We start from the raw sequence: 60,948 nt of genomic DNA on the forward strand, positions 1-60,948 counted from the left end.
TTACACCGATCGTCGATTTACAAGGTTGGAATAAACTGCTGTTGGAAGCAAGGAATCTCTTCTCCTTCACGCTCGTAGAACTCTTTAGCGAAATAGATCCTTCTGTAACAGGAAATCGGATCGAGAGTCCGTACAAGCTAGCCAAGAGGTTCTCAAGAGCTTATTTCCCTCAAGGTCTTTTCAGTGCCTTCCCCGCTATGACCCAAAAGTTTTCGTTCAACCAAAACATCCACAATAAAGTCCCGAGGGAAGAAATCAATCGTCACGGCAAAAGATCGGCCTTTTGCAGAACTAAATATTGCAAATCACCCATATCTCCGGAAAGAGGTAAAAAAAACAAACTTTAATAATAAGGTTATTATTTCAAAGCCCAAACCTGAGGGAAAACCGTTGACCGGAAGCAAGGGTTAAGAGGTACTATAAAGCCAAATTATTACGGCCTTATTGGTCCTGTCAAGCGATAAAAGATTTAAAACAACGAAAAAAACTCATTCCCCATAGGACAGACATTTTATTGATTGTTATGTCGTGTGGAAACGTTCAATAACAGAGGCAGTTACAGCTTACGATATGTGATTTATGTACGATGTGAACGGCAGATCGGAAAAGGAGTTCAAATGGGAAGCCGTAGAATCGGACCTGTGAAATGAATTTGTAATTGCTACTGTGTTTAAGCTTAGAGATAACAGAATGATGTAACAGCTGGTTGATTCTATACCAAACTTACAGATTGCATATGCTGGTTTACAAGTTACTGGTGTCATTCACGTGACCAATGAGTTCAAAGAGTATGGATTTGAAATTACAAAATTGAAAAGTGTGGAAATATCATTTCCGCTCCTTTCAAAGTTACAGTAACAGACAGTCAAACAGACACAGAAACTGGCAATAAATTTATGACATATGTTTTCAAGTATTTTTAGTTTATCAGGAGCTCAGTAAAGTCACGGTATTTTCACTTATTTCAGCCACCTATTAAATTACCTTTGAATCGAAGGAAACCTGAAAATAACAGATAGTTTACTAAGATGACTTAAGATAGAATAATAAATCACAAGGATGGCTAATGATGGAGAAGATAACACAGATTACAAACCGCGAACTTAGGCTAAACCCGAGACGCGCAAACAGTGACGTAACCCATTGAAGTTTAAATGGGATTACTCTGAACGAGGCAGAAGCAAGAAATTAGAGATCCTTAGTAGTGACCAATGATTCAACGAGGTTATTTCGCAAATGCACGCAAGTAGTTGTTTCATACCAGAAAATGATTCAAAATGCTGTCAATTTGCGAAAAGCCTTTTTGGCTTGGGATATTGAAGTGTTTTTGCATTTGATTCCAAAAACCGGCGGAGCGCTTAGAAACATTTGTCAGTGTTATAGAATGGTTAATAAGCCAGGATTCGCAAGTTATGATCGTAACTGAGAAGTGATACATGTTGATTGTTCCGCTGACTTAAAAATTTCATTGCCGGTTATAGAGCTCAAAGGCGGCAAACGGAGGAAAAGAAATAATCGAACATAATTCCCATCTCATCACAGAGCCGACGTCATTCCAGTTCATACAGACGGGAATAACCGAAACAAGAATTAAGGTTAAGAACCAGTGATCGACGAAAAACTAGCACTGAAGTTAAAGATGGATCGAGCTCTAGCCGAACTGACTGATTACAAACCTAGTGCACCTCCGAAAATAGGCGAAAAAACACCGAAAAATAACATAAATGTTTAATTTTAACAAGCCAAAATCTGAAGGCTATCGTTACATAACCGCAAAGCGAGCTGAGAGACACCACGGGCAATCAAATCAAATCAAATCGTACAATAAGTGATACCTTTTTTCCTTCGAAAGTCATTTCTACGAGCGGACTTACCTTAACTCAGTCATTTCCTTGCCAATCTTCATGAATTCCGTGTTTCTTAACCGTGTTTAAATAAAGATCTATCTACAAGCCCAGGCTGCTTTTCTTACCTTATAAACGTGAGAGGCCTCTTGCTTTCACTAATACGTATTTTAATCAAATTGAACTTCGTACTTTTCGAATTTCGCTTAATGCGGCTGCTCTTTTATACTTTTTTTTTTATGAACTGTGTATTGGATCGAACTTTGTACTTTTCTACAGTTGTCTGGGTAAGCTGAATTAAAGGGAATCATTTCAGCTCTTTTGCGGTATTTCGCACGTGGTTGTAGCCAGTTAACTGGATGCAGAACACGCACTTGGCACTTACAAAATGTTACATAACCAATCACCATCGTAAAACTTTAATTCTCCAATTACATCATCGCTTTCATCAGACGATGAAGAATGAAGTTGGAATAAAGTCAATAACCTGCTGTTTTACTCAACTGTTAGAATTGCCTCCTCCTTATCTTCTGTAGAAATCTTCAGCGGAAACGGATCCCTCGGGACCACAAAATCGGGCCGGAGTTTGAGTTCTCGCAAGCCAAGTATTGCCCTTCAAAGCTAATTTTCTTTGAATTATTTTGGGCGTTCGCCGCCCGGGATTCTCCGCTACATTCCAAAAGTTCCGTTCAACCTAACACAGTGAGTCTAAAAGGAGAAACCTATCGTGACAAAAGAAGTCGAAAGAATGATGATAGTCAAAACAACCGAAAACCAAAAAAATCTAAAACAACATCGATTAGAATTAAGTTACACGCAATCTGATCGTATTTCCGAGAAAAATTCGTAGATACAGGGCAGAGCTTTCAAATATTTAGTTCAAATGGTTACTGCCCACCTAAACGGGCATTCTTCGGGGAAAAAAATTAAACGAGAGCCATTTTCAATAAAATTCCAACAAGCTATATATCAGAAGAAAGCTTATTAATAATAAATTTAGTTTACGGTGAAAATATAATTTAAGGAACGTTTTCTTTTAGGAAATGCCAGGAGGCGGACAGGCGGTATACCGTGAAACGACTGAAGGTTCTTCTTCTTAATTTGTCAGGTGTCGAATACCGCTTTACCCCAGCAAAATATGTCTACGCAGTCTGTCTGTCTTATTCGGCGGGCATCAATCAATGAATGTGTGTCAGGCTTTTCTATATTCTGATTGGTTGACTAGACACCGCATCTAAAGTTAGAGTAGCTAAAAAAATAATGAGGCGTGTTACGTCAATAGACACCGTAGGAAAATATTTTAAATATTCCCGGAATATAGAAAAAAAAAACCCTGTCACACTTTTGTTCAGTTTGCCATTATTCTTGGAATGATTTGGTGAAATTTTCAGAAAAACCGTCGAATCTATCTACCCAATAAATTCGCTCAAAGTTCAGTAAGGTATCCTTCCCAAAAATCAAATGGGAGATTTTTTTAAAAAATCTCGCATTTGAAAATGGTTCATTAAGGTTATCGTAAATAACTCGCGCCACGTAAGGAGATTATCTTGCCACATGAAACCGCAAACCAACGGAACAACAGGACCTCCGGGCGCAAGAGACTATGATCCCTTGCCGGGCGTCAATGATAATGGTTGGAATTTCCCGGGAATTGCGAAAAGCACACGTTTTTCTAGCTTGCAAAAAACAATTTTTTCTGCCCTTAAACCCCGGCCAAACGATCGCAACATTGTTGGGTGCAACATGTTTCGTGCGTTTGGCCACCTTGTTGCGACCTGTTGTGACGTGTAGCGAGATGTTAGATAATGTTGGCTCAAATTTGAAACTGGTCCAATTTCTCATGCAACATTGTGCATGTGGCATGATGTTGTAGTCGTTTGGCCAGGTTCGTGTAACAATGTTGCACCCGGGCATGCGCACTAGTTTGATTTTCAATACTCAACATGTCGCAACACGTCGCAACAGGGTGGCCAAACGCGTGCAACATGTTGCGCCCGGCAATGTTGCGATATGTTGTCCTGAAATGTTGCGATTGTTTGGCCGGAGCTTGCAAATGCTGGGCCAACAATGCTGCGATATGTTGTGTATGTTGCGATCGTTTGGCCGGGGCTTTAAAGGTGGGAAGTAACCTCAAATAAACTGCACGAATTGCATGCAGATGCGATGACGTTTAAAAATTGTTCCTAGAAGATTGGAACATAAGCAGACAAACTGATTCTTAAACTACACTGTAGAACTTTGGTCTCAGAAATTTTAGGGGTTTTCATTTAGGGTAGTCCATTCGTAGTTCATTGAAGTAGTTCATGTACCAGGTCCATCTTGTTAGTACATGTGCTAGGAGTCAGCGAAATGTACCAACCCGAAAGAAAGATTAATAACTAAAATAAAAAGCACTCCGCTGATCCTACAAACAGCAAAACGGGTATCGAATGGTCTTTGCAAGCATTTGCAAGCATTTGCGAACACTGAGCATGCGAGCAGTGCGTTTATTTTTGCGAGCACGAGCAGTGATCAAATTTGTTTTGCGAGCAGCGAGCACTTTAGAAAATACAGATGGCGAGCAGCGAGCACTCCGTAAATTTTCTAGGCGGAATTTAGATCTCTCTTTTATTAGAAAGAAACGTTTTGCGCTAAGTAATCTGGCTGACACCGTTCAACCAATCCCAGCGGCTTACAGCCAATTATGCCTTGTTGGATGTCAAATTACGTCAGGTAGCTTCGCGGGAGCTTCAGTGCGGTACACTAGGTGAACGCTCAAGGAGATCCAAAGCTCTCTACTCCGACATTGTGAACACATCACAGGAAGAAGCTTAAAGTTACCAGACTTTCAAGTGTTGTGACATGGAAGGATTTTTTGGTTATATTAATATTCTTAGGAAATGTGAACAACGCGGCATTTAGTCTAACAAGCATTTCGAGCTTCGGTTTTGATGATTGGCAAACCGATTGACTGAAATAAGAATGACGCATGCAATGGAAGAACTGTGATATATGCTGCTAGGCCGTTTTAAATTTTACATTTTAGATATATTTGATATCTTTTAAGCTTTTTAAATCTTACTAAGTTCATATATTTCATTTACTTATTTATTTATTTATTTATTTATTTATTTATTTATTTTATACATTATTCATTAAATTGTAGATAATTTCAACTTTAGATAAAGTATATTATTGTGCAAACACTGTCCCCAATTAGTTTTTTTTTTTTTAAGCTAAATACTATTGACACTTTAATAAAGTCTTTCATTGATTCATTGATTCATTCATTGATTCATTGATTCATTCAAGCTTTATTTGGAGGCTTCTAGGATCTAACCAATTGAAGCTAAACAGCTCTGACAAGCTCTGAAGGTCGAATAGTAATAGTAATACTCTACATGTCTTCATGTCTCTAGATTACTTTCTACCTTTGCGGGTACTTTTCGCGAAGAATTGTTACGTACGTCAGTTTCAATAAAGCGTCAGCAAAACGAGGAAGCATGTTTCCAGAAACATTCATAGCGCGTGAATCTTTCCCCAATGTTTCTCAGGTTTGCAATACGGGAGAATCCGAGCATGCGAGCAGTGACAAAAATTTTGCGAGTACGAGCAAGCGAGCACTCATCTAATTTTTGTGAGCAATTCGAGCAATGGCCAAATTTTGCGAGCACTTTTAAATTGAATGGGACCGTTCGACCATTCGGGGCTGCATGCCACTCTGATGTTGTTTCGCGTCCCTCTCATATCTTATCAGCCATTGGAGTTCCTCACGACATTGCAATGAATGCTCTGCGACTTAGTATGGGAAGAAACACAACCAAGGAGGACATTAATGTTGTAGTGGAAGATCTCAAGGTTGCTGTCAAGTGTCTCGAGCAATGATAAATTATGTTGTTTTATTACAAAATACTGAAAAAGAGATTATTTATAGTCCAGATATATATCATGAAACACCCAAAGTCTCACAGTCTTCTTGCTAATTCATAAAACAGCTTTTGTGGATACGTTATACATGAGTATATAATCATGTTAAGAACTCACTGGAACTTAAATGAACAGTGTTCTAAAAATATAAAACCAATCCTCATTCAATCGATAGTTTTGAACAAAATAACAAAAGCGCTGGTGGAGAGTGAATAAATCCATTAAATCCATTTGTGACCTGAATAGTTTTTGCTGAAGAAGGAGGTCATGTTAAAACCTTTTTAACTTACTAAAGTAGCTTGTTTTTTCCTCTTCGCTTTTCTTTGTTCCCATGGCGTATTACAACAACGGGTCTCTACTTTTTAAGGCATGTAATGCGTCCCTTATTTCTACTTCAAAAACCTCATGAAAACACAAATTCGAAGCCACCTCTCCACACGCCGTGCTTCCCTTAAAAAAGACTTTAGCATATTAAATATGGAACGTACTTGGTAATTGTGTGGATTGTGTTGCTGACTATGTGATTTCATGTCCTGTTATGGATCTCAAAGGCCAAATAGAGCGAAATTTCAATCTGTTACCAGAGCCGACTTCATTGAAGGTTGAAAAAAAAAAACAACGACGTTATCGAAACAGGATTAGAGTAAAGAACGAAGATCACCGAAAAACTAGTAAAAGTAAGAAAGATTGAGATGCTGCTGTTTTGTTTTCGTATATTGTTTAGTCAGTCTAGATTGTCGTGTAAATCTAGCATCACACTTTAATCTGTTCTGATTCGTTAGCTGAATATTAAAGAACAAGAAGTCTTCGGAGGATGAAACCTTTTTTCCCTAAATTACGAGTGACTGTCGTCCCTTTCCGAAAGTCGTAACTGGCTATTTATTCGTGCCTATCTTTCGTCTTCCAGACAACACGCATATTTTCCATATCACGAATATTCAAGGTGACTAAGGGTAAAAATCTTTGACCATTAACAGCCTTCCAAGCAGAAATTGTATCCAAAAAAACGGTTGGGTGTCTTTGATTCTAAATGAGCTTAATTACAAACCAGTCATTCCTTCAAAACTCGAAAAACCACTTAATTAAAAACCTGAGTGAAAACTGTCGACTGCGACCACTGAGAGGTACTTAACACATGGCAAACACAACTCAAGATAACAGTGTGTATGCATTTAAAATTAGTCGGTAAATACAGTTTATCCTTGCAAAACTACTGCAGTTACGAGAGAACTTACCATATCTAGAAAAAATGTATTTCAGGTCATGCCTTTGCTAACCGACGGAAATGCCTTTTCAATACACTCAGAACTCTCTTGTTCACTAGAAGTCGTATTTTATTCTAATTGAACTTTGTACTGAATTTCACTTCGTTGAGCTGTTCTTTTTTCTTCGCGTTTTTTTCCCTTTGGGTTGCACCTTGTACCTGTAAAGCTGCTCCTCCACATTTTCTGTGTTAGATGTTCGTTTGGATGGAATCTTTTGCTCAGTGTTGTTAGAGCCCTTTTCTTTCTGTCTGAAAGAACCCTTCGTACTAAGCAGAACTTCGGAGAGAACAAAAGACTTCTTTGTATTTGCACGTGATTGTATTTAACTCAATGGATAAGAACACTTGTACTTTGCACCTACAAAGCGTACAAAAGGAAGTACCATGGTATAATCATCTCCGATTACACCGATCGTCGATTTACAAGGTTGGAATAAACTGCTGTTGGAAGCAAGGAATGTCTTCTCCTTCACGCTCGTAGAAATCGTTAGCGAAACATAGATCCTTCTGTAACAGGAAGTCGGATCGAGAGTCCGTACAAGCTAGCCAAGAGGTTCTCAAGAGCTTATTCCTCTCAAGGTCTTTTTAGGGCGTTCCCCGCTATGACCCAAAGGTTTTCGTTCAGCCAAAAATGCACAATAAAGTCCCGAGGGAAGAAATCTATCGTCACGGCAAAAGATCGGCCTTTTGCAGAACTAAATATTGCAAATCACCAATATCTCCGGAAAGAGGAAAAAAAAAACAAACAAACAAACTTTAATAATAATGTTATTATTTCAAAGCCCAAACCTGGGGGAAAACCGTTGACCGGAAGCAAGGGTTAAGAGGTACTATAAAGCCAAATTATTACGGCTTTATTGGTCCTGCCAAGCGATAAGAGATTTTAAACAACCAAAAAAAAACTCATTCCCCATAGGACAGACATTTTATTGATTGTTATGTCGTGTGGAAACGTTCAATAACAAAGGCAGTTACAGCTTACGATATGTGATTTATGTACGATGTGAACGGCAGATCGGAAAAGGAGTTCAAATGGGAAGCCGTAGAATCGGACCTGTGAAATGAACTTGTAATTGTTATTGTGTTTAAGCTTAGAGATAACAGAATGATGAAACAGCTGGTTGATTCTATACCAAACTTACAGATTGCATATGCTGGTTTACAAGTTACTGGTGTCATTCACGTGACCAATGAGTTCAAAGAGTATGGATTTGAAATTACAAAATTGAAAAGTGTGGAAATATCATTTCCGCTCCTTTCAAAGTTGCAGCAACAGACAGTCAAACAGACACAGAAACTGGCAATAAATTTATGACATATGTTTTCAAGTATTTTTAGTTTATTAAAAGAGCTCAGTATAATCAAGGTATTTAGCCACCTATTAAATTACCTTTGAATTGAAGGAAACCTGAAAATAACTGATAGTTAACTAAGATGACCCATGATAGAAAAACATCAAAGAGATAATAATGAACCATAAAGGAACAAGGATGGAGAAGATTAACACGGATTACAAACCACGAACTTGAAAAATTTAGGTCAAACTTTCCAAGACGCGCAAACCGTGACGTACCCCCTTGAAGTTTAAATGGGATTACTCTGAAAGAGGCAGAAGCAAGAAATTAGAGATCCTTTGTAGTGACCAATGATTTCACGAGGTTATTTCGCAAATGCACGCAAGTCATTGTTTCATAGCAGGAAATGATTTAAAATGCTGTTAATTTGCAAAAAGCCTTTTTGGCTTGGGATATTGAAGTGTTTTTGCATTTGATTCCAAAAACCGGCGGAGCGCTTAGAAACATTTGTCAGTGTTATAGAATGGTTAATATGCCAGGATTCGCAAGTTATGATCGTAACTGAGAAGTGATACGTGTTGATTGTTCCGCTGGCTTAAAAATTTCATTGCCGGTTGTGGAGTTCAAAAGCAAACGGAGGAAAAGAAGAAATCGAACATAATTCCCATCTCATCACAGAGGCCGACGTCATTCCAGTTCATACAGACAGGAATACCCAAAACAAGAATAAAGGTTAAGAACGAGTGATCGCCGAAAAAAAAAAAAAAAGACGAAGCTAGCCGAAGTGAATGATATCTAACCAAGTATACCTCCGAAAATAGGTGAAAAACCCCCGAAAAATAACGTAAGGGTTTCGTTTGAAGGGTTTCGTTACGTAACCGCAAAGCGAGCAGAGATACACCACAGGCAATTAAATCGTACAATAAGTGATACCTTTTTTCCTTCGAAAGCCATTTTTACGAGCGGACTTACCTTAATCCAGTCATTTCTTTGCCGATCTTCATGAATTCCGTGTTCTTTAACTGTGTTTAAATAACCATTATCTATCTACAAGCCCAGGCTACTTGACTTACCTTATAAACGTCAGAGGCCTCTTGCTTTCACTAATATTTTAATCAAATTGAACTTCGTACTTTTCGAATTTCAGCTGCTCTTTTATAATTTTTTTTTTATGAGCTGTGTACTGGATCGAACTTTGTACTTTTCTACAGTTGTCTTGGTATAAAGCTGAATCAAGGGGAATCATTTCAGCTCTTTTGCGGTGTTTCGCACGTGGTTGTAGCCACTTAACTGGATGCAGAACACGCACTTGGCACTTACTAAATGTTATATAACCGATAAACATCGCAAAACTCTAATTCTCCAATTACATCATCGCTTTCATCGGACGATAAAGAATGAAGTTGGAATAAAGTCAATAAACTGCTGTTTTACTCAACTGCTAGAATTGCCTCCTCCTTGTCTTCTGTAGAAATCTCCAGCGGAAAGGATCCCTCGGGACCATAAAATCATGCCGGAGTTTTAGTTCTCGCAAGCCAAGTATTGCCCTTCAAAGCTATTTTTTTTTTAGTTTTTTGGGCGTTCGCCGCCCGGGATTATCTCCGCTACATTCCAAAAGTTCCGTTCAGCCGAACACAATGAGTCTATTAAACGGAGAAACCTATCGTGACAAAAGAAGTCGAAAGAAGAACCAGAAAACCAAAACAATCTAAAACAATCAATCAGGATTAAGTTACATGCAATCTGATCGTACTTCAGAAGATAAGAGAAAAACTCGTAGATACAGGGCAGAGCTTTCAAATATTTAGTTCAAATGGTTACTGCCTACCTCCGCCGGCATTCTTCGGGAAAAAATTCAAACGAGAGCCATTTTCAATAAAACTCCAACAAACAATATATCAGAAGAAAGTTTATTAATAACAAATTTAATTGACGGTGAAAGTATAATTTAAGGAACGTTTTCTTTTAGGAAATGTCAGGAGACGGACAGGCGGTATTCTGTGAAACGACTGAAGGTCCTTCTTTTTAATTTATCGGGTGTCCAATACCGTATGTCTACCTAGTCTTAACTGTCTTACACACACGGCATCAATCAATGAATGTGTGTCAGGCTTCTCTATATTCTGATTGGTTGACTAGATACCTGCATCTCAAGTTAGAGTGGCTAAAAAAGAAAAGTAAGCGTGTTGCGTCAATGGACGCCTTTGGAAAAATATTTCAAATATCTCCGGAATATCGAAACAGCCTGTAACACTTTTGTTTGTCATTATTCTTGGGATGATTTGGTGAAATTTTCAGAAAATCCGTCGAATCTTCCTACCCAATAAATTCGCTCAAAATTCAGTAAGGTATCCTTCCCAAAATCAAATGGGAGATTAGCAATCTCGCACTTGAAAATAGTTCAGAAAGGTTATCGTAAATAACTCGCGCCACGTAAGGAGATTATCTTGCCACATGAAACCGCAAACCAACGGAACAACAGGACCTCCGGGCGCAAAAGAGTATGATAATGGTTGGAATTTTCCGGGAATTGCGAAAAGCACACGTTTTCTATATATTTTTGCTGCCCTTAAAGGTGGGAAGTAACCTTAGGAAATTCAAAAATTCCTTCTGTGGTCCTTCAAGCTTTCGCCAAAACAGAACACATATGTTTTTATGAGGTTTTTTTTTCACAGCAGCTTAAAAAAAACCCGCAAGTAATGTATCTTTTTTAGGTGTTTAAAATAAGGTTGCTTTGTATTAGTGCCCATTGGGATAATTAGGCCTTTGTATACCACTCCTTGTGAATATCACACCACTTGACGCCGACCAGTTTACTCGAGGCTGTTTTTCCTTATTGCTATGTCGTTGTTTAAAATAGCGCGTGACCTTTTCTTTTATTCTCTGGCTTGTAACCTGTATTCAGCGTGTCTCAGATTCTTGAAAATAAACTCGATCATTGCCGGCGGCTCCCTCCACTATTTGTTGTATTACTTGTCTCCTCTACTTATAATAGAAATGTTTTCTATTCCGCTGAGCGAAGCGAAATAGAATAGAAATTCTTTCAATGTGCGCCTTACTTACAAATTGTTTTTTTTCTCGCGTTCGTGTGTTTGATTCGTAAAACCAGAGGAACACTCAGAAAAGCTTGACTTCCGGTGTTATAAATAGAATGATCGATAGTCTGCATGGATTGAAGTCATAAAGTAAGTGAACTTACTCTCTCTATCTTCCTCGGACAGCTCTGTCCAATCAGCAGTGGCATAAAAATAAAGTGAATAAATCCATTTGTGACCTGAATAGTTTTTGTTGAAGACATACTCCTTATTTGCTAAATTAGCTGAAGTAGCATCAGCTGTAGGATGTCCTTACGGCTTAGGGATCGGACACAGTTAATAGACGTAAATGGTTATGAAACTCGACAAACTTCAAAAATAATGCTAAGATTGATGCAGGTCGATGTTACGAAGTCCACGATTGTGCACAATACAATGCAATGCAATGCAATGCAATGCAATACAATGCAATACACCACAATACAATACAATACAATGCTGGTTTAATGTGAATATACGCTTAGCTATGGTGGTGCATTACGATAGTTCACCAGCTAGTTTACAGGTATTTCACTAGAAAAGAAATACTGAAATATAAAATGAATATGGAGTGACAAAAATTGGCTAAAATAAGCTAAAATATTGAAAGAACAGTTAAAACTTCCTTTACATAAGTACAAGCTTAAAATTAATTAATGTTTTGCTCTGCTCTCGTACACTATGCATGAATTACGTAACAGAAGTTTGTTCAGGTCAAGGCCAAAAAAGCGAACAAAGAAAGACAACAAAAAACTTCAGTCTTCTTAAACAGCCATTCCGTCTGTTATTTTAACTATGGATTGGATATGAGCATCGTTCCAGATGTGTTTGATTATACTTTTAATCAAAACTATAACAAAATTCTCGAACGTGATTGGCTATCAGCAGCCCGATTTGAACATTAATTGGACAGTGTACGCGTCATGCTTGTAATTGGACAGTACGCGTCATTTTGCGCGCGCTGTTGCGGTGCACTTTGTTGAGTAAACTGCTGTGTTTTTCAGCATTCATAACGACGTTAAATCGTTCAGCGATCAATCGATGGTTTGTTCGTTTCTCGAATTTTGTCATAGCTTTGATTAATTGGTAACAGGACTTCGCGTCGTCCAATTCAGTCTGTAATCATACTCGTGATTAACAAATCGGACTCCCGCTTCGCGGTCGTCCGATTTTGTTAATCACTCGTATGATTACAGACCGAATTGGACTCCACTCAGTCCTATTACCATTATTAACTGCAATCAATTTTATGGAATGTGACAGAACTTAGAGGCCAAGGGAGGAAAATGATAAATCAAACAAAACTTCGATCTGTTAGATTTAATTGAGTTTAGGAAGCATCAGCAAAGAGGCGACGGTCACTGGATTAACTACTGCAGAGAATAATACTGAAACCGGCAGGTATATTTTGCAGGTTGCAGGTTAAAATGACTTGTTTATTTGAGTTGAAGTCGAATAAACCCCAGTATAAAGGCTAACCGCAAGCAACCTAAGCTAATTTAGGCTAACCAGAGTGCTATTCAGGCTGACCGAAGTGCTAAGTAGACTCATTCGTACTTAAAAGTCGATTTTTCAACCTGCTCCCTGCAACCTGCAAAACATACCTGCCCTACTGAGACAGGAATAGACCAAAAACTGCATCTGTAACTAATTTACTAGAGAAGCGCCGGTAAGAAGAATGTGTTTATAAATATATCTCTCGACTAGTTCACGTGTTAGAGCGTGTGCAAAACCAAATTAAGTCTACGTAATGCGCGCGCAAATGGTCATGTCCATTAACCAATCAGGTTGGAGGACGCTACCGACTAAAGCAGAACTTTCTTCCAAGTGCATATCTGGGTCTGGAATTACTGTTCATCAAGAATTGTTTTGTTGTATTTTCTGGATTGAACCTTGTACCTTTGTGCGGCTGATATTTTAAGTCCCGGCCAAACGATCGGAACATTTCAACGCAACACATCGCAGCATTGTTGGGAGCAACATGTTGGGTGTTGTTGGCTCAAATTTGAAACTGGTCAAATTTTTCATGCAACATTTAACACTTAAGGTGCCGAGGGTAACAGTGAATTTTGTTTCCTGAGAATCTCAATGTTTGCGAGACGAAGTCGAGGGAAACGTTGAGATTGGAGGGAAACAAAATTCACTGTTCCCCAAGGGACCAGTCATTGTGATTTGTTAATTAAATAGGAAAACAAATGGGTCAAACCGATGGAAAACACTTTGTTGACAAACGACGTGCAACAGCGGTCAACATTTCGCGGATAACAGTGAACTGTTTCCCGTATGACGTTATGGTTTTCGCAATGTTGCCCGCTCATGGCGTTTGGCGCGAAATAGTTTTATTGCTAGATGTCATGTGACCATGAAGTAGCCAATGAATGGGCGCGCTGTAGCGGGAAAAACGCCAGCAAAATAACATTTGTGGATGTTACATGATGTTGTAGTCGTTTGGCCAGGTTCGTTCAACAATATTGCACACCCGAACATGCGCACCAGTTCGATTTTCAATACCCAACATGTCGCAACAGGGTGGCCAAACGCGTGCAACATGTTGCGTCCAACAATGTTGCGATATGTTGTGCTGACATGTTGCGATCGTTTGGCCGGAGCTTACAAATGCTTGGCCAACAATGTTGCGATATGTTGTGTTGATATGTTGCAATCGTTTGGCCCGGGCTTGATCCCTTGGTGAATATTGCTTTTTTTTTTACACCGAAGAAGGCAGCATTGCCGGCACACCTGAAATTAGTTTACCTGTTGGCCTTGGCTTCTCGTGAAAAGAAATTCTCGTTTAAAGTGCACCTAACCCCCAAATTTTTTTTCGCTAAAACGAATCTACTTGTTCTTTGAAATAGTTCTGCAAAAAAAAATTTGGATTCCGTTAAATCCTCGATTTTCTGTGCCCCGACGAAATCTCGAAAATAGCTCCAAAACACCGCCATTTTGTTTCACGACCGAATTTGAGGAGAATGGGCCCAGCGGCTGTTGTGACGTCTACCCAGGAAGGTGGGATATCTCACGTCCTCTCATTTCCTTCAGGATGGTGCAATACACATTCGAAAAATGCGCAGAAACGCCTTCCAGGGGTGCTATCGGCTGTTGCAGCAATATTCCAGATTTAAAGAAAGATATACTGTACAATTTACTGACGATGATCGGCTAATGGTGCAATAAAGACGTAAACGATGGTTGATTTTGTCGAACCGAAACAAGCGAACTGAATCTGTGAGAACCATTGAAGAACTCTCACTGGAATTTGTTCCGCAGACTTTCGAACGCTATTTTCATAATTTTCTGCTTAAAGCTAACCAGTAATTTGTAGAAATACTACCGACAACCTAGCTATATCTTCCAATCCCGCAGTATTTATAACATAACCGGCAAAGTTGTGTGATCCGATCATGATCAAGAAGCGTTATACTGATATGTAAATAGATCGCAACTGTACGCCGCTAACCAACACTTATTTCTCTTTCGATTTAGATGAAAGTCGAAGATTAATCATTTAGAATTACATGATAACAAAATTGTTAGACTGACAGAGTTTTTCGAAGGTTTGGAAATCAGCAGTGCGACAAAGATTCTGTGCAATAGCGTCGAAAATATGACCGCGTAACATTATCTGCGGACCGCTTAGGGAACACATCCTTTTCGCTTATCCGACGAATTTCACTGCAAACCTTGAGAACAATTTACATTGGTTATTTGGAGTTACGACTTAAAACGTGTGACAATGTGAAATCGGTAATTGTATGAAATGTTTCTTTCCGCCTTGCTTCCCGCAGCTTCAAAAATACAGGTCTAAACAATACGATTTTCAATCGATCGAAGCCAATGTTTTGGAGGTCATCAAGTCTCGAAAACTGCAACAAGTACGTCGCTCTTATAAACATAAAGCATTCAACTGAAGGTAAAACACAAACTGGATTTAACAGAACAATCACACCTTGACAAAATACATTCTCGCTAAGGACAAATGTAAACGGGCTATAAACAAGTATGAACACGCGTGGGAATCTTATGTTTAGTTGACGAAATTACCATCCAAAGCAGTCCTTGAGTTTTCTTTCCTGCTTACGTTTGCCAGCTCCTCCACTTCGTATCTAGCTTTCCATTCTCAATATACAAGCAGCTCGTCCGCAAAGAAGTCTTCTCCTTCGTCGCTTGAAATATTGTAAATTGCTCTCAAAGCTCTAAGCAGTGAGTTCACAGCTGTCGAACGTGCTCGATAGAAGTTTATTTCGGTGTCTTCCGAATCAAAACTTAACTCTGACTCCAGTGACGAAAAAGAAATGATTCTGAGACAAAACTTGGACGTTTTAGTCCCAAAATAGATCGGAACGATTAGTTTTGTGTTCCATTTTCGCGAGCAAATACAGAGGGCTGATTGAGGTTCTTGGGTACCGCCGCCCCAGACTCCCTAAAACGCGGTCGTGAAACACTTCAAGCGCGACTTTGAAAGGGCATAGAAAATCGAGGATTCAACCAAATTCAAAACTTTCTTCGCCCAAATGCTCCAAATAAAGTCTAAATTCGTTTTAGCGAAAAAAAATTTTGGGGTTAGGTGCACTTTAAAGAAATTTTTGATGGCCATCAAGATAGTAATCTTCTTTTTGCAAAAGAGCACGATCACCAGCAACATCACATCATCATCTTAGTTGTAATCTTGCAAGAAATATCTGTTTCCCCAGTTTCCCTTTCCCCAGTTTGCTGGATATTTTGGCAGCGAAAGAGCCGCTAATTTCAACGTTCAAATAAACCATGTAAAAAATAAACGACCGCGTGACTGAAAAAGGTTTAAACCATCTACTCTCTTTAATGGAGTGTGATTGAGTTCTACGAATGGGAGAATGTGAAGATTTTGCTCCATTCTATAGAACTTCTCGTTTTTGAAGCAGTTATGACAATGCACTAAAACGCCTGACCATAGAAATTTTAAAAAATAATCACGTAATACATTTCACATGGATCAATTTTATTTGTTAATTTTTCCTTATCTAGTCTTATTTATATCGATCTATCATTTTAACAGTTTCGGATTTCTCATTCTCTCTTTTCTTTACTTCGGGAACGAAATTTAATTATTCCAAGTAAAGATAGATTTTGACCAGTTTGTGACCACATAGTGCTCGCATACTTCATTTTAAAACATTATTGTTTTTGTGGTAGTAATGTTAAAATATGCTTCCCTTGTATTCTATCAAGCCCTCCTTGAGGACACATTACGGCGTTTTTGGAAAGGACAGTTCCCTTCCCTTCTGTGCTATCAGATGACCACTCTCAGCATAAATATATATTTTCAGGCGGCAGCATCATTTCTCAATTCTAGCAATAAAGTTCCCTTCTGCAATCTTTTACAACTGAAATAATGACTATATAACGCGAGCAATGATTGGTTAATTAAGCTCAAGGGGATCATAATCTCTTGTTACGCTATAACACGGTTGTATCGCATGACATTTTGCAACATTTTTTTATGAAGGAATTTAAAACTACCTGTGTATTTACCGATGCAAACGTGAGAGTTGCATTTACATCAGCCTGCTAAATCTACCTAGCGATATTTTCAGGTTTTATTTTTCATCCCAGTTTTCATTTTTGCTTTATTGTTTGTGCGGCCGCAACTTGAGATTGGGATGTAAGTCACGTAGTACGTTGTGTAAGCATCATAGATAATCATGATGCATTCAGCTGCATTCACGTTCTGTTTTCTTTGCAGACATCCCTGCTAATAAGTCAACAAGAAGTGGGTTCTGAAGACACGAAGGCGTTGTCTTTCACCATCGATAATCTTGACCTTGCCAACGATAAGTTAGTACTGAGCAACGTTGTGAAATGCTGTCAACCAGGAGCCTGCGCAGTAGCAGCGGCCATCAGCACCTGAGCATGCTCTTGAGGCATTTCTGCCAGAATGTTCTGGAATCTTTGAGGAGATTGTTGATGAATCTTCTGTATCATACTAACGACTCCTGAGCGAATACCTGAAAATAATTAACAATTGATTTTGAAGTTACAGTCAATACGGCTGCAGCGATACATAGACAGCTTTCTTCGAGAAATTCTTTCTTTTCTTAGCTGTTTTATTTACTTAAGTTAGACTTCCAAAAACACTTTTCCTGAGTGTTTGCGATTTCCCATCCCACCAGCAATTAGAAAGGATCAAAACAAGTTATGCGCGTTCTTCCCGTAAAACAACCCAAATATGGACAAAACCTTGGTCAATTAACCAATCAGAACGCTGCAAAGCGAGTCGCCCAGAGGATGCGAGCGTTCGCCTCCGTTGGCTAAACCAATCATATTATTTCTAGTTCGTTTTTTGTTGTTCGTGCTCACGCTCATTCAAGGTCATACGAAAATTGCTCCATCTGCGGGTAACCCCAGTTTTTGCAGTCTCACTCACCATCTTGTAAACTGCCAGAGGGTAGCACTTGTGAAAACACTGCTAGAAGCTGTGGTAGATACTGCCTGATGAGGGGATGCTGATCGCTAAATAGCTCCATGATGCATGAATAGACAGGATGGTTTTCTTCAAAGTCTTCTTTTAAAGGGAGACACTGCAACAATCCTGGAAAAACCTGCAATGCAAAGTTCGCAAGTTGGGAAATTTTCCTCTGCAGATTTGAGAATTTGGTCTCTCCTCACGGAGAAAAGTTTATTACGATTGTGCTAGCAAGCTCTCTTCTAAACCTGGGATAACTCCTTGGTTGTAGAAAGAGAGTGGGATCTGTTAGAGCAGATAAAATCTTTGGAGACCAACAAAACAGACAGAACCTGCACCTCCAACAGTAGCGGTATAGTGGCATCCGGTGTCCCACCAGAGGGGGCGTAACCGAAGAACAATTTACAAAATATCTGAATTTATTCCAGTCTCTAAACAAATGATCTAACATTTCATTTACTAATCCTAAACTGCTATTGGCTGCCAGTGAGCTCATTGTTGTTGTAGGCTATCTCATCACGGGCAAGTTAGTTACTCTACTCGTAAATATTACGGCCTGTTCACCAAATTTCTAAACAGAGTTTTGGAAATAAGAAGTCGCGTTTTGGCCAATGCTCCTTCGATTAAACCTTAGTGAAGCAACAATTCCTTACTTTAGAAACGCGAAGAAGTCTAGGGCGAGTTTCATTTCGCAGTCGCTTGCAGAACCGTTACTCGGGACACAAGTAACGGTCCAAGAAAACGACCGTGAATTGAGACTCGCGTTCTCAAACTAGCTGGATACCATTATAAAACATTAAATGACAAGCAAGCAACATACAATGGCTTGGCCATACACTTCGCAAACCACCTAGTAGCATTGGCCGTCAAGCCCTGAACTGGAACCCCCAAGGTCAAAGAAAGAGAGGGAGACCACGGAACACCTGGCGGCGGGAGCTTGAAAAGGAAATTAAAAGGACTGGACACGCATTGAAACATCTTGAAAGGATAGCTCAGGACAGAGGAGACTGGAGAGTTGTTATTGGTGGCCTATGCCCCGGGAGGAGTAAAGGGCCAAAGTAAACAAAGTAAGCAACATACAAAATCAGGCTCAAACCTTCTCCAAGGGAAGAGAATTCCTATTGGCCATTACCATCCTACTGACAGCGCCACAGATGTTGTCGACAACACGGGGAGGTTGGTTCTGGGACAGGATCACAAACAGAGCTTCTAGAATAGTCTGGTAATGACTGAAGCTCATTAAGGAAATACTGAAGACATGCACGAACCTTTTGAGAACAATTTCTAAGCGTAGTAGGATTTCCACGCTTTTGGGTCAACACAACTTACGATGGCGGTCAGTATACAGTAAATAAGAACAAAGAAATATTATTTCATTTAACGTAATTTTCCATAGGTAAAAAGATGGCGACTAGCATATTTACCACGGAACAACGCAACAACGCTCGTAGACACGTACATCTTCAAACCACCGGCATACACAATAACGTTAGTAAAGGGACAAATAATGCAAAAAATAGGGCTTTCTTTGTCTCTCATGGGGTGTGTTACGTTCGCAAGCTACTGTTGTAAAATGAGCTGCCCGTTTTTTCCTTTGGAGGATTGTGAATGCATTCATATCGGAATGGAGCTTTCACGTTGCGGTGAAGCAAGTGTGATGTACGATGTTTACTAGTTGCGTTTGACTACAGCTGCAACACTCCCGCGCTGCCACTTCCACACTACCATAAAAAGAACATCAATTTTTTTTCAACTCGTGCTTCGCGCTCGTGTCCGCTCTTCGCGCTCGTGTTCACGCTCCACGCTCATGTTCGCGCTCCGCACTCGTTTATTGGGTTTCGTGTTGCCTCGCTAATCCGCCTTATAATCTCCACTTTACATTTCCTGATCTTTCGCTTCAGGGTTTCACAGCGACGTATCCTAACCCTTAAAATGCGTTTCTCGGCAGCACATGCCTACATTTCGCTTCAAAATTGTCTGAACTTACGAACTTTCTTCGCCAACTTCGTGAACTAACTAACAGACTGAACTAACAGCAAACAATGATGTAAAAAAAAACAAAAAAAAAAACTGTCACGTGCGAGCGAAACTTGATACATTAATCGAATTATATTCGAGTGATGTTCACTTGAACTTGTTCAGCTGTTGGCATTAACGTGCTAACAAGCGCTCTTAACATTTTCGGTCGGCACGCACACAAAGGAAACGTCAAGCCTATTCTGCAGGCTATTTTCGTAGAAACAATCGATCTGCGGACCTCGATCACAACGGACTAAGACCATTGTAACTCACACACGAGTCACTTCATATGTACTACCAGAACCAATTAAAATATTACCGAATGCGATATAGATTCAGTGTATGTAAGGATACGGCGTAATAAGATCTCCACCATAGAAAGCAAGAAGACCAAGGCCATAGATTGCGTTGCTTCTCACTTCATCATCCTCATCTTTGAGTGACGTCATAAAAACTGGGAACAGATGCTGGACAAAGGGAACTATTGCGTGGGCCATGGCGAGCAGTACCTACAAACAAGAACGAACATGATGTGTGGGTATATGACATACTACAGGAATCAATGTGGAAAATTATCAGCAACAAAGTGAGTTATGTCTTAGAGTAATTTCTCAAACTTATAAATAATTCATCAAGTTTAACTCAAGGAAATCATAACCGTGACGGTGTTTGGATATCTGATCTTAAATCAGCATAGACGTTTCACGCCTTTATTTCTCTATTTTATCCTTGGCTTTAGTTTCTTCTGAGAAGATATATTAAACGCTCGAGACAGTATTTACCCCCCCCCCGGGGGGGGGTGCACTGCCATGTATGGGCTATATAGGTATGTGCCGCTGTGAAGGGCATGGTTTTCAAGCAGTTTACTCTAGGATAGGGTATATAAATCAGAGCGTTTGGGTCTAGAATAGGGTATAATTTTTCACAAAACTGACTTGTTGGTTGAAGATTTTATCTAGACTAAGGAAACCAGGAATTGTCACTCAAAAATATAAAAAAATCAAATCGGCAAGTTTAAATTTACGCAAATCAGCCTCAACAGTGTCGATAGATGGGGGGATTTGGGGAGTTTACTCTAGTATAGGGCGGCAAAATTCAGCTGAACTAGCTCTGGTATAGGCTAAGGGTTCAAGGGTCCCAGCGGCACATCCCCACCCAGAAATTCCCAAATTCCCCTCCCCGGGTATTTACAGTAGTTCCAAACACATCGACGTAAATCAGCTGCGCGCGCCGTATTTCAACTCTCTTTACGGTGTTTGGAAATGTGGTAAAACACAGTCACTTGTGTTGTATAATATCACTTGAAAGATCATATTTGAGAAAAAAAAACTCACCTCTGATATTGTTCCAATAGCAAACGATTTATCAGAAACTGAACAGGATTTTCTCTGCGAAGTCAAAAAAACATCAGACAGGGAATATATACTACAAAAACACAGATTGGACGCGTCATGAATTTAGTGTGACAAGCCCCAAGATGTAAGAGGTTGTAACATAAGTGATTTGAGACAATATCTTGCTTAAGGAGTTAAATCTCTACGCAATAGACCGTTTTTCAATTACCGTAAATCCTCGAATTAGCGCCCGGGGGGCTTATTTCAAATTTAGGAGAAGACGGGGGGCGCTTATTCGAGGGGGGCGCTAATTTAATTTTTCCCAAATCATGGCCTGACATGATCATTTTTTTGGTACATCATCTGCGTGTAAACACCAACATAAGCTGTTTATTGACATAAAAAGATGATCCTAAAGTTTAAATCGCGGCATCGTTAGTATTAACGTGTTCAACGCGTTCACTAAACGTGAGGCAAAAAAAGGGCGGGAGTCTAGCGATTTATCCTGTGAATAATGATATCGAGTCTTTTATAGGAATTACGTCACAAACTGAAACAATGTACAAATCTAATACTACATGACGAAAAGTATACATCCTTTGTTGTCTCATTACTCGTCCACAAAATGGGGGGGGGGGGGAGGGGAGGGGGCGATTATTCGAGGCGGGGCGCTAATTCGAGGATTACGGTGAGAGTCGAAAGCAATCAGACGATCAATTTGGTTTTGCTTTTGGTTTTGGTTTTATTACGGTTTAAAATTGGCTGAGTAGTCTAATTGATAAGCAATTGGTCTGGTTTTGCACAACTTGCGTTTTTCACCTCCACTATTAACCCCATCTTCTTTCACGCCAGCTATGCACGCTGTGCTGAGAAGTGGCACAGTAAATCATCTACAGTATTAGTTCCTACTCTGCGTCAAATGATTCATAGAGAAGCGAAAAAAGCGAGTAGAAAACCACTAGGGCGAGGAACACTGGAAAGCATTGCCTCGCCCCAATTTTCAAGCGTCCGTCTCAACCGCTTGACTTTTTCACTAGTGATCTGGACAATTTGAGGAAAAGTGAGAACTATTCGAGGTTTTTCCTACGCTATGATTTAAAAAGCATATAAAGAGTTGGTGAGACTGATTGTTTAATCTATGGAAATGAACGACCATAGTCCTTGTAACACGGCCGATAAACTGAGAAGGAAAGACTTGTATTTGAATACCGGCTTAGCATAATTTACTTACAGTTTTCTTGAGTAACAGGGGCAAAAATCCTGCAAAGTACGGTGCGAAGATTTGTCCGCCTACAGCAGTAGCCAAGGACGGAAGAATGTCCCCGGCATACTCAATTAACATTGCATCAAACTCTGCTTGCTGGTCTGAATCATCTATGTCATCATCATCACCTTGTTGACAAGCAGTCTGTAAAAGGAAGATGAAAAAAAAAATCCAACTTACGAAGCAAAAATCGCATGCTCTTTTTTACAGTTTGTGGAGGCGGCGTGGCCGAGTGGTTTAGGGCGCTGGATTTGAAATCTGGAGGTCCCTGGTTCAAATCCTCCACCCTACCGCTATCTGGAGTGTTCTCGGTAGCCCCGAGTTCAACTCCTCGACCGCATTGTGTAAATAGCCAGCTGGTCAGCCTCCCGCCAGTTGGGATTCTTAATAGTTTATGTTATATTTGAAATATTTGTTTATTTATTTACAGTGTCCCCAATTAGCACATTAGTGTTAAATACATCGACACTTAAATAAAGTGATTATTATTATTATTATTATTATTATTATTTATTACAGTCACAGAAGAAACGCAATGAAGAGCTTGTATGATACGAGTGTTCTAGAGTGCACCAAAATGTACAGCTACTGTAACATCAACTCCTTCTTTTGTATGTAGGAATGATGTATGAACGCCGACCAGTGTTTCAAGTGCGAACCCCACTACAATCCCAGCCCACCTCTAAAAGGGAACTGACAACGTAAGAAGTATGAAATTCTTGGCTTGCCAGTTTAGTGACCAAAAATCGCATTTGCTTTAATTTACTATAGTGTGTTTAACAAGTTTCTCTAATCAACTGTAGTACAGAGTTGACAAACAAAGACAAAGCAGCAAAACATATAAACACTTAAAAAGACCACCATGATTTACAATCAATATATATAAACCAACCTTCTGCATGAGTACCGATCTCGCGGCATTAGCAATGGCGTCAGGGTGTCCCTGTTCATCAACGATTAAAGACTTGACTGCCTTTAGGACTTCATTGAGCGACTGCAGTGTTGCCATGGCAACAGATCTGTCCTTGTCCTTCGTTATAACGGTGATAAAGGTTGGTATTGCTGTGCCAAGCATACGTTGCACTAAAGAAGAGAGCGAAGAACGACAGCATACAGGTTTAATAGCCTAAAATGAGGGATGGTACCTTCCATAATTCACAGCTTTACAGCCCGAAATGCAAAGCTGTACTTTTGTAGTTATGTTATACTATAGAGTCAACAGAAGGAGCTTCAAAGTTTCAAAAAACAAAAAGATGCCATTGTTAACGAAACCCAAAGTTATCACTCTGGCCAATCACAAAAAACACACAATCTAACGAACCAATCAAATCTCGAAGTAAATAAATGTAGCTGACGCAAAGCGCGGGAAAACGTGTGCGAGCGAGTGACTTCTGATTGGATGATTTATTGGCAGGCGTTTTTCTAAGCCAATCGTGTTACGTAGTAATGCAAAACCAAAGCAAATGCGACTTACTTTCGGCACTAAAGCGAAAACTGTTATAATATGATATAATATGATATAACTTGGTAATATCTGACAGAGAATGCTGACAAAAATAAAACACATTTTATCAGCAACTGTCGTAGAAAATGCATATTCTTTTTAGCCGTTTGCGATTTGATGGTTGACTGTTAACTGGGCGTAAGAAAAGGCAGGCCAGGCCCATTTTTACGAAAAATTCTTGTTTTAACTGCAGTGACTAAGAAGAATGGTAGAATTATATAACAAAAACAACGATTACGCCGTCATTACAAAAAAACAAAACAAAAAAAAACAGCCTTTTAACGCTATTTAAGTATAAAAGTGGTTGTTTTCTCTACATACACGCTGTTTTATCCTCTGCACCAGCTTCTTCAAGAAGAGAATGGAATCCACTGCAGAACTGACCTAACGCCATCACAGCTCCCTTCCTTACCCCTGTGTGGGGAAACTGACCAGTCGCATGGAATTTTGTTAAAAACAGAAAGCGAAACACGGTTTGCCCTCAACGAGGGTTTTCTTGGCAGTTACATTGGGGTTCCTAAACTATAGTAAATTTTTGTGTAAGGAAAAGCTCATTTCCCAAAGGGGAGGAATTATATTGTTTTGAATGCCAAGATAGCTGCTGTGACGTCATGTGGAAAGTTCTGTTGTTCTGGGCGAGTCCTGGGCCGGGTTGTTCAAAGTCCGATTAAGCTAACCCACGATTCGCGAGAACTTTGGTTTCAGTTTTAAAACTTTTTGGTGAGGTTTTCTGTTTGTACTGTGTGTCCTTCAGTTCTGAATTTGAATAATCTCAAACAACACAAACCATAAGCAAAGAAAAACATTTTTATACAGGAAAATTAATAATTCGGTTAACTCTCACACTCAGATTTAACCCCTCGGCTGCGCTTTTCGAATAGCACACTGGTTAGCCTCCAACCAAATGGGTCTTTTAATAGGTTATGCAACATTCGCAGTATTTTTGTTTACTTTCAGTGTCCACAATGATCACAGCAGTGCTAAATCCGGCACTCAAATCAACTATTTCCTTAAATTCATTTGTGTGGCTTGCTAGCACAGTAACTTCAGTTTTCATACCTGGATAAGTTTTAATACTTCTTTAAATGATTCGTCTAAGTACGGTAGAAATTCTGTTCTATAAAAGAAGAAAAGTCAATGATTATCCTAATAGTTTCAATAGCTGTTAACTATTGTTTGAACTTCTAAACATTCATCTCAGAAATCCGTAATTCTCTCTCTCAACACAAGATATTATAATGTAATCCTAACGCCTACTTCTTGTGCTTATTTTCGAGATCACTTTTAGCGCAATAGAGGCAGTAAGCACTCTACTGGGTTAATGGCTACACTTACACGCTTTATTAAATTAGCACTTCAACTTACCCTGAGTTTTCTGAGATCTCCCCCAGAGCATTACAAGTGTCTTCTTTCTCTTCCAGATAAGCATTTTCTACACTATACCTGTAACCAGACAGAAGGAACTTTGGAACACACTATAGTGCGATACATGAAGCTAAGATAAAGTATAAAGTATCAGCAATCACTTCTTTTCTTTAACCAATTAATAAAGACGTTTTTCATAACAGTGTTGGATGCAAAATTGCATTTTCAAATTGGGTGATAACTTGTATATGACAAGCTACAGCACTTAGCTACCTCCAGTACAGCACAGGTTCCCTTTAATCCAATCTTTCGTTATAACGAATTCTCTCAACGAAAGTTAAAGTAAAGATGTGATAACAAATAAGGAGACTTTTGACACTGATCATGAGACTTGAGTCACAAAGTAAACATTACCCAGTTACTTCATCATCATCATCTTCTTCTTCTCCTAAGTCTTGATCTTCCAGTAGAAAACTAGGGTCGTCCTCACCCGCATAGTGGGTCTGGCGAAGAAAGCACCATTACGTTTACTGCATAAGTTTGTTGCTTGCTTTTACTTCTCACGAGAACATATTACGTTCAATTCAATGTAACAGGCTATTGTGGTGGAGGGGTGGGGGAGTGATAGACTAGCATGCCCTGGGGGAGCAGTAATTATCTTGGTCACTAAAGAGTTGGAAGTGCCAGCAAGGAGAAAGCAGTAGCTTCATATAATTCCTTGGTATGGAACAGACGTAACTGAAACATCTTAAGGCATCACCGACATCTTCACATGCCTAAGATGTGACAGATTTAAACGATTACACAAAAATTGCAAACAATAAGCTACTGATTTTTAACTTACCACAATTCCTTCCGTAGATTGCAGTGATTCAATCATATATTTCACTATGCCTTTGAGGTATTTTCCCATATTAGTCTTTAATATTGTAGATACTGAAGCAAACAAGCCATACCTGGAAAAGAAAATAACATCTAACATCAAAGCAATATTCTCAAAGGATCTATGGGTGATTGATAGCGGCATTGGAGAGAGTGGGTCACACAATTCCAATTTCAACAATGGCCGAGTGGTCATAGAAATACTGAACAGAAGCATCACAGCAACAGCTTAAATTGTAGAACTGAAAAAAAAAAAGACAGAAACGCCAGAAATGGGCAAAATTGGAGAAGATTTACAAGGATTGCATTAGAGTAAATTTTGAAAAACGTTGGTCCAACTTTTTTCAAGAATACTTCAATTTGTTTTAAAGTGTCATGTCTGATGCTATGAAGTCATGCTTGTTTGTTACGCGGCCTTCATTCTGCCAGTGAAAGACTGTCGCTCTGCAAATTAAGACGTAATAAAACGCTGTTCAAGCACTGTTAAAGCATTTAAACGAGTGAGAAACGTTATTGTGCATTTGCTTGGATTTTGCATTTGCAAAGCTCTCCAATTGCCTTTTTAAGTCTTTCTAACCAATCAGAGCAAACATACGTTTTTTCAACCAATCAAGGACAAACCTTGCCTAGTTCCTGTATGTCTTTCATACAAGCCTTCACGGTCGATTTCGGTGACGTATCCGAGACGAACGGCGGGGAGTACACATTTCGCCTCGTAGGCAAGGGCTAACCCAAATCAACCACGTTTGGTTGAAAAACCTATCCTAAACACGAGATTGGTTGGATATCATTGCTTCATGCATTGACTTGACTACTAGATTATTCACCGCTATTGAGTAATTTGTATTTGGGTAATATGTAGGAGGAGAGGAGAATTCCGAGGGTATCTTGGCCTGTGGTGATCGGCACCAACAGAGATTTATCGATAAGAACCAGTCAAAAGCCGATCAACACCACCATTAAGAGAAGACGCTGGAAATGGATTGGTCATACACTAAGGCATGGTGCGAGGAACATAGTGCGCCACCCAATGGATTGGAACACGCAAGGTACACGGATACGTGGTAAACCGAGAATCACGTGGCGCAGAAACTTCCAGAAAAACCTGATGGAGACCAACACGAGTTAGTGCGAGGCCAAAAGAGCGGCTCCAGACTGTCAGAAATGGAAGGGAATAGTGGACGCCTTATGTGCCCCAAGGGCCGACGAGGACCAGATGATGACGAAGAGGACATGACTGACCAGATGTGATTATTATCTCACTCTTTTTGTTTGTTTGTTTGTTTATTTTAAGCAACTATATTGACAGTCTAGAATCACAATCCTTACGTGCATCTTCTGAGATCAGGATCCCTGTCTTGTTCAAGGAGTCTCTGAAAAAAATCATAATAATAATAATTACTGCTAATTTCCATTTCCAGAGCAGAGGGGGAAATGATAACACATATTTGTCAAGCTCAATCTGCGCCAAACAGCTGACATTTATGTTTTGAGGTGCATGAAAGAAAATGCGAAATCAAAATTCCTACTCAGGGACTGAATATCTTCGTTTAACTGTTGAGAATAAAAACCAAGAGAGATAAGCTTATTTCAAATCAAATCAAATCAAATCAAATCAAAACTTTATTTATCGAGGGTGACACGTAATAGTTTATCAAATAATAAATTTGTGGCCCTCTTAAATGTACTAAAAGTTAAAAATCTACTTTAAACAATAATCAAAGATTATCACTAAAATATCGCAATCTAAAAATTATTATTTAAAAAAGGAGTAAAAATCTTATTCTTGAGCTGACTTAATTTAAAATGTTTGTACAAAGCATTCTTAAGGATATTTACAGATGAAGAGGCGCGCAGCTTCAACTAATGTATTTGAAGTTCCCGACTAGACACTCCGCAATATTAATCATTTCAAGGTATGTCTAACTTAATTTCAGGCATGCTGCATTTCAGCTATAGCTGGAATAAAACAGATGTTACTATACGAGACTATGCAGAGCCTTCCCTTTTTTTGAGGATGCTTGATTCCCTAACTTTCTTCCTTACTAGACTTTGAGTAGTTCCTGTTTTGCTCAAACCATCGAGCGTGAACCGTAGATAAACCTCAAATAAAGCTTGAGGAAAAAATGGCTGCGCGAAATCCTGGAGGCGAGGGACTTTCACGGCTTCATGCCCTTGGTTTTTTCTCGCGGTTTCCTTTCATGTCACGCACAATGGACTAAACGAAAGAGAGACTGCTCGTAGTCTACTTCCTTACTAGATTACCCTTCTAAAATAGCTGGTATCACTGTCAGGCTATGTGGTAAGAAATCATTGCAATCTTACCATGCCAAGCTGGACACACTCATCTGCTAGTGGCATAAAGTTATCAGGACCAATAGTTCTGGCAAGAACTCCTAACGTATCTATATAGAATGGAATAAAAGTCAGAGAGAACTCTCTACAACCACTAGAATTTCTGTAAGAACTGCAGAACTGCAGACTCACCTATAGCTTGTACCTGTAAAATATTCCCTTCAACAGATCCTGAGTTGCTTAGATATTCCTGCCAAAGGTAAAAAGAAGAATGCTCACTTTTTAAAACAAGTCAGAGACCTATTACATAGCACTTGCCAAAGATGGCGTCGTACATATACAATGTTTTTTTTTTAAAAATGTTCTTGCATGTGTTTTTTTACCCGAAAAAAAGACATGCAAGTTGTAACTTGAATCATATAGAGTGGTTATCATTTGATTGTCTAAAGCAATCCTCGATTGCTTTTGACTTCCTTTTATACTCTATCATATGATTGGTGTAAAACCTTGCACCCTCCTTCTCAATCACCTCTGAGATACAAAGAGAAAATCAATTCTGACTTGGTTTTGTCCATGTTTCCATGCACGACGCATGTGTTTGCTTTGTGCTCTCATTTGTTCATTATGTTGTTTGCATTTCCTTTGATCGGTCAATGTTATTTCATGATTTATTTGTTTTATATTCATTTCAACTGGCAAGTTCCAGCCATTTTGTGAGCCTCCATTCCTTGACAACCAGACTTCCAAACAGGCCAGAAATAGAGCAAAGATTTTTTTTTGACACCCAATAACTAATAAGTAGAAGAACAGTTTTTTCTCAAGATATGAATGCTATGGTGAAATTATAATTACCTTTATAAATTGAACTATTTGAGGAAAGTATGGTAGCATGGCTTCTTTGGCAGCACTAGCTGTAAAGAAATATTTTCATTAAAAACAAATAACAAATGACAATGAATCTTCGAAAATGGTAAAATGCAAACTGAGGATGATGAAAACAAATCAAAATATGATTAACAAAATATTGACCACTGTAGCCTCAGCGTGAAGATGTCATCAAACGTTGTACGCGCTACACCTGTATATCGTCCAAAATTGCAGTAAACTAAAGCCAAGTTGAACTGACCAGAGCAGAACTTTACCTGTAGCTCCTATGGCACTTATAGCCAATTCCTTCATCTGTGCAGTCTGCCAAAAAAATAAAAGGAAACATGCTATATTAAACTGAGCAACAGGGTTTGCTAAATTTGTTCTCCGACAAGTTAGTAAACTTTACTGCAAGAAAAAATCATGCTGGCAAACATTGAAATGATACAGGAAAGTTGTACAGTGACACTGCATTCAACTGTGAATGGACAGCCTAGCATTATTTTTTTTCTTTCAATGTTTCTTGTAAAACACAACTTACCGTACTAGGTGACAATGCAAGAAGAAGTTTTTCCATTAACGTGGGTAAATGAGGAAGGATTCCCTCTCCTGCAACAATGATCAAATAAGGATTAACATGAATCGATATTATATACATCCTTTGGAAAATATTCAGACAAATATAGCCCTTGCATATCTATCTACCAATTACGTATACAGGACAACAGTTTCCCATGTCATCCCAAGCGCAGTGCAGGTGTGGGAACTACTTAACCGTGTGGTGTATAGTGTAACTGGACAATGCATGCATATACAAAGAAAATGAATAAATATGTTAAATGGTTGAAGAGCTATTCAAAGAGATAGAGTCCTAGTGCAGGCTATTACGTTAAGGTTAAATATTTCTACTGCTTTTCCCTGTAAAAAATTGGAACATGGTAGTGCATGGAGCAATGCTCTTGTAAGGAATTATTGATATTTGGAATATTTTTATGGGCATTTTAAAATGAGTGAATTTGTAAATACTCCATGAGGTGCAGCCCGGCAACACATTCAAAATTTTCACAAGGATTCTGAGGAAACCCCTAAACATGTGTTGTCTCGCAATTTAATTTACACAATAAATGTTTGCACGCAAGACAAAGAAACAGTGCTACATAAAAAATCAACAACTAAAAAATTGCAACAAAATATTGTCAATGAGTAACACAACAACTGAAGCCAGAGGCCATGCTATGGGTCAGTTCAAATCATTGTATGTATGTATCATTTCTGGTTGTAATAATTATTATTTAAGAAATAGAAAACACATACCGTGTTTCTATTGAGTTTTTTACGATAACTGCAGAAATTCTTGCGTGCTCATTGGCTAATTTTTATTGTCAATAAGCGGACAGACACATGAGTTTATAATTTATGCCATGCGCCAACGAGCGAGAGCAGACAATTCGACAATTTCTTATCATAAAAAAACAAATTGATGTCAGTTTTATTATGCGTCTGTCCTATCCACAGCTACTTCGACAATGTTATGATGAAAGTCATGATCAATAACAGGACAGACACACAAAAAACCGACATCAGTTTGTTAAATAGAAACACAAGTGGAAGTTTGGGAGAACGAGAAATGCTGTACATATTTTGTTAGGGCTGTTTTCTAATGGAACTTAAAATTCCCATCAAGTCGTTCTGTGTTTTAAACAAAACCCGTAGAAGACCAACATTACCTAGATTTTCACAAAACGTTTCCAGTGCATAATAAGTCCTTGTTACGCTGGATGATTTTTGTTCACTTTCGGAAGTATTCACAAGTTTCTCAAACAGAAGTGGAAGTATATCGGCACTGTATTTACTGATATCTGGCTAAAAAGAAACAAAAGGTAAACATGCAAGTGACCAAAGAGAACTATAGATAGATACAGAAGTTTTGATTTCCTTTCTTTTGATTTGATGAATTTTCAGTAAATCCATGATTTCCTATCAACATCATCAACCTGTTTTATATTTTACCCACCTAACCAATAGACTGTTTTCAATACATTAAAATCCAAAAAAATCTAACCCTTGGCAGTGAGGCCTAGGGGACACAAACAAAGAAAATTGAATGACCATGTTTACTTATTTCTTTTGTTTGTGTCCCCTAGGCTTCACTATCAATCTGAATTTTAATATGTTGAAAGAGACCTATCAAGGAACTCTCACGTGGAAGAAAACTATGGACAAAATTGTCTTTATTATAAAAATGTCACTCATGACTAAAATTATCTAAAGAACAAAGTGTGTCACCTGCAAGTACTCTGAGTACTGACCCAGTGCAAACAGAGCAGCATTCTGAACCAAAGGATTTTGATCTGAAAGACCTTAAAGGACATATTAAACAATTTGTATTAAACATGGGACAAACTTTAATTACATTTTAGGTGGCTCGAGAAATATATCTTGTCATGAATTCTCCATACATTTTTCGCAAGTTTTTGTTACCTTTACCTGAAATTTCTCAGTTATTACTACTGTAAGTAAGTGCAATTACCTGAAGCATGCTATTGCCAACAGTGGACAAAAAGCGGTAATTTACATGCATTTGGCATTATCACACTTTCAAGCTTTGCTTCATTCTGTTGTTACTTTTTATCACAATTAGCATTTTCTACTTATTATTAATTCAGCATTCATCACATTGTACTTGGATTAACTGAGGATGACAGAAGTTTCTGTCGAAACATGTTTTGTAAACTCAAACGCTTTGTCGTTTTCTTAATATTTCTGACTTGTCTGCTACTATCACGACCCAATTGGCCTTACGGACACCAAACTGTTTCTTTTTATCCATACCTCTACAGATGGTCTGCAAAGCAGCTTGAAGGTATCTGCAATCCAATAAATTAACCAAGTTATAGCAAATATTTCAATGCAGTTGTTTTGCATGCTTGCCATGGGTGGGGAGGGTGGCACTAATTTTATTGTGTTCTTGAGTAACACACTGTAGTCTCAGAATGTCCTCTCTGTAAACATGCACTGCTACGCAAAAATGCCAGGAGAGCATTAGACAGTCTAGCATTGATATGATTGATGGAAAACAATAACACTCCTAGTGAAAACAGCACATGCAAGTGCTGTAAGTGTCTCACTTTTTCAAAACAACCCTTAGTAAACTTACTATTGCACAACAGTTCTATCAATAGAACAGAATCAAAAGGTAACCCCTGTTTTGACTCTTTCCAATTGCAGTTTTGTATTATTGTGTATGTTTGCGACATTGGAGTGGTTTTCAATAGAGTGTAAAACCAAAACCAAAGTAATTACTTTGGCCAATCACAAAGGACACACAAAATCAAGCCAATCAAAATTGGAAGCATAATACATGTAGCTGAAAGAAAGGAAAAATGTGTGCAAGTGGGTCACCTTTGGTTCTGGTCTTACTTCTGACTAGCTGATAAAGTGGCACAAGTTGTTAAAGCCTATCGCAGAGAGTACTAAAGCAGAACTAATTCAAACAAATTCAAATTATTTTCAACAATCAAGTGAAAACTGTCCTAAACTTATCAACCTGTTTCTGATGTAGTCTGCACATCCCTCAGCAAGCACTGCCAGAGCTATTAGTGCTGCCTTCCTCTTATATGGGTCTTCACTTCCAAGAGCTGGCTGCACGAACTGCATCTGAAGGTAAGATTGAAAACAACTTATTAAACAGTCATGTTTTGTGTAAGTTCTGTCCAAGTTAAGTTTTGCATTGCTAGAGCCCAACACAAGTGTAAGTTTGAGAGTACTGTAAGTCCTCGAATTGGCGCCTCCCCTCAAATAAGTGTACCCCTTCGAATAAGCATGCCTTCTATTGGCCAAAATTTTAAATAAGCCCCACCCCTCAAATAAATGCCCCTCCCCTGTTTTATGGAAGAGTACTGAGACAATTGCAACAGAGGATGTATAGTTTTGGTTGTCTTCAGTCACAAGCAAGTGATTATTGATGCATTCAATCACTGCACATTGACCGTCGTAACGGATGGTAGTGAAGATCTGCTGATTCATTGCCTAAAGCCCAGCCAACCTAGTGCAGCAGGCCTAGACCAGCTAAAGGGGTTACATTACATAGTTCTTCAAGAGAGACAGGATCCTTCTGAGACTTCTGAGGGACTGACACATACAAATATTAGAAAAAAACTGATCATAATTATCTGACCACAATTTGGGAAAAAATAAATAAGCCCCCCCCCCCCCCCCCTCAATTAAGTGCTTCCCTCAAATAAGCGCCCCCTGTCTTCTCCTAAATTTGAAATAAGAGCCCCGGTGCTAATTCAAGGATTTACGGTATTATTGACTGAGTCTTAACATATAATGCCCTTTGAATTCTCAGAACTGAATTTACAATGAAAATTGAGATTTTCATGAAAAAATAAATCTGAATGATCTGATTAAGGGATACTACAGGTGTTGGTTTTGGTTAGTCCTTGACAATGGGCAAGTTTAAATCACAAAATGGCAAACTGACAAAATGACACTGCGAGTAAGAGTATGGCAAGCCGTTTGTAGCAAAATTTAATCCTTGCGATATATGTTTAATCCTTTAAATAACGGTTTTATTTAAAGATAGAAAAAGGCATTCAATCCAATGGTAAATAAAATTTTTGGTTCAATTCAATCTTTTAATTTTCACGATTCAATCCAATACCTGGAATATTGATTCAATCCAATACCTAAAATATTGATTCACTCCAATACCTGGAATATTGATTCAATCCAATACCTAAAATATTGATTCAATCCAATACCTGGAATATTGATTCAATCCAATACCTCGAATATTGGTGCAATCTAATACCTGAAATATTGATTCAATCCAATACCTCAAATATTGATGCAATCTTCCTGGGCCGGGTGCGACCAACAGGAACGAGAGTAACTGAGCACTAGAGAGCACTGAAAGCATGGCGGGCGAAGGAGAACTAGATTTAGAAGTTGAGTTTCCTAAGTTTCTTGCAGACATCTTGGATAAAACGGAAATAATTTTTGAGAATTTTGACTCAGAAGTTGCAGAAGCGCACGCCAAAGTTCTTGATCAAATCATTAGTCTGCTTAGGTAAATGAGACGTTGCTACAACCGAGACACAAGGGACACAGAAAATTTAGATTCCATTACTGCCGCTTTTGTAGATATAAGTTAACCAATTTTTACGAGACAAACATATTTGTTTATTAAAAGCTGTGTGTGCTAGCTTTTTGTGGCAAATAACATAAACTGTGGCAAATTTTGCTACCACATTGGTCTTTGGTATTGTGCATATTTCTGCTGTCCAATCATGACTGGCACACTAAACTTTGAACTGTAAACAAAATTTTTGCTGTGCCGTGTGCACAGTCAAACATGTTTCTGACAAAAACTGCTTGTGTAAACCTGGCTTTAAGTTATTTTTGAAATAAGAACCTTTACATTTTACAAGACAGCAATCATTGAACATTGGAATGTGTTTTAAGTTTTTCAATGTTGTTGTCTCATGTTTTGCATTATTTAACCCACATGTGGTGCTTCTTTCCTAAAAACAATGTTTTTCTTGATCATCTATGGCAAACATGGCACCAATTTGTTGTGAATATTATCGGGTACCCAGGGCTCAAGGCTAACACTACTGCTAACTAGCCACACATTTCAGTTTTGAATAGTAGATTTTGCACTTTCACTAGCCATTGTGACAATCATGATGGAATGGAGTACTGGTCGACTGGATGAAAACAAAATTGAGAATTATCCTGACAAAGTAAAACTGAAGAGAATAGAAACTAATGAAAACAGGGAAACTATGAGTGGATTTCATGGAAATAATTGCCTTAATAAGCATATGATAAATATTTAACTATTAAAGGGAGATAAAAGAAAATGGCAACACTGATAAAAGCACATCAGAGATTGAACATAAGCATATTCAAGAAAAGCAGGATTCGTGTTTGTGGGAGTGAAATTTTCTTAGTGATTATTATTAACATTTTAGATGCAACAAGAAATGTCCAAGATTGACCACTCTTATAAAAAAGTCAGTGAAGCTGTGTATGAAAAAGGCTGGCTGGTGCAAAGTTAGTTTTGGCTAGTGACATGAGTCCTGTTAGTAGCCATTACGCCAGTGCACCAAGAGGTTAGTCTTGTCTCCTGGGTACTTTTGAAAATAAGATAACAAATTAACCTTGCAACATTTTAACATCTGTTTTGATAAGCACCTGAAAAATCTACAAGGCAGAGTAGTGCACATGGCAGTTATCAAATGCCCTGATTTCTCTTCAGTTTAGTTGTGTTGCTAGAAGTTAGGCATTCTGTAATTCAAGCAGTTTCTGAATTTTGTATATCAATGAAAAGGAAGATGAGAAAATAATTTACTTGATACAGGGTGAGGTTTTCTGTTGTGAATTGAGTTGCCAAAATACTTTAAGGGCCATAATCTCCTTTACCCAGCCCACACACATGTAGTATTATGCAATTGTCAGTTGCCCAAGTTTAACTGTCACTAGTTCTAGAGCCTCTTGGAAGATGTCTACTCCCATTTGACTTGATTATCTTAAGGTTACCGTATACCTTCAGGGGTGTCTAACGTCCAAGCGATGTAGCGCGTCCGGTTTAAGATGTAGATACCTAAACCCCTATATCAAATTAAAGCTTATAGAGCTGGCTATCAAACCATACCAAAAATTTTGAAATAAAATGAAGTGCCGATTTTTTCACGGCCACTAAATGCGAACGTCCTAATCACCTTTTGGAAGCTACAAGTCAAAGCGAATTTTGTTTTTCGCCAATTTATTTTTTTCCTCGGTTTCAGGACAAAAAGCGCTAAAAAAGCGTGTCTGCGTTTTTCCACATTCAATTGCAGTAAAAAGTTACAGAACATTTTCAAAATAGGATTTAAAAAATGTGAAGTGATCGTACAAAAATTGCTCTCGGAGAAAAAATATGTCGAAATAAACAATTCGCAGACACGTTTTTGTTTTTTATATGTTAATCTAGCTACTGTCCAAATTTGAGGGCAATTAAACAAATCCCCTTTGAGTTGTAACTCTTTAAAGTGTCTGCTTCAAGCGAAAAAATTTATTCGAGAAAACAGCGCTAAGAAAAATCTCTTGCTTCGCAAACAAACTCCGCCCACAAACGCCTTCAACTGGGTTCTCAGATCACTGAGCCAATCAGCGCTTGGAAAATTTACTACCATTAACTCGCGGTTAAATTTACGCGTGAATCTCGAAAAAACCCTTGTGTTTCGCAATGCGCTCAAGGCAGAGAGATAATTTTTCTGTAGCTGGGTTTTTCTTGAAGCTGGTCTGGCAAAATGGGGAAGACGAAAAAGGATACGAACGCTAGAGTGGCTGGGCGACGAGAACAAACTGAACAAAAGAAAGCGCGGCGGAGCAAATGTGCATGGATAATATTCCAATGGATCTCAATGAGTTGGGCGATTCATCAGTATCGGACTCAACAAAAGAGTCAATGTAAACATCGCTGTTATAGCTGTCGAGTTCCCAAATTTTTACAGAATCTTTCTGTACTCTTGACTCGATCTTTTCGCCCGCTTGATATGATAGCTATAGCTTCATCCGCGAGGCCAACTTTCGCTTCTTCACTCATTGATGTGTTTTCATTCGTTCTTCGCTTTTTCGAAGTGGTAAACAATGTTTTCCGTGGCCCATGTTTACTTATAACTTAATAGAATTACATCTAATACGAAAAATGCTTGGATCTGAATAGCCAGCCAATTCGTGGTATCCATATATTCCCGCGAAAGTAGTCTCGGTTGATTGCGTACACGTTATAGGGCTGTCAATCAAGAGGGAACTTTTACTTCCGGCCGTAACGTAAAACCTCCATTTCTCCGCCAATATTGAGTTTTTTTCAATTTTGTTTTCAGAAATTAGAGATTACTCTTCGATCATTACTTTGAACCAAAAATCCAAATTTGAAGAAAATTGCCGATCTGAAGGTATACTGTAACCTTAAGGGATCTAGCCTTTCCAATACAAATGACTGCAATGAATCATGTTGTCCCAGGTCAATTTCTTCAACTACAACATTGTTATCATTGTCCAATGAAGTTGGACCATCAGGATCATCACCATAGTATTCAAAATCATATGAATTTCCATTTGAAAGGGGGTTTTCAGGTTGCATCATATGATTAAGCCACATTTGGTATGGCAACCAGTATTTTTTCTGTTCTTAAATTTTGGTGGTTGAAAGCTTCAGTGAACTGGCAAAGAGCAAGGTTTATCCTTGGTTGAAAAACTAAGTGTAAGGTGGAAAGATGCACTGAATTATCAGTGTCCAGGATGCCTGACAATTCCATACTACACAAAGTGTAAAAGTACAAGTGGGAAGCACAACGGAAACAACCCTCCACAATCTTTCAATTCGTTGGTTGTGTTGATGGTCCTGCAGTGAAGCTGCCCCTCTCCTCTCTTCTAACCTGCTCCATTGTATCGCACACACCAACGTTTTCAACACCATGATCTACTCGTACTCTCGAAGGCCAAAATTCTCCATCTCTCTTAACGGCATCCAGAAACAATTCAAGAACTGTTCCTGCTTTATTGCTGGCACTACATTTCAAAAACATTATTCTCCGAGAAAATCCGTCTATACAGCCGAATTAGTATTTTCCATCGGATCAGAGAGTGATGTCCATCCAGATGCCAAAGCGAATTTACGCACCCCATCTCAAGACAGTATTTTGGGGATCTAATTTTGCTAACCTTTCTCTTATTCTTCTCCGTTGAACCCGTAACCCAATGGACTTAAAGAAACCTGCAATGAAATTATATCCATACTCTTGAATGATTTCGGTTCCTTATCAGGTAAGTTGTTGAAACCCCTCATATCTTCTCAGCCATACTCTGTCAATCTTCTGTGAATTGTCCATCTCCAAACTCCAATCATCTTTGTTATCGTTGTCCAGATGAATCCTAGTCCTCAAAGTACCTCGAGTACCTCAACAGGAATTTTAAGAAATGGTCTTCCATGATTCCAACTTCTGAGTCAAAGTTCTCAAAAATTATTTCCGTTTTATCCAAGATGTCTGCAAGAAACTTAGGAAACTCAACTTCTAAATCTAGTTCTCCTTCACCCGCCATGTTTTCAGTGCTCTCTAGTGCTCAGTTACTCTCGTTCCTGTTGGCCGTGCTCAGCCCAGGAAGATTGCATCAATATTTGAGGTGTTGGATTGAATCAATATTTCAGGTATTGGATTGAATCAATATTTCAGGTATTGGATTGAATCAATATTTCAGGTATTGGATTGCACCAATATTCGAGGTATTGGATTGAATCAATATTCCAGGTATTGGATTGAATCAATATTTTAGGTATTGGATTGAATCAATATTCCAGGTATTGGATTGAATCAATATTTTAGGTATTGGATTGAATCAATATTTTAGGTATTGGATTAAATCAATATTCCAGGTATTGGATTGAATCGTGAAAATTAAAAGATTGAATTGAACCAAAAATTTTATTTACCATTGGATTGAATGCCTTTTTCTATCTTTATATAAAACCGTTATTTAAAGGATTAAACATATATTGCAAGGATTTAATTTTGCTACAAACCGCTTGCCATATAAGAGTCAATGTGGGATACAGGTGTCTGTAAAGGTTAACCCTTACAATTCTTGAGAGGTAACCTCTTTTGAGTCGGTGATAGTTAGGCTAACCGGAGCACTATTTAGGCTAACCTTAATGCTGTTTGTCATTTTGCCATTTTGTGTTTTAAACACGCCCCTTGACAACACACCCTTGTTTAGGGTTTCAGGGTCTAATAATAATCACCACCTGGAAAAATGTGTGATTGAGCATTTGTGATGACTCTAAGGTTGTGAAGTCAACTGCAGATGCTGCAGTCCTTTCTTAGAGACTGTTCTGACAGGAACAGGGGCTTGTCTCCACAACAGTAAAATTAGTTCACTTACCAAAGGTGGAATAACTGACTCAGGTGGAAAATGAAGAGCAAGAATATCAAGAACCTAAGGAAAGACAAGCACATTAAATGGAGATCAACAAGACAACCAAATTTCAGAATTAAGTAGTAGTCAGTAGAAGTCATCAGAAGGGTCACACTCTACAGCTGTAGGTTATCATCCCCAGACTTATAGAGAAACAACTTGCATGCCATAACAAAATAATGGTATCGCATAAAAGTACATGCACTGCTCAGTGCATACAATGTAGCTTTCATTTGAGTAGCTGAAACACAAAATAGGCCATTTTACAGTTGTGTGCTTACTTACCTGGCCTCTGACTGCAAGCGAGGCTGGAGGTGACCTTGCTTTGATGCAGACCTCTCTGCTTTTCTTATGTAAATGCCAACTAGTTAGCATAAGAACAACTTGATTTACACAACAAAAACAGTGAGGTCTGTATCAAAACAAGGTCACCTCCAGCCTCGCTGCCATCCAAAGGCCAGGTTACTGAACAGACAACTGTAAAAGGGTCTATTTAAGGGTAGAACCATTCAAGATGCTTGAATGGGCAAAAGGTTAATATCTTAGGATATAATAAAAAAATGTTTGACAACCACACCTTTGTAAAAATACCATTTTACCTGTGAAGCCACTGCACAAGGTCTGCTTGCTTCTGTTCCTTCCTCCACCTCATCATCTTCGTCTTCATCATCAAAATCATCATCTTCACTTGGTGGTGAAGCCATAAGAGGAAACACGACGGACAAGGTTGGCAAGAGAAGCTTGTTCTTCACCAGTGCCTGTTGAAGAAAAATTCTCATGGTCAATTAAACAACTAATATCAATGGAGAGGTTTGCAAATTTCTCTAGTTTAGAAATACACTTAATAGATATGTATACCTCTTTTAACTATTATAAAGACAACATCAAATGTTGAGAAATTCAAAATGAACCATTTGAACCCTTTAGAAATTAGTTTCACATGTATTGTAGAGCATCATTAAACCCTTCTAATGTAGAGTTGTTAACAGTTAAAAAGGTATCCCCCCCTCTACAATCAACAACAACAACAACAGAGAGAATGGGAGTGGCTAATACCTAAAATACTCTATAAGACCACTAACTGCTTGGTTATTAGCACACAGGCAGCACATCTTTTGATGATTAAACTCACCTTGGGTTTGATTCTTGCCAGCCAGCTTACAAAGTAAAGAGCTTTTATTCTCAAGTTGTCTCCACAAGATGAATTACTAGCTATCTGCAATCAATTTTGTATAAATGGCATCATTAATAATATTTATTATTATTGTACTGTTCATAATGCATACACACAGTACATCATATACAACAACCAGAAGCTTAGCTGCACTACTGTTAAACAGTATCCATAAATTCTCAGTATTACAAACCTGAAGACAGAACTCAACCAATGCTTTTAAATGAGGAGTCACAATACTGACTTCAGACTCAACCAGTTCATCAAATATTTCCATTGCATCACACGCTTTATCCTGGGTAAAAATTGTTCAAATATTGTTACAATCAACATCCTAATTTACTAAATTTCTTTACATTTTCATCACAAACTTGAGAAAGTAGTTTACCAAAATTAAAGATCTAAATTAAATCACCTCAGGAAAACATCTTGGCTGAGAACCAAGGAAAAAAAATCTCCCCTTGAAAATCTGATGCCAATGATATATCCAAACCACGAGTTTGGGAAGGAACTACATCAAATTTACAATAGTGTTTTACCTAATATGTCAAACATGAGAGAAAGTGTTTCATCGGGATGTTCAAGCACCAAGAAGAGGGTTGAAAATATGACGTGCAGCAGAGTATTTTTGGATAGCCAATGAAACACTGTCTCAAGTGTTGGATATATCGTCTCAATCGAAACAAAAACTAAGGAGTAAGTGAAGAAAAAAAGACCTCTTTCACAGATGTGATTTTCTTTGTTTGCTATTTTAATGAGTTTGAGAATAGAAAATACACTACTTGTAAAATTCATATGAAGCTACATCCAGGACTGAAGTGGCACATTTTCAATATCCTCACTAGTGGCAACATTGATGATGTCATTTTCCTCTTTTTCACAATATTGTTTGAATGTGCAAGAAGTAAGTTTGTCCTTGTTTGTCTAAATGGTGGCTTGAAGATACGAATTTTATTTTCCTGAGTTAAAGACAATATCCTACTCACTTGCTGTACTCATTTGCAAAATGTTGCTTCTATCACTTAAAAATAAAGTCTATATCTTCGTGCCATCAGGTTGTGTCCTCTATACATTACTAGTAACCTACAAATAACAGTATACAGTGAACAATCACCCACCTCATCTATGGATAAGATTTGATTGATGAATGCCACAACTTTTGGTATAAGAGGTCTAACTAAAGGCTAAAACAGAAACAAAACACAGGTATTGACCACATTTTGATACTGAGGTTGAGGGTTGATAAGACACAAATTAAATGACAGTTACTTTAATACACACAGGCATGTGATTATGTACTGATCAGCTTACAATTTCATCTGTTCCGACACATTCAATGAGGCATGTCAATGCTCTATGGAGGAGATAAGATACAGTGAGTAGTTGTAGTGATACAATATGTGCATAAAAACTGTAACCACAGAATTACAAATCAACAACTTTCTCATTCCCAACGGAAGTCACACTGGTTTTAAATTTCCTTATTCAAAAGAATGATAAAAAAAATCATATCAATCAACACATAAAAGTATTGCTCAGCAATAATCAGTTCTAAATTTTCCATACTTGAACCAAATTCAGGCTGTATCAGCCAGCTATAATAATTTACCCCCACCCCAACCAACCTACATGTACACAAACTTAGGATGTTAAGGACAAACACCATTACGGTTTACCTCGGTATTTTAAGCCCTCAAAGTATCTTTTAGGGCTACACTCCAGAAAACAATAATTTAAAAAACTATGTCATTTCTATGTTAATTGGTATCTTTTATGAGTCAAACTAAGTTTGAGCCACACCCAGACTGGTCTCCTTTAAGATTTTTTTTGACCAGCATCCTGACTTTTTCATACGGTAGGCCCCCCAGGCATTGAAAGGGTTTACCTACAGGGGGTGGTTAAGTGATGGATATGCACCTCACCTTATAGTGTAAAATGGTACCAGTTTACTTTGTTGGTCTTCTAATGTACTGGAGAAAAGTTGGAAGAGGGAGGTGAAATGAGGACGTAGCTGTTCATTGGCTGATTCTGTGATGGAGCTTAGGAGAAACATGCCCATCTGAAATACAACAGAACACCTCAGAACTGCGTTACTACCCTAACTTGAAGGGAATAATACAGGTGGATGAATTTTCCAAATGGATATTAATTTCTAATCTAGCTGACCTCTCTCTGTAGTGGTTGATCTGACTTGATGTGTTGTTGAAGGAAAACAAGCAGTTTTGGCCACTGATTAGCTGGCAGGTCATGTTTAGCTATCACACTCACCTAATATAAGGTAATAAATTAACATATAATATAAGAATTCTGCTTCCAGTGTTGCAATCGGTGATAGACATTTTTAAAACATTTTTTTAATCCAATCTGTTGCTTTTTTAACTGAATTTTTGGTGACCTCTGTTCACTTTCATCAGTCAAGAGTTCACCAGTACAGTATCAAAGTTTGTTATTGATGAACTCTGATGAAGGCGAACAGAGGTCATCAAAATTCAGTTAAAAAGCAACTGATCGGATTACAAAAAAGTTTCAAAAATATAAGAATTCTACTATCAAACAGTTAATATAAATTAAGTATTATTATTATTATTATTATTATTGTCATTATCATTATTTTGCTCTTATTTTCAGGGTTCAAAACATCAGTAACTGAGTGGCATACACTAAAAATTAACAAGTTCTTAATAAGTGGAATTCATTTGTTGTATCTAAATAAATAATTGAAATGTTAAAAAATTATGTAGACGAATGAAAATACATGTTCTAGTTTCACTATAAATTTAAATTTAAGTATCTTGATTTACTAATCATATTATGACATATCTAATAAGTAATTTTAAAAATATTTTCATTCAATGAGTAACTTACTACTTGTGCTGCAGAATTCCTTACAACTGGCCTAAAATTAATCAAAAAATTAAAGCAACTCTTATTAATGATCTATTAATTGAAATGTGTCACTTGGCACAAAGTGGACAGGTAACAGGTAACAAAATTACTGACAGTACAAAACAATCAAAATTTTTCATAGCAAATATTGACAAAACATTACGGAATTGCGCCCATTGAAACACAATTGATTGAACATGTAAATTAGCTTCCAAATTAGCTTCCAAATTAGCATTAGCATGCGTAACTAGATGCAGAGAGGCCGAGAGAAGTCAATCATTAAACTCCTGAGTGTATATCAATGTCAAAACCATTGTTCCTGAAATTTGCTTGCAAAGCCTCGATCTATTCATCGTGTAACAATTCATTGCGTTTCAATGGGTGTGATTCCATAATGATTACCAGCAGGTCAATTTGTTGTTCAGATAATAATTGATTTCAACCTAGCTTACTCTGGTTCTTGAAGCAAGACTTGCAAAAGGGACTCTCTTAACCTGTAGAAAAAATAAAAACAAATAAAATTGGGTTGAATACTTAATAATTATTTTTCTAATTAATTGCATGAAATATTGTTCATACTACACTGAAGATTCCTTTACCATAATTTGCCATTTAACATAATTTCTGAGTATTTTACTAGGAGAAAGGTGAGAGGAAAATGAGAACCAGAATTATCAAGCTCTACATTTGCATTAGGACAATCTTGACATTTCTGCCTCCCACAGTTCTTGCCTATTATTTTATGATTCAAACAGCTGTTAAAAAGGAACAAAAATTTGTCAAAATAATCAATTGAAATATTTTGTGACAACAGCATAGTACAGCGATCTTTGTTTGCTTTGTGGTTACTCCAAATAATGTGTGTGGCCTCTTAATGTGGTTCAATCAAATGTGTGTTTCCTCTACAAAAAATAGGTTTCTTTACTTCTAGAAGTTATTTACTTAGAACTACGCATATGCGTATTATACGCGCATATTTTCCATATACGTGTATGTCAATATGTGCACATATGTGCATATATACGCGCGTATATGTCTCTTTGTTATGCATTCGAATAAGTTTCTTTATATGAAGCATTGTTGGACAAACAAGGGACATTCCTGGAATAAAAAAGCGTTAGGTTTCAACGTGAAATTTGCATATCAATGTTAAAATCATCAATGAACACTTAAATATTTCGAGATTTCGATCGCTTCGCAAGTTCACCGACAAACTACCGTTTATTAACACTTGCTTGATCTTTAGCTGTCAAGAAGTTGAGAAAAAATTGAAACAGTTGCTTGAACTCCTTATTTTAACAAATTGTTTTCATTTACCGAATATTACGTGTAATGTTTACTTTGCAATTTACGGCTGTGAACAACTCACTTGGGCAAAGAATTATTTTGCAAGTAGTCCTCATAGTTTTTAAACGAAATAATCACCTTTGGCTTTACATTGACTCCCAGTTAATTTTGAGAACGGTAAATTATGAAACTACAAGGGAGTTTCGTGTTTCACACATGTTGGCAAATTGCTTGTGAAATGTTTATTGTCTAAATTGATGCGTTCTATGGCCTAGTCGAAAAAATGAGATCTAGTCAAACTAGTCATAAGGTAAATCTTAAGTGATCTAATTGGTTCTTCTTAGTTAGGTTTTTACCGTACAGACCATTTCCATGGAAATAGTCACAACCTATGTATTTTTTGTTTTTGACAGCCAGAAAATTCAAAACAAGCATGACCTGAGTGCCATACAATAAACTAGCATTGCTTACTGACCTAGCTTGCTTGAGCTGTATGAGGAAATATTGGCCCTTGGTCATTTTTGTATGACCTCTGTGCTAGGTCTCTACTGCCAAAACCTCGGGTAAATAATGGTACAACCCTCCTGCTGGGTTAGTAAAAGGTTTACTATGTAGCCTACAAACAGACTCCTTGTTGGGTTTTAAGGTGAGCTAGCTGAGAATGGTCTAGGGCTTCCAGAACAAGCCGATAGTAGGCAAACTTTTTTCTACCCTCACTGGGAGCCTGTTTGCAGACTATTTTATTTATGAGACTCTAAACGAAACAAAATTGAGTCTAACCTGGTTTGAAAATTTTCAAACCAAGACACAAATGTAAACTGTATTCTACTCACATGGCATGAACCTCAGGGGTCAGTTTTGTCCACTGCTTGACAACTCGCCTACGCAACAAAACTGCAGCATATTGTCTCACCTGGGACAAAAAAAACCCATCATATTAGTGAATTATATATCATGTATATTAAGCCCACACTCTCAAACTCTATAATCTCAAACTTCCTGCTATCTCCAACAACAGCTTGTTGTTTCACTGAAAGCTATTCAACCCTCTGAGTTCAATCAAAATGTGATAATGGTGTTAATTGAGAGTATGTATTATTTACTATTGTATCCACACAATTTTGGAGTATTATTCTATATTGCAGATTTTTCACGTACAATTTAATAACACCTTTTCTGAGGAGTGAGTCCTCTAGGAAGTCTTGCTACTGCATCACTGTTTTGGAAACTTTCTAAGCTAGGCCAAAATCAAACATAAATCCTGCCTCTCCCTTAGCTACAGCTTGCCAATATTTCTTACCGTGTCCTAATGTGGAAAATATGCCTCAGGCGCATTAGTGAGCATTAAAACCACATCAACGCAACGTGTAACACGTGCCTTAAAAAAGTTTTTGAGTTTATAATTCAGTTATACATTTTACTGTAAGCCTTGTAGCAGATAAATCATTTTTTAACCTGTTGACTTTTTCAATACTTGACCTTTTAATAAAGCTTTTAAGCTTAATATAAGGCTACTTATTCTTAAGTTATATATATGCTCATGTTGGTTATATTAAGTTTTTAATGACATGGCGATAAACAATAATTAACGCTTCGCTCACAAATCATATATACTAAGCAAAACCGGAGACAAAACTCAAACGGTTCTATTTATAGGCAAGGGAGATTGACCACAACTGATAATCTTACCTGAGGATTTTGAGAAGAGCCAAGCACAGTTACAAGAGCTGGCACAATAGCAGGGTTCTTGAACGCCTCGCGCAGTTGAGCGGTAGCCTGTGTGCATAAAATGCGTCTAAATCACACCTACTTACGATGCCAGAAATAATAAAGCAAGTGATGGATGTACAGTAAGACTTGTCGTTTACCTGCTGTATCACTGTATTGTCAGGAACGAGTAGTTTTTGGAGAATTTCCTCTAGCTCCGCCATGTTCTCCCTGCTCTCCCAGTCCTCTCCCAGTGGTTTGGGAACGTGTACGCCCGCGATACACTTCAGATAGAATCGCGCCCCTCGCGCGAAAGGCAATTTGCACGCTATGACGCACGCGATGAGTGCGACTATGCAATGTTTTTTTCTGCAAAATTTGTGGGACCCAACACATCGGAAAGAGAAAATGTGAAGAAATAAAGAATAGAGGTAAGTCGTTCGTTTAGCCAATTGAGGAATTTGTAAGATGTTTAAAGGCTATTAAATTGCTAGAAATTAGATCGATCACTTTATACATGGTATAAAATCGAAGAAAAACAAATTTGCATTACAGAATAAGGACCATTTTGCTCTTAAGACTCAGCTTTCATTTATCTCTGACTGAAAGACAAGAGGAATAAAGTAGAAAATTGCTGAGGCAAGGAAAAAAATTTCCTTCGAGCCGGATTCGAACCAGCGACCTAAGGATGACTTCACACACTCTACAGTCCTCCGCTCTACCAACTGAGCTATCGAAGGAAGAGATATCCGGAGGGTGAAAAGTTTTATAAATATTGTAATAATAGAACGGAAATGCCAAGCGAAGCAAACTGGACGGCCCTCTTCTATGTTCTGAACAATGGCAGTGGTTTAAAATGATTGTGCAAGCAAATTGAAGAGAATCAAAAAAATTGGCCGCCTCAAAATTACCAATCATCGATAGAGAGAAATTTCATCAAACGAAGCAGACTGGGAACCAGTTCGTCATACTCAGTTCTCCATGCATTGTGGGGTTGAAATTTGGCTTGTGTGTTTTCCTCAACCGCGAAAACTCGAAATATTTTATCTTTGAAAAACAGGTTAGTTCTATTCTAAATCTTCCTAAATTACGACATTTAATGTTCTAACTAATAGTGAAGTTATCTTTTTGCATTAATAAACGATTTTTTTCTTGTTTCTTCTCCACGTCAGAGACGATATGGGTTCCTAAACTTGCCACGTGAAAATTGTGATAGCTTGACTCTGCGGGAATCTAGAAGGAAGTTCCCAATGAAATTAAACAGCTTGGACAGCAGACACGAACAGGCATTCGACAGGTAAGTGTAGTTGAAATGTAAGTCAATAATATTATTCAGCTTATATTGCTGTCGAGCTTTCCCACAGGGGAAGGAAGTTGTTCGTGTAGTAGACATAGGCTCACAAGGCGTGCAAGAGTTATGATCTTTCTTTTTTAGGTCTTTTTGATGAATTGAGGTGTGACCGAACACAGTTTTCGCGCGCACTTTTGCTGATGCAAGGATTGCACAAGGATTGCAGAAAACAAACATGAGCGATCATTTTATTTGCTCAACACCCGCAGTATCTGTGCTATTTTTCTCTATAATTGAACGCAGTGTATTGATGGCTTCAGTCTTTTATTACAAAGGTATGTTAGAAAAGGTAACGATGCAAAGAACCCAGCAATTCTCAGCTTTTTCTTTCTTACCGAAAGAACCCAGTTAAATACAGTACATGCGTAATAAGTCAAAAAATTGCGATTGAAGGAAAAATTGCACTCTAGAAAATATGCCTATTTCTCGAGAACCACTCATTAGAATTTCACGAAATTTGGCACGAAAATACTTTAGGAAATAAGTAACTGGAGTATTGAAAATAATTGAACTTTAACAAAGGAAATTCTAGATATTCCAGTGAACCTTCAACAAGGGATAATTAAAGATCTATGTTAAATTATTCGCAAAATGGTGTTAACTTGTGAGAATCGTCACAAGCTTGTTGCATGCAAATTATGAAGAAAATCTAAGGACTAGATTTTCTGCAAATAAACAAAACCGATTTTAAAGGCCTGTTTATGTTTATTCATGTTGCCATGGCAATGGCACTTATATCAGCTTAACCATCAAAAAACCAAAGTTTGTGTTATTAACTTGCTTGCTGCCATTTTTGACAACTGAGGGAACAAGGTGAATGAAACACAGGTGTCAAAAACTGTGTTCAGCCACTTTAAGGACGGTGCCTACTTTTGTGACATTGACGCAATCAACTACCCTACTGAGTACACAACTAAAATGAAAACAAAATTTTCCTACTGTGACCAAATCAAGTTAAATGAATCTGTACTAAACCAGGAATGCTAGAATAGGAGCATATCGCTAACCACTCACTGTCGAAAATTATACTGAAATCCAACTGTAAACATGTATCTGCAGATGGCGTAGTGCACACGCAGAACAAGTGCGAAATATGCAATTGTTTTACTTACTGGGGAGGTGACAGGAAAAAATGTGATGGGCACCGTAAAAGTTTTCAAAAACGATCAATAACTTTAAAAAGCATGTGGTTAGCCCTATATTTTATGTTATGAAATTGAAGTGGCAAGCCTATTCAACATGTCATTAGTTTCTGGTTGTGAGCAAAAGGTATTTAGACTGTATCTTAACTGAACCAGAGGAAGGCTGTCAGAGATGCTAAAAGTGCTGTTGCAACAATTTTATTATTAAAAACATACCAAAAATGTTTTTTATGGTGCCATTTACCATGCAGTTTTATGATATCTACACATGTTTGCTTTTCTGTATGTAAAGGCGAGTTCTAAGGAAATCGGTGAAGAAATATCCTTTCCTTCTTTTTTCAGAAAAATGCTGATGTCAGCATTTTTGTTGAGATTCAAGGCTAATTATCTCGAAAAGATGCATGGCTACCCCAATTTTTCTTTGTGGATTCCAATAGCCCTTCCAAAGATCTACTTTTTCCGTGTGGTCCTAACCTGGCGCAAAAACCTTTGTATTTAATAGGCACTGTGATATCTCAGTGAGGGGGTCGTAAGGGGGTCCAAAAACGGTAAAACCACATAGAAAAGTGTAAAAAAACTGCAATGCAGCATTAAAATAAAAGTTTGTACCAAACTAACCACAAAAATAACGCAAAACTGCATCACCGCAAACCCTTACCAGTGGTGGATCCAGACCTTGAGCTAAGAGGGGGCCCCAGTTTTGTTTTGCTTGCTCTGCCAGCTTTTCTTCCCTCTGTGATTTCTTCTTTTTTTACCCAAAATAAGGTGGGGGGGGGGGGGGGGGCTAGATCCACCACTGCTTACACCCCCCTCAGTATTGGTTAGGTTAATCCACCGGGAACACTGGTGCTAAATCTCTAGTTTCAGGTATAACTGTTATCTCTCCAGAAGGGAGTTTTGCTCTTCAAATTTTGAATGTTAACAAAAGAGGAAAGAGTGTTGTCTCTCTCCCAGGGAGAGTTAATAGTTAATACTTGAAATTTGAGAAGTTTATGTCACATCCAGTTTCCGACAGGTATAAAGCAGTTGTATTTGAAAATCACAAGGAGAAACTCTACCACAAATCCCTTCCAGAACAACTAAAGAAAGACACACTCAGGCACACAGTTAATTCATTTTGTTTTATTACATTAGTATAAATAAGCTATATAGTTCCAGACTTCCCTGTGGTTAATCCAACAAGTCTGTTATGTTTTTACAACAAAAGCCAAATTTATTATTTACGATGTACCCACAATCTTGAATTGGTAATGGTAAGATAAACAGTCTAAGTAAGAAGTAATCCTTTTTTTAAAAAGGTTTGGCTGGCTGGTTAACTTTCAGTTTCTATTAGGCACCACCAAGTTTGCAGCAATATTTATATAGTGTTTGGGAGGTTTCCTTGTGACATTTAGTAGCTCTTCTCATTGCCTATGAGTCTTATTAGGTTTTCCACTTGATAATACAGGTATATGTTGGTCTACTTTTTTAACTGTGCGAGGAATCTTTAAATCACTGGCAGAGTCTCCTTTAAGTCTAATTTGATTAATCTGTGGTTAAAGTTGCTGCCACAGAGTCTTCAGGAATATTTGAAGCAATTCTATATCATAAACATTTAGAAAATCTCTGGTTTATTTCCCTTTTTTAAGAATACGTGCTAATACAAGATATTAAAATCTCAAACATTTAAAGTGTCGCTAACCCCCAATATTTTTCCTTTAATGAAGTCTACTAGTTTTCCCAATTACTTCGACAAAAAAATTGTCTTGATTGATAACATCCCCGCATTTCTACAGGCGTTTTAAGTTGTAATTTCTGCGGCCATGACCAAACATAGTGGGATGTGGTTTGGATGTCTGATGACATCATCAAAGGACATTGCTGAAAACACTCGAGAGACATTTGACTGGGTTTTGAGCGCTGTTTAAACATATTTCAGGTATTTGGGCTTCATATTTTATCAAAAATGGACAAGACTTTTAAATGAAAGAACTGTATCATCTAGCAATACAATATACAGTCTAGCTATGACTAGGACACCTGGAATGTATATATTTTTTCAATTTTGAAGTTCAGGTGGCCAGTCATTGAAGCCCACCACACTGCAATCACAATCGACAATTTACTGATCCATTTGGCCTATATACTTAAAGGTTAAAACCATGACTGAAGACTTAACTTACAGCCACTGAAGTGTAATAAAAATGTCAATGAACACGAAAAAATTCAGGGAAAAATTTGTCTTTTCGCTTTGTTATTGTTGATTGACCGTGTTTATACAAAGCCAATTACTGAATTAGTGTGTATGAACATGAACATTGCGAGTTACACAAATTTGCATTTTTTGCACTAGTAATTAAAATCTGACAAGGTTCAGTCTGGTATCAGTTAAATGAAGACATTTCTCCTTCAGTGTTCTTTTGTTTGAAAAGTCTTTTTTTAAGTAGGTTAATAACGTGAATGTTACGTTTTGGTCAAAAACAAGCACCCTCTGCTTTCAGCGCGACAATCTTTGTCTGTTAAGTCGAATCTAAATGGTTTGTTTTACTTTGCTTATATACTTATAAATGTTTGATTCACTGAGTTATTTTTTTGTAAAAAAAAAATACCTCTTAGTCGGCGCATCGGGTATGTTATGGACGGGTCAATGGATGAGTGAGTGAGTGAGAGATGTATGTATGTCACACCAATCAGATTGTATCTACTATAAACAGCCAACCAAATTTCTTGTTGTAAAGGTAAATGGTATGTGAGAAGATTTGATCCCGATACAGTTCAGAATGGCCATATTTATTCTTCTATAAAAGAGGAGGAAGTATTCGTATATAGGGTTTTACTTCGACATTTTCTGTGGGTTAGGCTGAGGATTTTAGTTATGAACGAGATGAGTCTTGAGGTTTGAAACAGTTCGTGGGTTAGTAGTATGCAAATGAACGAGATATTTTCATTTTTAGTTACAAAGGTAACTTGATACTTTTGTTTTTCAGAGGGAGTAAATTCAATTAGAGGTCACGAATCGTCGCTTCTAGTTCTTAGGACATGTTTCAGAGGAGACGAGACTATTTAGATTTGAAACAGTTCTAACGTTTACAATAGTAAGTGCAGGTAACGATTGTTTTGTCCTTGTTGCATGCAAATACAACGAGATATTTTTATTTTCTAGTTACAAAGGGTAATTTGACACGCTTGTTTTTCACAAGGGAGTAAATTCAATTAGAGCTGACGAATCGTCACCACTCTTTCCCATGAGATGTTTGCTATCTTTAGTTACAAATGGAGTAAATTCAATTAGAGCTGACAAGTTATCAGCTATTGTTTCCAGGATATTAAACAAAAAAGAAGCTTTCATTTCTGGACGGTTTTTACGTAGCAGTAGCAGTTTAATAGTTTTATTTGATGACATTCGTTTCAGTCCGATATCTTTAAAGGTAAAAAGTATGAAAACTGCTCAAATGTTCTTTGAAGACTGCGCAGCACCAAGTTAAAGTGCAATTTAATTAAATCAGACTTTCAAAGTGTTAGAGAGGTTTTTTCTCTTTCTTTCTATTTTCGGTAAAGTAGTGTTGTGTTGTGTAAAAAGGGTAAACTTACGTCTCGTATAAAATGCGAAAAGGTCTCTTAATTAACTTGAGTATTTTTGAGCAAAAATTCCTCTTGGGGGTTGGAAGGGCTATGTGATCGGTGAGTGAGAGAGTTATGCATGGGCGTGTGTCACACCAATCACAGTGTGGGTTGTATCAAAGAACGAATCAAATTGCCTGTTAGAAAATAAGATGGTATCTACATTAATCTGGAGACTTGTCAGATTACTCTAGTTTGTTCAGTCAAACATTTTATGGCTTATTATCTAGCTATCTTACCATGACCGATGTAACATCGCATGTAGATCATAAATTCCCAGTTTCTTTCTTGCTGTATATCGCAACCGAAAAAACTTGTCAAATTAACGAAATCAGTACTGTAAACAGCTCCATGAATGCTCCTATCTCCAACACTTCAGAAACAAAAAAAAATAACTCTTGCACGCCTTGCGTGCCTATGTTTTTAGGTTTGTTAGACTGCTCACAGCCCTCTTTTTTCTCATATTTTGATACGATCATTAAACGCACAGATAGAAACGCGAGAGAACTGGACGCCAGCGCAAAACAGGAGACTTGACAGGGTGGGGGGTGGGGACCGAGGAAAATAGAGGGGCTTATTTTGTTTAGTTTTACTCTTTATTAGCATCAGGCTGATTTTAGTTTGTTTATTGTATTTCAGTGCTACTCGTTCCTGTTTATTTTGTCCCTGTTGTTATTGTCTCCGCTATTTTTGTCAATAAACTCGTAAATCGTACACTCGTATCTGTCGTAACTACGTCGAGTTTTTCACGTAGAGTTAAAACGGGAACGGGCAAACTACAAGGATGACCACTGCTGAGCAACTCAAAACCCTCACTGAGACATTGGCAGTGCTGGAAGTCCAGCTGAACGGAGACAGTGGACCCTCATCAGCAACCGGAGGATCAGGATCTTCTCCAGGACAGGTCACTGTTAAGGTACCCAGAGAACGTAAACTTCGGAAGTTTACAGGAGTCAGAGACGATCATCTGATTGAGGATTGGATACTGGACGCTAAGCGAGCCATCAGTTCCCAGTCCGAGGCAGATGCTGTGGATTTCCTCCTATACCACTCGGAGGGAGCTGCCAAGGAGGAGTTGCGACTCTGGCCAGATGAGGAGAAAAACACCCCAGAAGCCGTATTCCAGGTACTACGTAGCTGATTTGGTGAGGGGCTTACCTCCACACAGGCCATGAGGAAGTTCTCCGAGTGGTGGCAGAAGGAAAAGGAGTCCATACAGGACTACTCCCATTCGCTGATGGTGCTCCTGTCACGGGTGGAACGCCTCAACCCTGGCGCAGTAACTGAAAAAACCTTGGCATGACTAAAAACAGGTCGGCTATACGTACATGTGTTCCTTCATCCGTATTTGGTTTAGTTGTAATTATTGTCGGTACTCAATTTGGTCATTGTTGTTTTCAATTGCTTTTTAATTTCGAGTTTAAATGCTCTGTTTTGGATCGTAACCATATATAAGCAGTTTTAACATGCTCTCACCAATGTTTACCGGCCTGAAACAAACTTCCAAGCTTCGCCTAGTTTTTACATTTAAGAAACGGAAACAGTTTTCATCGTTGACAAACAAATTTCAGGATCGTAGTGTTATCATAGAAACACAAATAGGCGCTATCCTATTGAGAGTATTTTCTCCGTTTGCGCTCATTATTTCTCCCGCATCCTTATTTCCCAGCCACATGTTGTAGAGAAGAGAGTGTCGGACAACAGGAACATGATAAGCCAGTTGAAACCATGTTGGCGTTTAAGGTTGGTCGTATTGGTTGAACATAAAGTTTACATTGCCAGAATGATTTTTTTGCCCTTTTTCATTCGACGTAAGCGGTTGGATTCTACAGTATAAATAACCTCAAAAAAAATGTTCACAAAGGCTAGGTCTGATCAATTTATTTGAGTGTGTAAAAAGAAAAAAATACCTTCTATTCGCCAGACCCGGGACTCGAACTTACGTCTCCGTTATTTCCTCACTTGTCGTAGTGAGTAGCGCGCACCAAACCACTGCGCCACCCGGCTTCGACACTAATGTTGGTGGAAAATTAATTATCAATGCATACCAGGTTTAACGGCGCGCACTGTGGTCAGCTGCAGCCACGCAAGCAACTAACACATTTATGTTACTTTTGTAGTCATTAATTTTTTGGGCGAAAGTTTATCTCGCGATCGTTCGTCGAAAGATCTTGCTTATCTGGACACGTTAAATTTTGACCTCAGCTTTGGAGTTTGTTAAACTCGGGACGTGTAAGGAATTATAACTTTGTCATTATTTTCAATGGAAAATTAAACGAATTTTATCCTGAAAAAAGAAAGTAGCAGAGGGTGGAATTGGTTATTTGCGTATTGGAAATGTTTATTTTAATGTTATTTTGCTGCACGCAGTCAGTTTGATTGCTGTTGTGCAAAAAAAAAAAAAAAAAAAAAAAAAACTAATAATAATAATAGGTGTTTACCGCAGACAGCGAACGCCACAATTTGTATCTTATTTGCGTGCATTCTTGCCCTTTTATTTTAATTTGAATGGAAAGCTGACAGTTGTTTTCTTTTTTTTACGTTTAGGGATCAACAGCGAGGGGCTTTAAAGTTTAAGATGATGGCTTCCGAAAACATGCACATTGATGGATTTTTCTGTAAACGCGATGGACAAACTTGAGTAAGTCGCATTGTTTACATGTTTACTATGGATTAAGTAATGTTACTGCGTTCATTTCAGCACTTGTAATTAAGTCAAGTTTCTGTGTCATGAGAGAGTTTAACTTCATTCATTCACAAGGGTAAACCACGCAACTACTTGCTTTTTTATGAGATTCATTCAGATCAGTAAATATCAACAACATAAATACGAACAAGGATTAAAGGACGTTTAATTACAGTATAAAAAGATTTTAACTGCCTGAAGCATTTCACGGTAAATTTGATCGTAAATATTTTCAGTGCAAAGACTTCAATAGACATGCAAGCAAATTTCGCTACGATAGGTTTTGAACCGTGCAAAACTGCGCGCGCATGTAACAGAAATGCTTCTTATTACTCGCGCTGTTTTCTTATTTCCGCTAAATTAACGTCTTTGCACAATTCGAACGTATCGTACAAGTCTAAGTTGTTACAATGGTGAGCTTTTGGAATAATATTCTTGTTTATTATATGGCTTTGTCTCACAAGGACTGGGAACTACCGAATTCACGAATTTGATTGGCTGAAATCGATATTGACCGCGGTCTAGATTTTCCCATCTAGACCGGCATCTAGGCCGGTTTCATTTTGCGTTGAAAAAGTGGCAAACTAAAACACAAAAATGTTCACCGTTTTCTTTTATTTTCTTCTCATTCATTTATGGAATTGCCAAAAAGCCTGAGTAAAGGAGGACGTAAAGAGGACGCAAATTTCGGCAGGTTTAAGTTAAGCTCATTTCCGTTTGCAAGCAAAATGTCAGCAAACCAGTTGCATTAAACGAATTAAAGTTTTCTTCTTTGCCATGTAATAAACATCTTATTAACCGAGCTAAGTCGGACTGTATGGGAGAATCTTGACCTGCGTTCGGTCTGTACTCACGACCTCGGTCAAGATTTCTCCCATACAGACATCCTGCTCGGTTAATAAGAGCTAAATAATGAGTGTTTTGGGGAGAAATATTTGTGGGTTAAAATTTCGAATTGTCTTCTTTTTCAGATTCCTTGGAAATGACCGATTTGGCGAAAGGCCAAAGATAAAAGTCAAACTTGGAAGGAAAGTAAAGGTTGATGTGGACCACCACCACCTCCCCACCATCCACCACTAACTAGCATTTTTTTACACTTTATAGCAAGACTTTTTGAGTTCTTATCCTTGCGGTATTACTTTGTATTTACGCATGCGTTCTTGGTATCATTCTCTTGAGTAAAATTTTTAAAGTCTTTTGGCGAGAGACTTTTCTATGAATAAAGTTCACTAGCGCGCTCTCTCTTTCAGATCCCATGAAAATGACCAGTTTTAAGAAGTGGTCAGAGAAAAATTTTCAACCTTGGAAGGACGGCAAAAACTAAGTCTAAGTCTTTTGGTGAGAAACCTTTGCGTGTATAAAGTTCACTGGCGCGCTCTCTCTTTCAGATCCCATGAAAATGACCAGTTTTAAGAAGTGGTCAGAGAAAACTTTTCAACCTTGGAAGGACGGCAAAAACTAAGTCTAAGTCTTTTGGTGAGAAACCTTTGCGTGTATAAAGTTCACTGGCGCGCTTTCTCTTTCAGATCCCGTGAAAATGACCAGTTTTAAGAAGTGGTCAAAGAAAAATTTTCAACCTTGGAAGGACAGCAAAAACTGATGTGGAACACCGCCACCTCCCCGCCACCACCATTTAACTACTGGGTACTGAGTTGTCATTTGTAGGGCTTCTGCAAAAGAGTCTTGCAAGCATAGTTTTCAGTAAATTGACACAAGTTTGTAAAGTTATAATCCACATTAATTTTTGCCGTCCTTCCAAGATTGAAAATTTTCTTTTCTGTGAGTCGTCATTTGTAAGGCTTCCGAAAAAGAGTCTTGCAAGCATAGTTTTCAGTAAACTGACAAAAGTTTGTAAAGTTATAAAAGAACTTTATTTTGTAATGCTACAACAATCAAAAATCAATAAAAGTTAAAACATTTTCAGTGTACATATCTTTCGCGTACAATAAACAACAATGCACTCGTTATCAGAGTTAAATAAAACAAATTCCGTAGCTCTTCGCCAGATTCCCGCCGCTATAATCTCAAATGCAACCCTTCTTTACCTGTTGACGAGCCTTGGAGTTGAGTTATCTCGACATCTCAAATGAAACCCTTCTTTACCTGTTGACGAGCCTTGGAGTTGAGTTATCTCGACATCTCAAATGAAACCCTTCTTTACCTGTTGACGAGCCTTGGAGTTGAGTTATCTCGACATCTCAAATGAAACCCTACTTTACCTTTTGACGAGCCTTGGAGTTGAGTTATCTCAACATCTCAAATGAAACCCTACTTTACCTGTTGAAGGAATGGCGTATCTACAGAATCTTAAATCTTTCCCATTTCTATCCATCCGTCATTTCTGCTTTGTTCTTATAACCTCATATGGCCTTTAATACGGTAGGAAAGTAGTATTTTCAAATTCAATTCCTCTGAAGTGTTTACTTTTTACTGCACATTACGATTAAAAACAAAAACATATATATCTCGGAAGTAAGCGATATCTAGCCTGTCACTGTCACGGGAGATATATTAACGTATCGACTGGTAACTTTAAGACATACGTGGTGTATGATCGAATCCAAAATGAGATCATTAACAGTTCACCCAAACCTTAACTGTTCTTCTTGACTGAAAACGCGTCCAGCCTGAAATAAAAGAAAACAATTTCTCGGCCTTCAGTTACAGAAATATTGCCCATCAATGCGACCAGAAAGTGAAACAATAATCAGGAACGTTTACAAAACACTTCTATACAATTAAATCGAGTATCGCTATTAAGGATAAAGAGCTAAGACTAGTGGTACACACGAGACCTGTGAGACCAAGCTTGAGAAACACCAGTAAGACATTACCTTTCTGAAACCTCGATTGTTTTTCATTCGCCCTCGGTAAACACAACCTTTAATAATTTTTTTACGGCTAGCGGCATTGTTATGACGTTTTTTTAAGAACCACTGAAGTAACTGCAGGTTCCGAGAGACAGTGGGCGACTGTGATCCTGAGAATAAATCGGAAGAAAAGATGTCCTGGGCTCTAATAAGCCTATGCCTTTAATTATCCTGAAGTTTAAAGTCCATGTAAAGTTTTCAAAATTGGTCGTATTTTATGGTGATTAGTTCTTTCATTATTACGAAAAAATAAGCATGTTTTATTTTGACGAAATTTTAACTGTGCATTTACGCTAACTGGCCAAATTTTAATATTCCTCAAAATTATCGGGGAACATTTTGGTGTATCTATTGTTTAATCACGTGACTCCACGACTCCATGGCAACCATGTTTCAACGAATATTTGAAAGAAATGTGTTTTCCACTAGATCAAGAACAGAAAAAGAAATTGTAATTTTGTTTTCTCTCACACTGAGCCAATGAAACTTGAAAAGTAAAAGTACATTCGACTCTAAAACCCAATACATTTTTTTTTTCACCTTGTGGAAAAAAGGTTAAATTTTAGTTTGCTATTGTATGGAGCAACTCCCCCCAATTTAAAAAAAAAAAACAGACCACAGTTTCGTGTTACATGTAGCTTACATCCAAACAACTTTACGTTGCGGGAAAACACTAAACTCATCTGTTTTTTTTCTCTACTCTCGAGTTTCGTTCTTTCTGTAGGTAATTTTACACATCGTGTCGTGACTTACATTTAGCTAAACAGTCAAACATTTGTCTTTGAAGTAAATGATGTCTTACCTGTCACTTGTACATGCGGTAGACTTGTTAACGTATCAGCTGGTAACTTTCAGATATCATCCTCCGTGTATGGTCAATCCGTCTTGAGTTCATCATCAGTTCCCCCAAACCTTGAGTACTCTTTTTCACTGAAAAAGGCGGCCAATCTGAAATATACAAAACAACTACTTGTCCGCATTCAGTCATTACAGCAATTATTGCCTATCATTATTTTATTATTATTTTCTATTTAATCATTCGTTGTTACATGAAATAAGTTTGAAAGGACTGGGTGTGAAAGCGAATGCAAAAACAGCATTCAAAACATAACACTTGCGCGCGCAAGGGTTAGGCCATAAATGATTACCCTATGGAGCCACCTTAAACTAACTAGCCAATGCATTGAAAACTGCAAGGAATAGCTTTAGTTATCTTAAATTAAAGGCGCCACAAATGTGACTTCACGAAACCAAGCTTGCAGCATTTATATTGAGGGAAAACTCAGCAAGGAGGAGTTTGTTCCCTGATTGTCTGTTCTATTTGAAAAACTTGCAAATTTGGCAGGGTGAGCTTTCTTCAGCAATATTTCTGCGCTGTGCAAAAATCGTGTATAACAGTAACTAATACTGATTTGCCTCTCCCTGAAGTGAACGAGGGGGTTGTGAGTGCCAATGCTGTCTTAGAACTGCATAATTATCGATGAATATTTTGGCACGTCACATTCATCGCGGGACTAACTGTTTCTTAAAGCTTATTTTTCTTTAATTGCTGTTTCTGAAGAATTTATGATAAGTATTCTACTGTTTTCAAAAATTTCAAAGCTCAAGAACAAAAAAAGCGACTGGAAAAAAAGACGAAAAGGTAACTTCAAACTAAACTCATACGAAGGTGAAAAGAGCATATTCTAAGATATGGATTGTAAGCAGTTCTATCTCAACTTGAACGGAAAAATATGCATAACAATCTTGCAATCTCAGAGGAAAATAAGCATATTTTTGGCCTGGTTATAACTAGGGTAGCAAAAATCGCAGACTTTGGTCATAAATAGGGTAAGAGTTTTGGGAAGTGCGCCGCGCTCCCCCACCTAACTTTTCTGGGACTACCCCCGGACATACCCTACATACTTCATTAACTATTTGTGACGAATTTTAAGTGTGTACCGCGTGGTGTAGTGGAGATCATTAACGCTTCTCATTCAAGACGGCCACAGGTTCGATTACAGCACGGAAATTTGGTTCCTTTTTCCTTATTTCCTTTTTCTGAACGCCCTTGTTGACTGTTTGTAACCTCATTCAATTCTTTGCGAGCTGGCAAAGGTTGTAAGTAAAACAAAACAAAGGAACTGTCAGGGGTGTATATCAAAATTGAATGAATAGTTTTAACCGGCTTAAATGTGACAGCAGCTTGCCTAACTGAAAAGTTCAAGTTTGAAGGAGGAAGCAAGGTAACTGAAATATCGATGTTGAACGACCGTGTTTCTGTTTACTGTACGAGCCAGAGTTCTGAAAATATTTTTAATGTCTTTAACTCTTTCTCAAATGGAAATCGCGTTTGGAATGTCAAGGTCCTTAAGCACAAAAAAATACTTGTTCAACAACAAAGGAGTACCATAATAGTACAGTAATAGTATGATCTGTTGATCAGTTGAATTTCACATAATCAGAAAAGAGGTTTCATGCATATTCTCCTGAGTTGTGTTATCATACGAAGAGGGACAAAGTGCCGAGATTAAATCCTAAGCAGTCTTTTAAAAATCTTCTGAAAACAAAAGTGCTAGTAATCTATTCTCCTAAGTGATTTGTAACTGAAACACAATCCTTAGTAAGCGCTTTAGAAGAAAGATTCTCATCTCCAGTAGTTTTGTTGTTTAAACTGCCGAGTGCACAAAATCTTTTTGATCCGAAATTTATTTCAGACCGAAAAAATAGAAATCCAAAAAGCCTGGAAATTAGGTAGGTGGACTAATTGTTTCAGGTTGGCACACACGAGGGCACTAGTCCCTGTGACTACTCCCTGCAACTAGTGCCCTGAAGAGTTTACACGAAAGGGACTGGTCACAGGGACTTGTCCCACGAACACTTCAGTTAACTGTCGCAGGGACTTGTCCCAAACATTCAAACTGGTTTGAATTCGTGGGACTAGTCGC

General features: G+C 38.1%; 2 protein-coding genes and 1 non-coding gene across 8 annotated transcripts; 1 reads left to right on the forward strand and 2 right to left on the reverse strand.

The window, feature by feature from the left end:
* Positions 1-16,348: 16,348 nt before the first annotated feature.
* On the reverse strand, positions 16,349-46,646 carry LOC145465603 (importin-4-like). Its single transcript, XM_081449380.1, has 35 exons — positions 46,534-46,646; positions 46,355-46,441; positions 45,499-45,578; positions 43,831-43,872; positions 43,358-43,388; positions 42,659-42,760; positions 42,415-42,551; positions 41,804-41,846; positions 41,611-41,676; positions 40,686-40,787; positions 40,451-40,534; positions 39,918-40,076; positions 39,286-39,339; positions 32,900-33,009; positions 32,185-32,219; positions 31,639-31,712; positions 31,080-31,215; positions 29,894-29,961; positions 29,628-29,673; positions 29,338-29,396; positions 28,678-28,735; positions 28,516-28,595; positions 27,520-27,563; positions 26,153-26,264; positions 25,723-25,811; positions 25,309-25,386; positions 25,003-25,060; positions 24,265-24,370; positions 23,332-23,522; positions 22,407-22,583; positions 21,176-21,229; positions 20,196-20,350; positions 18,919-19,051; positions 17,784-17,958; positions 16,349-17,364 (listed from the first exon to the last, which is right to left on the reverse strand). Exons 1-35 carry the CDS (start codon positions 46,594-46,596, stop codon positions 17,225-17,227), a joined length of 3,228 nt encoding a protein of 1,075 aa, XP_081305506.1. The 5' UTR covers positions 46,597-46,646; the 3' UTR covers positions 16,349-17,224.
* A 380-nt stretch (positions 46,647-47,026) lies between these two features.
* Positions 47,027-47,112, reverse strand: Trnay-gua (transfer RNA tyrosine (anticodon GUA)). Its single transcript is given in 2 exon segments — positions 47,027-47,062; positions 47,076-47,112. It is a non-coding gene; the product is annotated as a tRNA-Tyr (tRNA).
* A 236-nt stretch (positions 47,113-47,348) lies between these two features.
* Positions 47,349-56,796, forward strand: LOC145465610 (uncharacterized). 6 transcript variants are annotated; one of them, XR_014041656.1, is made up of 5 exons: positions 47,351-47,432; positions 47,545-47,669; positions 50,641-50,783; positions 55,013-55,106; positions 56,123-56,795. XR_014041656.1 is itself a non-coding variant. In XM_081449388.1 (4 exons), the coding sequence occupies exon 1, from the start codon at positions 53,250-53,252 to the stop codon at positions 53,604-53,606; it is 357 nt and encodes a 118-aa protein (XP_081305514.1). In that variant the 5' UTR covers positions 53,210-53,249; the 3' UTR covers positions 53,607-53,778; positions 54,135-54,208; positions 55,013-55,106; positions 56,123-56,795. The 6 variants fall into 6 exon arrangements, 3 of the variants coding, with proteins under 3 accessions (XP_081305514.1, XP_081305513.1, XP_081305515.1); XR_014041655.1 differs by having other exon boundaries at positions 47,349-47,432; positions 47,545-50,783; positions 56,123-56,796; XR_014041654.1 differs by lacking the exon at positions 50,641-50,783 and having other exon boundaries at positions 47,358-47,432; positions 56,123-56,794.
* The last annotated feature ends 4,152 nt before the right edge of the window (positions 56,797-60,948 follow it).

The sequence above is a fragment of the Orbicella franksi genome, chromosome 13 (genome assembly GCF_964199315.1).
Source record: "Orbicella franksi chromosome 13, jaOrbFran1.1, whole genome shotgun sequence".
NCBI classification, from domain to species: Eukaryota; Metazoa; Cnidaria; class Anthozoa; order Scleractinia; family Merulinidae; genus Orbicella; species Orbicella franksi.

Excerpts from the sequence above, each read along its gene's own strand:
- LOC145465610 (XM_081449387.1), top strand. The coding sequence starts at position 53,250 with ATGACCACTGCTGAGCAACTCAAAACCCTCACTGAGACATTGGCAGTG.
- LOC145465603 (XM_081449380.1), bottom strand. The coding sequence starts at position 46,596 with ATGGCGGAGCTAGAGGAAATTCTCCAAAAACTACTCGTTCCTGACAAT. Across the intron at positions 26,265-27,519 it reads CCTGATCTCAGAAGATGCAC|GTATGGCTTGTTTGCTTCAG; the intron begins GTAAGGATTGTG and ends TTTCTTTTCCAG. Across the intron at positions 22,584-23,331 it reads GATCGGTACTCATGCAGAAG|ACTGCTTGTCAACAAGGTGA; the intron begins GTTGGTTTATAT and ends TTCCTTTTACAG.